The following is a 72,089-nucleotide window of genomic DNA, read 5'->3' as shown; positions in this document are numbered from 1 at the left end:
GCCTACGTTAAACCGGTGCCTTTTAGGGTTTAAAAAAAGAGATGATTTATGAATGCTCCCTTGAGTGGCTTTAATGTTCATTGTATCGCATTCTGTTCTGAACCTATGAAATATAGCCTCAAGTTTTTCTGGGCATTTGTTTGGTTGGTTCCATTTTTTTAAAAGGGGGTTTTGTTTTTGTTTTAATTAAATTTTTGTTAAGGTCAAGGCTGTCAGTCTTTGGTTGGCCAGATTCCTATTCTTTTTCTTTAGAAGCTGACCTACTTCCCCAGTTCATGGTAATGCCAGATCTTTTCAATCAACCATTTATCATAGAATAAGGCATGGTCCCAAGGGAGTAGCTTCATGTACCACTCTATCAGTTCAAAACATTCTTCTCTATCAGTCACGAATCCACCAAAACAAGTGAACAGAACTACGTAGGCCTGAGATAAAACAGTCAATGGTCTTGACTTCATAAAATTGCTTTGAAAGTTTTAAGAGTGGCAGCATCTAATAGTTAAAAATCTTACATCAGTACTTCTTTCAGGACCAACCATTTTATAAGGCACTTAACATACTAATCTTTAGAAGTGTTTGTCCATATTCATAACCACTCTTTCCCACTCCCATTTTATATTCCTCATACTCACAATTACGTTTTGAGCCAGCTGCGTGATGCAGTGTTTAAAAAGGCTAAGGAAACAGTGGCAGATAGATATTCCCTGTGACATTTAGGATATAAGAAACATCACAGATTTATTTTTTAGATCAAATTATATGTGACTTGAGCCTTACTTGCCAAGGCTTTTGAATAAATCCAGTATTGGTCAAATTCCTTGGTATTTCCCTGCCATGGGATTTATAAGAACCCTTGAGGTCTGGCACACAGTAATCACTCTATGTATTTTAGCCATCTTTGCTATTAATATCATTTGTATCATTATTATACAATGCACTGAAGAAAAACTTAAGAGCTTGCTAAAATATAAATCCCTCATATCCACATCGGAGCTAACGAATCAGAATCTTTAGGCAAGGGCCTGGGGACCTGCATTTTAATAAACATTCCAGGCAATTCTGAAAACGGGGGTCCAGAGTCACTTTGAGAAATGGTGATTTTTGATCTTTCAGGTGCAAAAGTCTGGAACAGAAGTAGCACAGTGACAAACTGAACATTTTCTCTCTCTCAAAGTGCAGTTTTATACTTGTATTTAAATGTGTTTGAGTATGAGATTTTGGAAAGTTTTCACAAAAAATTAATGAAGCTGTGTTATGAAGACCAGATTCAAGGGGGAAAAAAAAAGGACAAAAACATGGAAAGGTCAGCTTTCCAACCCTCTCCCACTGCTTGGTTCCCTCAATCACCTCATTCCACACCCACACCCAGCAAGGAAAAATGAGAGAAATAACCAAAGGTTGAGTGGTAGCAGCTCTTTCTTGGGTCCTGCCTTAAAGGCCCTTGCATCTACACTGTGGCTCACTGACATACATCTCTCCTGGGTGAGAGAGAAGAGGCAGAAGCAGGCAAGTTAGCAGTTATGTTTAAGAGCTTTATCCTTTGTTTACCTGGATCAAGAATATTGGTGACAGAATCAGTTCCCCTGGACACTATTTCTTTTTTATATTCAGTGGGTCTAATGGGCTGAAAAGGTTAATAAAAAAAAAAATTAATCCCTAGGATTGATGACTCATTTATTGAGTATTCAGTAAACATTAACTACTTATATTTTACAAAATATTGTGCTTGCTTCTTAGGAGTATCACACATTCTGCATGATTGAAGACCTGCCACGCATGCCCCAGCTAGGTTACAACACCTCTGCAACTTCAATGCCCTTAAATCTCTCAATCCAAAAAAAAAAAAACCCATTACCATTGAGTTGATACCTACTTACAGCAGCCCCACAGGACAGAGCAGAACTACCTCCAAGGGTTTCCAAGGAGCAACCGATGGATTCAAACTGCTGATCTTTTGCTTAGCAGGGGAGCTCTGAACAACTACAGGCATTTCCCTCTGGACATCTTTGGGGCTAAGGTTGCCTGCTCATTTCTATTCAGGCATAAAGCCTAAAAGAGTCTTTATGGTAAACTACCTGCGAAATAAGGGCAGGTTCACACATGTGTCTGAATTGTTGGTACCTTGATTTCGACCTTTCCTGAACACTAGGTCTTCCTTTCCTGACCATCAATATTTGGTTGTTTCTCTTATTTCAACTGATACATCCTCAGTAGGGGCAACATCACGCCCTAGAAGGCAAAACTGGTTCTTGGGGGTAAGGAAAAAAACTTACTGTTTTTATGAATAAAGCACAAATATAATAAATACGGTACATAAATGGTTATAATTTTATTCGTAGTGTGAAATTTTCATGGAAGGAGCAAATAGAAAAAAAAAAACACTTTCTTAAGGGAGAACAATGAGAAAAGGCAGAGAAACACTGTTTTAACTGATTTCAGCCTTGATTTTCTAGTCTATAAAATGAACAACTGTTTTTTTTTTTGACTCTAACCTATTAAAAAGAACTATATATAATCATTATAGAAAATTCAGAAAATAGAGAAGAAGAAAATTTCCAAGAATCCCATCACACACATAATACACACTCATGTAACAACACCAAACATATAGATAGTGCTTGCTTTTACCAGGAAATAGTTTAAGCTCTTTATATGTATTAAACCCTTTAGTACGAACAGCAATTCTATGAGGTGGTTACTAGTATCATTTATAGATGAGAAAGCTAAGGCACAGAGAAAATAAGTAACTTGCCCTGAGTCACACAGCTAATAAATGATGATACCAGGATTAAAACCCAGGACACTTAGCTTCAGAATTCATGATTTGAACCATTAGCATATGTGGCCTCTCTTTTGGTATATATACATCCAATCTTTTTCCTATAAATATATAAACACATTTTTTTTTGTTTATTTCCAGAAAAAAAAAGATTTTGTGCACAATTTTTTTATCTTATATTTTTCCTTTAAAAGCATGTAGTGACATTTTCCAAGTCATAAAATAGTCTACATCATCTTTAGAGACTAGTTAGCATTTCTTTGTGATGGATGATAAACAGCACTTAGCACTGTGCTGAGCCTTTTGCCAGGGTTTATAATCCCTTGAGATAATAATAATTAAAAAAAACAATAATAACAGCAGTTATTAAGCATTTACTATCACCAGACACAACTTAAGGACCTCATCTACATTGCCTTCTTGAATGTTTTTTCATAATAAACCTATGTTGTTGTTGCTAGGTGCCATCAAGTTGATTCCAACTCATAGTGACCTTATATACAGCTGAATGAAACATTGTCCCATCCTGCGCCACCCTCACAATTTTTGCTATGCTTAAGCCCATTGTTGCAGCCACTGTGTCAATTCATCTCATTGAGAGCCTTCCTTTTTTTTGATGATCCTCTACTTTACCAAGCATGATGTCTTTCCGCAGGGACTGATCCCTTCTGATAACATGTCCAAAGTATAAGAGACCGTGTCTCACCATTCCCACTTCGAAGAAATTTTCTGGCTGTACTTCTTCCAAGACAGGTGTGTTCGTTCTTTTGGCAGTCCGTGGTATATTCAATATTCTTCCCCAACACCATAATTCAAAGGCGACAAGTCTTCTTCAGTTTTCCTTATTCATTGTCCAGCTTTCGCATGCATACGAGGTGATTGAAAACACCATGGTCAGGCTCACCTAAGTTCTTAAAGTGACATCTTTGCTTTTTAACACTTTAAGGAGGTCTTTTGCAGCAGAATTGCCCAATGCAATGCATCGTTTGATTTCTTGACTGCTGCTTCCATGGGTGTTGATTGTGGATCCAAGTAAAATGAAATCCTTGGCAACTTCAATTTTTTCTCCATTTATCATGATGTTCTTTATTGGTCCAGTTGTGAGGGTTTTTGTTTTCTTTATGTGGAAGGGTAATCCATACTGAAGGCTGTAGTCTGTGATCTTCATCAGTAAGTGCTTCAAGGCCTCTTCACTTTGAGCAAAGCAAGGTTGTGTCATCTGCATAACGCAGGTTGTTAATGAGTCTTCCTCCAATCTGATGCCCCGTTCTTCTTCAAATAGTCCAGGTTTCTGGGTTATTTGCTCAACATACAGATTGAATAAATATGGTGAAAGGATACAACTATAATGCACACCTTTACTGACTTTAAGCCACGCCGTATCCCCTTGTTCTGTTTGAACCACTGCCTCTTGGTCTATGAGGTGGGTACTATTGTTACCTCTACTGATGAGGTAAATAAGACTCTAAGAGGCAAAGTACTTACTCAAGATGGGGAGAGTCCAGACCCAAACCCAGATCTGTCTGCCTCCAAACTCCTCCTTTTACTACTGCACAGTCCTGCTACCTCAAAGAGACCATAGTATATTTAATCTTTATGTACTTTAGTTCTTACAGGCAAATAGACTTCTTGCTGTCATGATGGTTTCTTGGTTTCCAGACCTTGGCTCATTTCACCACCCCCACTCACTTCTGACACTCCATATTGCTAATTATGATCTTGGATCCCTTGATCTTTTTAAAATTTAATTTGACCAGTCTTTGTCTTGTTGCGTTTCAACACCAGCTTTATTAAGTGTGATCTAATACTTTGTCTTGTTGCATTACAACACCGGCATTATTAACTCTGACTAATAAAGGGCACAGTAGATAAATTCAAAGTTCTTAGAATTTTTCTCTCTCATGGCAAGGGCTTCCTGAAACTAGTCCAGAGTCACACAACATGAGGGAGCATCATTGTAGGTGTGTAAAATAAGACCAAATTAGCTAGGAGCTAATGTTACGTTTTCTGCACATTTTCCCAGCTCCTTTTTTCACTTCAGGGCTCTTCTTCCCCATGAGGCTCCTGATCATACAAGTCAGGTGGAAACCACTCATGATCACATAGGTCAGGTGGAAACCACTCATTATTTGCCTCTGTCTTGTAGATACACCAGCCCACAAAATTAGTCAAGCCGACAGAGTAACTAAATTATAAAAGATGAAAGATTCCATGCATCTTCAGAGGTTTGATTCCTCTCAAAGTTTACCGCTAGAGTAGATAGCAGTGTAAATTATTACAGCCACCCTGGAAAATTGTTTGAAAGTATCCAGTAAAAGTCTACATATGAATATCCTGTAATCAAAAGTTGTTACTTTTAGTTATATTCCCAACTGAGATGTAAACACAAGTGCACCAAAAGACATAGAAAAAGGTTCAAGCAGCATTATTTGCCACAGACAAAATTTGGAATCAACCAAATTCTATCAACAGTGGAATTAATAAAATTTTCTGTATTAATACAATGGAATATGGCACAACAATAAAAATAAACAAGTTATCACATATGAAAAGATGGATAAATCCCAGAAGCATAATGTTGAGCAAAGAAGCAGACACAAAAGAGTATATACTTATTATTCCATTTATATAAAGTTCCAAAGAGGCAAAGTAATCTATGGAGTAACAGTTACCTCTGGGGAGGAGCACAGGACAGGAATTGGGAGGGACCTTGAGAGAGCTCTGTGGTGTTTTCAATGTTCTATTTCTTAACCTGTGTTATGGTCTCACAGATATATTCACTTCACAATAATTAATTAAGCTTACGATCTGTACGGAAACCCTGGTGGTGTAGCGGTTAAGTTCTATGGCTGCTAACCAGAGGGTCGGCAGTTCAAATCCACCAGGCACTCCTTGGAAACTCTATGGGGCAGTTCTACTCTGTCCTATAGGGTCGCTGTGAGTTGGAATCGACTCGAAGGCAACAGGTTTTATTTTGTTTTGTTTTATGATCTATACGTGTTCCTATATGTATGCTACTTTTCAATTAAAAACAAAAACAGACCTAGTCTTCTCTAGGGCAAAAGGACTTATTTCCAAGAAATATGGCTTTCTAGGGTTCTCTCCCCACACTGCTTCCTCATCCCCTCACCAAAGCTGGAAACGATCCACGCTATTAAATAATCTTTCAATCCTCAGTCTTGCCAAATTCCTTGTTGTCCCAAATAGCAGTGACTGCATCCCACCTATGACTAGAGCAGGCCATGAACACCTGTAGCACATGCCTCATCCCAGCCCTCAGTCACCAGTGGCCCAAGAGGAAACCATCTTGTTTGAGAAGTGTGTTAGGAAAAATGGAACCTGGAATCTGCCTTTACCCCTCTTCTTTTCCTGGAAGGATTCTGATGTGTCCTGCCTTGTCTTCCTCTATCAGCCATGCATGAAAAAAAAGAAAGAAAGAAATTGTCATTCAATGCAATTAGAAGAAGGAAGTAGTAAAAAAACCACTTAGACTGCCATCTGGTGTATTTCTGCTAAATGGCACAAATATCTCTGTGCCTAAGAGCCATAGAATTTAGAGTCTTTCCCTGAAGGATGATTACAGGCCTCTCGTTTTGGATCTAACCTTTAACAGAGTTATAAGAACTCTTATGAATCTATTTGAGAAATATTGAATAACTAGATGTAGTGAACTTCTGTATGTAGTTTTGGATGTGGTTCTGAACATGGAATTTCCAACTATGGAAAACAACAACAAAAAACAAATACTGGATTTCTCAAATTCCTTTTCACCCCCTAAACCAAACTCACTGCTGTCAAGTCAGTTCGGACTCGTAGTGACCCTATAGGACAGGGCAGAACTAACCTATATGATTTCCAAGGCTGTAATCTGTACAGAAGCAGACTGCCACATCTTTTTCCGGTGGAGTGGCTGGTGAGTTTGAACCACCAACCTTTCAGTTAGCAGTCACACACTTTAACCACTGCACCCCCAAGGCTCCTTCCTTTTCACCTCAGACATGAGTATATTACCTAGGGTTCACCAACTAGAAGCACCTGCCAGCCTGAGCTTAGAATTAGAAATTCAAATGGAAGAAGTTGAGACTCTGCCATTTCCATTTTAGTGACTACTTCCATGTTCAAAAGGCAGTAATAGCAACGGTTTTAGCAACAAGGTGCAAGAACTGTGAAGGGTCTGAGATTTTATCCTACTTGTAAGCTAACAAGTTAAACTGCACCATTTCACGGATGCTGGTAGAAGACACAAGACCACTGGGTCAGAGACAAAGGACTGTTATTCATGGTACAGCAAGCTGCATGAATGTCAGTATGTGCATCAGTTTTCCTTGCCCCCATATCACACAGGTGTGATGCAGATGAACCCAGATAAATAGATACCTGCATATACAGTGGTCTTATTACAAAAAAAAAAAAAAGGAATTCTTGTCTTAGGAAACCTGAATCTTTTATAATGCGCAGTAAGCATGCCTACTCTTTGGTCTGGAGGAAAATAGTATCTCTACCTTCCATACACTCATCCTCGAAAAGATGTTATTGTTGTTGTTATGTGTTGTCAAGTTGGTTCTGACTCATAGCAACCCAGTCCTGCACCATCCTCACAATCATTGCCATGCTTGAGTCCATTGTAGCCACTGTGTCAATCCTTCTCATTGACAGTCTTCCTCTTTTTCACCAACCCTCTACTTTACTAAGCATGATGCCCTTCTCTAGGAACTGATAACTCCTGATAACATGTCCAAAGTGTATGAGACAAAGTCTCACCATCCTCTCTTCTAAGGAGCATTCTGGCTGTACTTCTTCCAAGACATATTCTTCTAGCAGTCCATAGTATATTCAATATTCTTTGCCAACACCATAATTTAAAGGCATCAATTCTCCTTCGGTCTTATTCATTGTCTGGCTTTCGCATGCATATGGCACAATTGAAAATACCACACAGCTTGGGTCAGGTGCACCTTAGTCCTCAAAGTGACAACATCTTTGCTTTTGAACACTTTAAAGAGGTCTTTTGCAGCAGATTTGCCCAATGCAATATGTTATTTTATTTCTTGACTGCAGCTTCTATGGGCATTCATTGTGGAGCCAAGTAAAATGAAATCCTTGGCAACTTAATCTTTTCTCTGTTTGTCATGGTATTGCTTATTGGTCCAGTTGGACCAACTGTGGAAACAAACCATCAATTGCTCAAATGCAAGTTCAAGTTGAAGCTGAAGAAAATTAAAACAAGTTCATGAGAGTCAAAATATGATCTTGTGTATATCCCACTTGAATTTAGTGACCATCTCAAGAATAGGTTTGTCACATTGAACACTAATGACCGAAGACCAGACGAGTTGTGGGATGACATCAAGGACATTACACATGAAGAAAGCAAAAGGTCATTAAGAAGACAGGACTGAGAGAAAAGGCCAAAATGCATGTAAGAGAAGACTCTGTGTAAACATGGGGTGGAGGTGGCATCTGACCTCCTTTAACTTCACAAGAGGGAAGGAGAATCAAGATCAACAGTCCAAAGATGATTCCTATGAGGCAGAGATCAGACATGCCTCCTCTCTCGGCTGTCTTTACCAATTCTGGCACCAGCTGTTCCTCTCGTGGAACTCTCTACTTCTCTGCCGGGTTTGCTAATTCATTGGAATGGCCACAGAGAACTCACAGACCACACTCAGAGTTATGAGGTTCATTAGGGATGTAACAGGTTACAACTCAGATTCAGGAATACTCAGGATACAATTCTTCCATCAAGATAGCCTCTTCTCAGTTGTGCTTGGAGACACCCCTCTCTCTGGCCCTTGGCCTCTGCCCTGCTTTGCCAAGTGTTACAAAGCTCTTCAGTCTGCTAATAAGTGCCTGAAGGCAACCCACTTGGCCGGTAAGCCTCAGGCTGAAGGTGGTCAGCTCTAACTCCGTGGACTGGCAAACCTAGCTCCACCAAGGGCCCAGAGGCACCCTACCCCACCAGCAAGGCTCCTGCCCAAAGGCACTCAGCTTTCTCACTCAGTTGGTAGGGAAGCCCACTACACTGTCAGCCGTCTATCTCCTGCCTGTCTCCTGATTCTGCTGCCTCTGCTGCCGTCATTTCTCTGCTGCTGCTTCTCTCTGTCTTTGGTATTACAGTTCTCTCTGTTTCCCTGGATCTAGGTGGGTTTCAGCACAGGGATCCCAGGTCCAAAGGACACACTCTGCCCCTACCTCTTCCTTGGTGGTGGTGAGATCCTTCTCCTCCTGCCTCTGGGATGGTTCATTTTAAGCCTAGCAGGGTGGCAAATCTGACCAATCCCCTCATTAGGGTTCCATATACCTTATAATCATTTGGTGGGAGTTACAAAGGCTATGGCTAGAAGAGCCATATTAAGCAATTCATTGCATCACACTCTGAAGCTTGCTCTTAAATGTAGAGTAGCTACAATGAAATGATGAAGAAAAAGAGTTGAACAGAAGATTTCAAAGGGTAACTCTGAAGACAAGGTCAAGTATTACAATGAAATGTGCAAAGACCTGCAGTTAGAAAACCAAAAGGGAAGAATATGCTTGGCATTTCTCAAGCTGAAAGAACTGAAGAAAAAATTCAAGCCTTGAGTTGCAATACTGAAGGATCGTATGGACAAAATATTGAACAATGCAGGAAGCATCAAAAGGAGATGGAAAGAATACACAAAGTCCCCGCACCAAAAAGAATTGGCTGACATTCACCCATTTCAGGAGGTAGTTTATGATCAAGAACCAATGGTACTGAAAGAAAAAGTCCAAGCTACACTAAAGGCACTGGTAAAAAAAACAAAAAAACAGGGCTCCAGGAATTGAAGGATTACCAACTGAGATGTTTCAGAAAATGGATGCAACGTTGGAAGCACTCACTTGTCTACGCCAAGAAATTTGGAAGACAGCTACCTGGCCAAGCAACTGGAAGAGATCCATCTGTGTGGCCATTCCAAAAAAAGGTGATTCAGCAGAATGTGGAACTTATCAAACAATGTCAGTAATATCACATGCAAGTACACTTTTGCTGAAGATAATTAAAAATGGTTGCAGCAGTACATGGAGAAGGAACTGCCAGAAACTCAAACTGGATTCAGAAGAGAATATGGAGCAAGGGATATCATTGTTAGTGTCAGGTGGATCTTGGCCGAAAGCGGACTTTAAAAGATAGTCTGGAGCAAAGGCAATCAGTGCCTCTGCTCAGAAGATGTGCAGAAATATAAGAGGCCAGCAGAGAATTGTCTCCTAACAGAGGTTTCAAGGGCCAGTGTCAATAGAATTAGATATGCTAATCGTAGTGACTCAACCCAGCAACGGTTCCAGCGGTATCTTCATCGGATTGGTTCTGTAGCATAACTTCTGGCATTGGCCCTGGCTGTATTTTTGCCAAACCTGATTCTTCCACCCATCTGGAGTTCATGAGCTGTAACCAGTATTTTCTACTTCTTTTCGAACTCACAATCAATCCTGACTGATGCACTAAGAAAACGGCCACTTTTCACTGTAAAAAAAAAAAAAAAAAAAAAGCCTATTTGTGTCAACTTCTTGTTCTTTATTTTGGCCAGTTCATTTATCCTCTTAGTGGGTAAATCATCTGCCTTACCAGGTATGAAATTTCCTGTACATCTGCTTTTAAAGAAAAAGGAAGTAATGGTCTCACCCAGAGAAGCTGAATCAAGGGTAAAATCCCCCACATAGTACAGTTTCTGAAGGTGCCGGTTACCTGGCCTTCAAATTGCTAGAATCTTAGAGATTTTATCTTAATCCAGGATGAAAAGAAACTCAGATTTGGGAAAACTGTTAATGAGTTTAATCATTTGTTGGTTGCTTCTCTACAACAATACTTCCTAGGGTAGTGTTCACAGTTCTTGCATGATAACATTTTTGTTCACTGATTTGTACAAGCACATGTATATTAATTGGATGGCCTGAGTTTAATATTTCATTGCTGGGGGTAACAAAAAATCAAATATTATTCATGAAGGATTGCCTCTTAAAGACTTCAAAATCTTAATACTGACTTTCTTATCTAAATATATTGCTTATAATTGTCGCGTTGTCTTTACAGTAAATAAAAAAAAAAACTTTTTTCTAACAGTTTTCCAAGATGAATTGTATATGTTGCATTAGCTCCCTTCTAAGATCAGCTACTTTGTCTATATTAGCACTTTGAGTTACATTGCAAGTTAATTAAATATCACATTGCACTCCCTCTTAATTTAAAGAATTGTAGGCTGTTAGAGGGGAAAGGGACTTTGAGATCATCTTCTGGTTTCCTCCTCAATTAAGAGAGGAGGAGTGACTCCCACATGCTACAAAGTATAGTACTCTGTTTCTTTTTTTAAACACTCCATTTGTTACATTTTACTTAAAGCAAAAAATAATACTTGCTTATTATTAAAAAAGGAAAAGAAAATAAACATGTTTTTAAAGTTATCCAGAGAGAATTCAGTATCAACATCCACGTGCATTTGTTCCAGGCCCTTTATTTCTCTCTACGAATTTATTATACTCCTAGATTTACAATGTGTATCTTGTTTCCATATTGATTATTTTCCACTTAGCTTCGTACCATTTTTTTCTTTTGGCTTAAAAGTTCCAGTGCTCCTAAAGATGGTTCCCCTTTCCCCCAAAGTAAAAGGTGATGAAAATTATCATTCTTAGGAGGCAATTTTAAGATATTATTTTCAAATTAATTTCTCACTCTCGCATGCATTTGTTTTTGTTGTTACTTGCCTATAACTTCTGGTGACCTTATGTATAACAGAATGAAGCACTACCCAGTTCTGTGCCATCTTCATGATTGTTAGTATGTCTGACCATCGTTGTGGCTGTTGTGTTGATCCATCTCATCGATGGTTTCCTTCGTTTTTGCTGACTCTACTTTACCAAACTTGATGTCCTTTTCTAGCAATTGGCCTTTCCTGGTGATGTGTCCAAAGCAAGCAAGCTGAAGTAATAAAACCTTCAGAGCAAGTAGATCTATCTCCAAAAGCTAAGGCTTTATCCTAGCCCCTTTTTCAACAGGGTCAGATAGCTCTATTCTTCAATTGTATATATATTAACAAGCAGGAAGACCAAAAAGTGAACGTACTGGGCAAAGACTCCAGGTTTTATCACCTTAGGTCTGATGTTTGCCTGGAGGGTTTTATCACCTTTAGGTCTGTATGTTTGCCTGGGGGCCCTCTCCTCTCCAAATCATTTTGAACACAGTGGTCCTATTCACCTTTCAAAACACCCTTGTACATTGGTGTGGTAGTAAGATAAGCACTTCTTTCATAACTTTTAGAATTTTTATTATTATACAAGTAATAAATATTCTTTGCAGAAAGATTAGAAAATACAAAAGTAGTAAAACTAGAACTTTTTTTAAAAAAGAAGAAAATAGATATCACACGTAATTCCATCCCCCATCATCCAAGAGCTTCCTGAATTCCAGTCATTCCCCATGCACTGAGATAAGGCTGGAATAAGTTATTGCCATTACAATAGCTTCCTTAGGCTAAGTCAATACAGATTTTAATCACGCTAAATAGGATCTTAATGAAACATCTGCTGATAGACGCATTTTGGCTTTTTTGTCTAGCCTGCATTGCAAATGTCCCTTTTTGGCTTGGACATCGGACATACAAGAGTAACCAGATCCTTTCAAATGAAGAGCATCATTGTCCTGGCAATAAGCTTGAGTATTTGCATGCTAAATGGCCTGTAAGTAAATAGACAAGAGTTTACCCTCCTCCCTGCTGCAAAACCTTGATTTTATGGGCTATTTTTTTTAATGGACTTGCAGAATAGTTCGGAGATGTCTCTCTCATCTGTCTCACCCCTCCTACTATCTGCTAATAAGGAATTCTCTTTTATTACTAATAGTTATGATAACTGTGTAGCGAGTGCCTGCGGTGTGCCAATCATTGTGTTAAGCACTTTAGTATATGCTACCTCAGTGAATACTTACAAACTTCCTTTGAAGTAATATAAAGGAGCCCCGGTAGCACAATGGTTAACCGCTTATCTGCAAACAGGTCTATGGTTTGAACCCACCAGTGGCTTCTCAGAAGCAAAGACCTGGCAATCTGGTCATGTCTACTCTATTATACAGGGTCGCTATGAGTCAGAATCGACTCAGTGCTACATAACAACAACCACAATATTATTATACCTGTTTCACAGATAAGGAAATTAAAATTAAGAGAAGTTAATTTACTGGCTCAGAGCCACACAGCTGAAAAGTGGCAGAACTAATATTCAGACCCAGGACTGTCTGACTCCAAAGCCTATTCTCTGAACTGTTCCACTAAATAGCCTCTCTTTCTGCAAACATGGCTCAAACATGGTTCTAAGGATTCAAGTACAGAGGACTGCATGGGACCAAGACAATGTAAAGGGACCAAGTCAATGTAAAGGGCCATACACTCAAACCTTAACTCCCTGAAGATCCTGTCTTCTGAGATCTAAAATTCAAATTTCTTAGGGTCAATAATTGCTGTTTTATTTAGTACAGCTGCCTACCATTTTCTTTTTTATCTCAGCAATTTGGTAAGAAAGCTGGTATCTTCCAGAGACACATTCTTCTGATGAGATTTCATATATATATATAAAAGAACTTTGTTTTGGATGGAAACCACCTGAATATCTTTGACAACTCTTTTCCTTTCATCCTTATGCCTCAGGTGAAATGTGTGTAAGAGGGATACAGTTACGGACTTGGTGAGGTCAGAGGGGACTATAAGAAGTTTCTTGCTTCTGGTCTCCCTTTCCTTGCACAGAATTTGGGTAATGCAAGAAGAGAAAATGGGGGAAAAGGCTAGGAGGCTATATCGATCTACATACTAAAGAGCTAAACCAGAGAAGTGAGGGGGTGGGGAACAAAAGCCCTGCTGCGTTCAAAAGATGTTGGTGGAGCTTTGAGTATGTGGGTGGGGGTGGGGGGTGGGGGGTGTAATACGAAAGGAATCGAGGAAACCTCTGGGAAAAATGCCATTTGTAAGATTGAAAATGAGATAGAATTTTTAACATTATGGAAGTTTTTCCCTTTAGTATCTTTGTGACGCCCAGTCGTAGTGGTTAGCTGATGTCGAGTCAGTTCTGATTCATGATAACCCCGTGCGTACAAAGTAGAACTTGCTCCATAGGATTTTCCAGTTTGTGTGACCTTTTGGAAGCAGATCACCAGTCCTATCTTCCAAGGTGCCTCTGGGTGGGTTCAAACCATCATCCTTTCGGCTGTTAGCCAAGCGCTTAATCATTTTCACCACCTAGGGACTCCTGACACCCAGTAAAGATTTACATTGATCTCTGAAGTTTGGATGCTGAATGGATATTTCTTTAAATGCAACAGTGTACCAAGAAAGAGCTACAAGGTAAAAGAACATGACTCTAGCTTCAAGCTTTCCCCTTGCTTCTGAAAACTATTCGTCCTGCTTATATTCTTGACTTTATCCTATCCTGCCTCCTGCAGGTTCTTACTCTCTTCATTGTCTCTGTCCCCATTCCAGAGTCTTCTATCTTCCAGGACCTTCCCTCTGCACAGGCTTCCCTACCTGGAGAAAAAAGCTGCTAGGCTCTGATGACCCTCTGATTACCAAGCTAATTTTTGCCTTCCTTTGAGATATATATATATATTTTTTGAGATAACTGGCCCGCTGTTGTCCCCATTTCCTTCCCAACAGTCACTCATCAATTCCCTGTAAACTGGCAAATGTGCCTACTCCTCTTTTTAAAATGTACTCTCAATGCTCAGTGAATTTTAAATGGCCAAATTACTTTCTCTGAGGTTTTGTTCTCCTTGCCATGTCTGCAGCTGTGGCCCTGTTCATCATCTCCTCCTTCCTGAGACTCTCTTCTTCAGTGGTTTAGAACACCAGCCAACAACATGGCTTCACCACTCCGTTCTCTCATCTGTAAAACGAGGATGGTTATAATATGACCTACCTTGAAGGGCTGTAAGGACTAAATGAGATGAAGTAAGGAAATCACTTAGCATTGGCTGGCACAGAGTAAAGATTAAGTCAAGGTCAGCAATATAATTACTATCACCCACATTCAGCATGGGTGGCTCACACCTAAGATCATCTTTTCTGGACCACTAAGAACTAAGGCTGCTAACCAAAATGTAGGCAGTTTGAATCCACCAACTGCTCCTTGGAAACTCTATGGGGAAGTTGTACTCTGTCCCATAGGATTGCTTTGAGTTGAAATTAACTCAAGGGCAATGAGTTTGGTTTTTTGGTTTATTCCCACCACTGCCCAGGACATGTGGACATTTATTAAGGCTCAATCCTTGATGCTTCAGCCTTTCTCATTCACTCTTCTTGAGAATTTCATCCATTCTCTGGATTTACCTATCACCACTTGGCAGGTGATCCCAAATCTAGAACCACTAGGTTGATTTCTCAGGACTACTAGGCATTTCTATTTGGATGTTTTTCAGTCATCTCAAACACATCGCTGTCTCACTGTAGCCCGTATTATTGCTTGATTTTTTCTCCATTTCTAGCAATGATACTAATCTGCTTGTCGTACAGACTCAAAAACGTCTTTGAACCCCTTCCTGTACTAAACATAACGATAGATACTTTATAAATGTTATTTCATTTAATCTTCATAAGAGTTCTATTATATTTATTCATCAAGAAACTCAAGCTTAGAGAAATTAACTTGCCTTTGAACTACAATTCATGCAAACAAAAGTACCTTTTTTTTTTCCCCTCAGCTACCCTGCCACTTAATATTCACCTTTCACAAATTTCTGTCACTTAATCCTTTACTATTTGTGATAGATGCCCATTCTTTCCTATGCGGCATTTGAATTCCACTTTCATTCTGACCTTTATTGTCAAGTGCCTTGTGGATTTGCAACCTTCCCCCCTCTGTTCCTTTCTGTGCACCACTTCTATAAACACAATCCTTCATCTTTTGGCCTAATCTGCATCCTTCTTCCCCTACAGGGCTGTTAAGGGAACCAATTGACATTATGGCTGAGAAAGTAATGTACAATCAGTAAAGCTAAAATCTAATAAAACTAGCTTGTGGTGAGCTAATGGAGTTTCCTGATTCCCGGTGACCATAATGGAACAGACACAAGATTAGAATGTAGTGCGGTTGTCAGTGGCCTTAACAAGTCCCACCACTCTCAAGATGTTTTCTCTTCTGTAAAGTAAGGAAGTTGGGTTAGATGATGTCTGTGGTAGCTTCTGATCCTAAAATTTGAGGATTCTGCTTATTCAGAAATCCTATTTTCCACCGTAAAGTGTGATAAAGATCCTCTGATAGGGAAAAAAGAAAAAAAAGGCACCATCAACAACCTCTTTAAATTTCTCCTTGGAGTGGGGAGTTCTTTGGGTTTACACAAGTCTCTTAAAATAGAATTAACAGGACACAATGAATTATGATGGCAATGTTAGATATTTAATCAGAAAGACTGAATAAGTCAATGTAAAAAATGAGAGATTCGTGATTGTTTTGCCCCCTGGAGTATGACGAATCCCGTAGTTTCTAAGAGACTTGGTATGAAACTACATGGTTTCATTCAAGGTCTATTTTGTACATAGTACATTCAAATGGCAAATAACTGTTATCTACATTAGAAGACTAAGTGTTAGTTCCAGCAACACTTGCCTAAATATATATTTAGAGACCTGCTATTTTTAATATTTGTCCTTTGAAAAGGTCATGTCTTTGCCTACATAGCAACACATAAATCTAAGAGTTGTATTTTAAGGCAGTTTTATTCACGCCAATAAAAACTTTAATGGTCACATTTTTTTTTCTACAAGCAGAAGGCATTCTTTTTTTCTGTTGATCAAATTAATTTTAAATTTAAATAACCAATATAATGGTGTCTCGAGTAGTTTATACTTCCTTTTTTAAAGAAAGCTGCTCAAATCTACTGAATAGCTATTAAATAATACCAAAAGCCTGTGATGAAAGGATTCCTACGGCATCGGAACAGCCTCAGGGGAGATGTGAGAGTTAGAAGATATGTTTTGAATGTAAGGGGCATTCGCTGTTCTACCACCTCCCTCCCAGCACCCCCCCACCTTTCTGTCTTCCCACACGCATACTCCATATATATAAATCAACTTGCAGAAAAGTTTTTTGTTTTTTTTTTTTAATCTAACATCCCAAACACTATCAATATTTTGTTCCACATTTGCCAACATCTAATGTACCTAGAAGACCTGGTGGTGCAATGATTAAGAGCTATGGCTGTTTACCAAAAGGTTGGAAGTTCGAATCCACCGGCTGCTCCTTGGAAACCCTAGAGGGCAATTCTGCTCTGCCCTATAGAGTCACTATGAGTTGGAATCGACTCGACGGCAACGGATTTGGTTTTGGTTTTAATGTACCTAAGGTAGTTTTTTTTTTTTTTTTTTAAGGTAGTCCCAGGATGGCGCAAAAGGTTTGCACTCATTTACTTACCTAAAGGTTGGCAGTTCAAACCCACCCAGCAGCACCTGGAAGAAAGGCCTGGCAATTTGCTTCCATAAAGATTACAGACAAGAAAACCCTATGGAGCAGTCCTACTGTGCAACACATGGGGTCATCATGAGTCTTAATCAAGTCAATAGCAACAGGCTTGGTTTGGCTATTTGGAATGTACCTAAATCAAAGGATCAAATAAATATCAGTTGAAGAGAGAATTTAGATTTTTTCATCAAATATCTGCCTGTATGTTGAAACATTTCTTAATAGTATCTAGCCCTATATCTGCAAATTATAGTTTTCAAAAATGCTTTCCTGTACATTAGCTTGTTGGCCTAGGAGGTATCTGGACTATTACTTACCTGTTTCCAATGGGAAAAAGTAGGTTTGGGAAAACAAGGCCTAGGACAGTTTGTAAACGGCAGCAGAGGGCAAGGTTCCAGGTATTGGCACCCTTGCACAGTATAACGGACATGAGGATGTATAAAAGAGGATGTAGTGGATATAAAATTCTCTAAGTCTAAAGTAACTAATACGAAGAGAGCACTAAACTGAGTCACACAATGGAAAGATCCAATCAAATGTGCCTGTGGTTTCCACCTTTGAAGCAGCTGCTTCCTGCATTTATCGACACAGGCTAAGTTACCACATCCATTACGTAACTCCTCAAAGGAAAAACAGGTTATTTAGAACTTATTAGCTCCCTAATGGCATAGACCAGCGGCTCTGTAACTATTGGTCTCAGGACTTCTTTACGCTCTTAAAAGCTATCAAAGACTCCAGAGAGCGTTCATTTATGTGCATTATATCTATCAAATTTTACTATATTAGAAAATGAAGCAGAAATTTAAGAAATCTCTTATCAATATATTTTAAAAAACAATAACAAACCAATTACATGGTAGCCTAAATATAAATTTTTTTATTACGATATAACTATATTTTCCAAAACAAAACAAAAAATTGGGGAGAAGACTGTCATTATTTTACATTTTTAACAAATCTCTTCAATATCTGTCCTAACAGAAGACAACTGGATTCATGTATCTGCTTCTGCATTTGAGGTGTTATAAATACATGTAGCTCTGGAAAATTCCACTGTAAACTTGTGAGAGAATGACAGTAAAAAAGACAAATAATGTCTTTGTATGAAAATAGTCTTAACTGTGCAGGCTCTCTGAAAGAACTTCAGGGTTCCCCAGGCCACACTTGGAGAACCCCTGGTATAAACAATAGCACAACCCAGGATTTTAAGGAGACATTTTTTAAAGGACAATAATTTCTGAGGTACATGCTTTTAAGTACATAACAATCTCTAAAATGAGTATTTCTTCCAGCAGAATCAGTTAGATACTTCGATTCTTGTCTTTAAACCCTGGAGATTACGATTTTAGAGATAAGCCAGTCAGGAAATTGAAATCTGTGAAACAAAGAACAATACTCCTGCCCATCTGGTTTCGGCAAGAAACCCCAGTGAGCCTGGTTGTTACCTCAGGGACCACCAAGGTATGTGCACACACCAAACAATTAGAGGAGTACATGAATTGAAATTTGATGAACGTAAATCCAACTTTGCATAATTTCTGTTTGTACTGAGCTGTAAAAAATACAATCTGACCAGAATGATGACAGATGGGGACAGGGAAGTTACTCCAAGCTCTTGAGCTTTCAGATGCCTTAGCAAGGGTGGCAGACCTCCACATTAGGGCCAATTAGAGGCAAAAAGGGGCCTCTTTGTCTTGGATACTAACAACCTGAGGCCGTTCCAGTTTTTCTGAACATATCTGTCTCTAATGTGGGACTCGGAAAAAAAATCTGAGTGCTGGCTCCGTATTACTCATCCAGCGGGGAAGGTGTTAATGTTTTGTCATTTGTCATCAGTTGGAAAATACTCAAATGTAGCATTACTTAATGAGAGCAATTTAGAATCTAATGTTCTATTTCTACATGTGCATCAACTAAGGCAGATGACAAGGAAGCCACAATCCCTTATCAGTCTTCTCCTTCCTTCCTTCCTTCCTTCCTTCCTTCCTTCCTTCCTTCCTTCCTTCCTTCCTTCCTTCCTTCCTTCCTTCCTTCCTTCCCTCCTTCCCTCCTTCCCCCCTTCCCCCCTTCCCCCCTTCCCCCCTTCCCCCCTTCCCCCCTTCCCCCCTTCCCCCCTTCCCCCCTTCCCCCCTTCCCCCCCTTCCCCCCTTCCTCCCCTTCCCCCTTCCTTCCGTCCTTTCTCAAACCCTTCCGATGTACTTATTAGGGATGATGCACTGTTAGAGATACAATCTCATATTTATTTGTCTACCAATTCTGTTTATTTTTACCATTAAAAAAAAATTACCATTAAGTACTTCTTTTCCCTAAATAAAAGCAAAGCTTGCCCATTATAGAAAATTTTTTAAATACATGGAAGAATAAAGATCAAACCCAAACCAAACATACTACCATTGAGTTGATTCCGACTTATAGCGACCCTTTAAGACAGGGTAGAGCTGCCCCATAGGGTTTCCAAGGCTGTAATCTTTACAGGAGCAGACTGTCATGTCTTTCTACTGTGGAACAGCTGGGGGTTTTGAACTGCTGACCTTTTGGTGAGCCGCTAAATGCTTTAACCATTGCATTCCTCTGAAGAATAAAGGAGATTATAATTGCCCATCACTTACTCTTGAGGGGATAATTTTAATAAATTCATCTAGATATTTTCCTATCTTTTTACCTGTAAAAATAGCACGGCGTCAGACCTCCTCTAACTGCAGGTGGCGAGAGAGTCAGCATCAGCATCATCCCGAAGCTGATTCCCGGGAGGCGGAAGTCCAACGTACCTCTGCTCTTCGACTTTTCTGACCCGTTCTGAGACCAGCTGTCCTTCCCAGAGCACTCTCTACTTCTCTGCTGGGTTCCGTAAGTTGTGGCAATGGCCACACAGAACTCACAGGCCATACTCACGATTACGGGGTTGATTAGGGAAGGCACAGGTTAAAATTCAAGATCAGGAGCAACTTAAAAGTAACAGCAACAACTCACAATACAGTTCTTCAATCAGGATAGCTTCTTCTTACTAGCTCTGTAAATCTTCATCTAAAAAAAAAAAGTACAAAAAAACAAAAAAAAAGAATAGCTTCTTCTTCTGTCGTGCCTGTAGGCAGGCCTCTGCCACCAGGCCCTGCTCGGGCCTGGCCTCTCACCTTCAGCCTCGGCTCCTCTGGGGCCTAGCCTCTGCCCTTTTCAGGCAAGAGTTACAAAGCTCTTTAGCTCCACAGAAAGTTGCCCAAGAGGCACCCCACTCCGCCATAAAGCCTCCTGCCCAAAGGTGCTCAGCTCTTTCATTCTGTGGGTTGTTGAGCCCACTGTAGCCACCTCTCTCCATGAGCTGGGAAGCCCACACACCATCTCATGCCAATCTTCTGGTTCTGCTGCAGCTGTTTCTCTGCTGCTGGACTCTGCTCTGCTTGCTGCCACTTCTTGCCACACTATCTCACTCTGTCTTCCATGTTACAGCTTTCTCTGTCTCCTCGGTCTAGGAGGTGCTCAGCACAGGGACCCTGGATCCAATGGACATGTTCTGCTCCTGGATCTTCTTCCTGATGGCAGTCAGGTCCTCCCTTTAGCCTCTGGGATTGGCTTCTGAGCCCTGGTGGTGCAGTGGTTAAGCATTCGGCTGGTAACCAAAAAGGTCAGCAGTTCAAATCTACCAGCTGATCCTTGGAAACCCTATGGGGCAGTTCTACTCTGTCCTATAAGGTCACTGCGAGTTGGAATTGACTCGACAGCAATGGGTTAAGCCTAGTAGGATAGCAAAACTGACAGATCCCCTCATTAGGGTTCCATATAACTTATTTGTATAGTCCCACCCCTGCAAGGGTTCTAGGCACCTTATTTGCATTAGCAAGTTGTCCAATCCCCTTGGTGCGCCACAAGTACTTTATTTGCAAAGTCTTGCCCAATCATTTTGAGGGAGTTACAAGACTATGTCTAGAAGGGCCATATAGAAACAATTCACTGCACCACATTACCTACTTGACAATATATGTCTATGCAATTCTGTGTCCTTTTTTGTTTAACATTATATCATAAGCAGTTTCAATGTTGTTGAAAATCCATCATGAACATCATTTTAATGCCCAAAGTTGTATTTTACTATAAATAACACTGTAATAAGTGTCTCCATGGAGAAACATTTTTCCTCATTTCAGATTTTCTTAAGATAGATTCCTTCCTGGAAGTGGAATTACTCAGAAAAAGCATGTCAACATTTTACAGCTTCTCTTAACATATTAGCAAATTTCTTTTACTGTAATGTATCAGAATTATACCACTAGATTTGAGAACCCATTTCATTGCACTCTTACCAGTATTGAAGGCAATGTTTATTTACAAGTAATTTTTGCTAACATGATTGGTAAGGTTAAAAAAATTCTTATCATCTTAAAAATTTGCATTTTTTATTAATAATGAGATTGAATCTTTAAAAGTGCAGGTAAAATTATAGATCCTTTTAAAATTCTTTAAGCTAAAAGTAGTAAAAATACTTCTGTGTCAACTCTTTATCAACTCAATTAATGAAAGGGAAGCACAGCTTGGATCATCCCAAAACTCACTGTATCAGTCAGAGTTCTTCATGACTAACAATGAAACCAATTCTGAGTAACTTAATCAGAACAGAAATTTATTGGAAGGTCACCAGGTAAAGAAACAGGAAGTCTGGAGAACCGGATTCATCAAACAGGCAGGGAAGCTTCGCCGTTGGGATCAGAGCAGAGGTCACACCACCCAAACATCCAGCGAGGATACCAGTGGTACTGCCACTGGACACTACCACCTCTCACCTCTGGCACTGCTGTCCATAGACACAGAAGCCACTTCACAGTGAGTGGAATTAATTCTTAATGTCTCTCCCTTGAATCACAGACTCCAGAGTCAAAGATCTGGACAGAAGCCTCTGATTAGCTGAACTTAGGTCATGAGATGGTACTGTAGCTGCCAGGGGGCAGGGACAGTAAGTGTTGGGACATTTTGGCTTTTCTGAGGGTTTGGATGCTATGTTGTCAGACCATGATCAACAACCACTGTAATTGTGTATATGAAATATTTTGTATCATAATAGGATTCTGGTTAACCTTTTTAATTATCTCTGAATTTTAGATTGCTCAGAAGGACATGAGATTATCTTGTCCAGAACTATAAACTCAAATGTCTACCAGAGCCTCAAATGTCAGTGGGATGGGGTGTACGGAGGTGGTGGGGACTGCTGAAAACTGAAGAGGAACTTCCCAAACTAAAGGGGGCATCTGCTACTTGGCTCCAGTTGATGATTGCCAGACCCTGAAGTGGACCAAATGTTGTGAGATCTTCCAGTTTTTCAGAAAAAGCCAAAAATTCGAATTTTTATGTAATTTCCCGGTTTTAAAATTTGGAATGAAATTCAAAATTAGAAAACAACATCATTGCTTCTTAAAAATCAAGGTTACAGGCTGTCAGATTGTGACCTCCAATAGTTAAGCCTCCTCATTTTAAAAACCAATGCACATGGGGTCCTAAAAGCTTGTGAGTCGGCCATCTAAGATACAATTACTAGTCCAGTCCTGTCTGGAGTAAATGAGAATGAAGAAAACCAAAGGCGCAAGGAAAATATTAGCACAAAAGACTAAAGGACCACATGAACCACGGCCTCCACCAGCCTAAGCCCAGAAGTACTAGATGGTGCCTGGCTACCGCTACTGACTGCTCCAACAGAGTTCACAACAAAGGGTCCCAAGCAAAGCAGGAGAAAAATATAGAACAAAATCCTAATTCACAAAAAAAGACCAGACTTACTGGTCTGACAAGAGACTGTAGGAACCCCCAACACTATGGCCCCCGGACATCCTGCTAACTCAGAACTGAAGCCACTCCCGAAGCCCACTTTTCAGACAAAGATTAGACAGGCCAATAAAACAAACAACAACACACTTGAGGGACCTGCTTCTTACTTCAATCAAATATACAAGACCAATTAGGCAACTCCTGCCCAAAAGCAAGACTAGAAGGCAGCAAGGGACAGAAAAACTAGACGAATGGACATGGGGAACTTGGGTTAGAAAGGAAGAGAGTGCTGTCACATTGTAGTAATTGCAACCAATGTTACCAAACAATACGTGTGTAAGTTTTCGAAGGAGAAAGTAACTTGAGCGGTAAAGTTTCACCTAACATACAATAAAATTAAATAATAATAATGGCCCTGTTAAATTGGAGAGGAGCCCTGGTGGTGAAACAGTTAAGCACTCAGGTGCTAGCCAAAAGGTTGTCAGTTGGGACTCACCCGGCTGTTCTGTAGGAGAAAGACTTGGTGATCTGCCTGTAAAGATTACAGCCAAGACAACCCTGTAGGGCAGCTCTATTCTGTCACATGGGGTCACTATGAGTCAAAATCCCCTCAAAAGCACCTAACAACAACAACAGCAAACTGGAGAAACCAAGGGATCAGAAACCAAAAAGGAAGTTCACAAGAACAAATACATCTGGGGAAGGGAAACAAACTGTGCCCCTTCAAGGTGGGCATGAGATAGCTATGGGTGAGTGTTTTGTATACTAATGGTTCAATAACAGCAAACTTGGTCCTTTGGGGTTTTCCTAGGGAAGAGTGGGCCCCATAAAAACGTTTGTAGCACTAAAGAACTGTTGGGCCTTTACCTGCATTACTGCTATAAAATAGAAATAAGTTGAAAATATCCAAAATGTCCAACAGCAGAATATTTAAATAATCTAAAGCATTGTTAATAGAAAAAATAATATGCAGTTACTAGAAACTTGATTTCCCAAAACAAATACCCAAATAAAAGACCTACGGTATTGTACTTTCTAAAACAAAACAAAACAATGCATAAGATGAGGCCAGGTGAGGTGAAATGGCTGAGAGCAAACACTCAGTGGTGCCAGAGCCAGGGCTAGAAGCCAGGTTTCCAGAGCAAAAGCCAAGGAGGACAAGCCGATATTCCCGACTTGGTTCTACAGCCACTTCTCTCACTTGGAGGTAACTTCCCAAGCAAACTCAGGAAGAGTGCCTGCAACAGTGTGTGTAAAATGTTTATAAATAAATAGAGTCTGTCTAGCCAACAGAAACAGCTTTTGGTGTCAGGTCAGAGTTGAAATCCTAGCTTCTATTACTTTCTAGGTGGGTGACCCAGGGCATATTATTTTTTCTTTGTGACTTAATCATGGAAATAATAAGAGTGCCTTTTATAGGGCTGTGAAGAGGGTGTCCCTGGGTGGCACAAACTGTTAAGCTATTGGCTGCTAACGGAAAGGTTGGTGGTTTGAACCCACCCAAAGGCACCTCTGAAGAAAGGCTTGGTGATCTTCTGAAAGGGCGCAGCTTTGAAAACCGTACGGAACACAGCTCCACTCTGCACACCTGGGGTCGCCAGGAGTTGGCACTGACCGCACAGCCATGGGTTTGGTTTTGGAAGAGAATAAAATGAGATTACATGTATACAGTGCCCGGCACAGCGCAGGCACATGGTAAATACCACAAATAATAATTATAATAACAGTAGGAAGATATTGTTTGTGTTTCCCGAGTACACGAAGGTTGGGGGTCAAGGGTATTTGGTGCTGGTGGTAGGGTACAGATAACTCTTAAAGCCGAATTTCTATTATGAGGTATAAGTGGGATTTCCGCCAGTACCCTAACCTTCCCCGGACTCCAATGCCAGTGTCCCAGCCAAATCCAGCTGCTTCACTGCATACTTCGCCGTCTTCAAGGCACCCACTCAGGTCGTTCTAGCGAAACTGACGGTGGCGAGAAGGGAAAGCCCAGGTGGATCCCCGGGCTGTGGGTGGAACGTGGCGGGTTTCAGATCGGAAGGCCGCACCCAGCCATTTTGCTCTAGTGCTAGCCCATCCGCAGGGACATGCTTCCACCTGCGAGCTTTTTCTGCAGAATGCGGGAGGCCGCCTCCGCGGAGGAGGGGGCGGAGGCAGAGGCGGAGGCGGCACCCAGGGGCCAGGGCCGGGGAGGCCGGGACCATCGCAGTGACAATTTCTTTTCCTGCGGCAGCGGTGGCGGCGGCGGCGGCGGCGGCGGCTGCAGTCTCGGTCTGCCGGCCTGCGCGTGGGTTTGAGAGGGCGGGCGCTGCTTGCCCCAGCGCTGGGAAGCCACCCCCGAGAGAGAGAGGAGGAAGAGGAGAAGAGCAACGCACAGAGCCCGAGCGAGTGCAACTAGCCAGGCTCCATCAGTCCACAGAGGAGAAGGGGAGGCACGGCCAAGGCAAGGGAGTGGGCGACTGCTCGCTGGGTGCCGGGATTACCCGGCTGCAGTGTCTTCCAGCAAAAGCCACGGCGGCCGGGGAGCAGCGGCCACACGGATGCGAAGGCCACACGGCAGGCGCGGGGGCAGCCGCCGCAGTCGCCGTCCCACGCGGGCTCCAGACATCAGAGGTTGCTGGTGAGCAGACGCGCGCGCGCGTGTGTGTGTGCGTGAGTGTGGGCGCGCCCCGGCGCAGGCGGGTGTGCACGCCGAGTGCGTGTGCCCAGTGCGTGTGACCAGCGCGTGTGCCCAGTGGCCGGCGCGCGTCGGCCCTTCTTCAGCGAGCAGCGTCCGGTCCCGCGCTTGCCCCGGGAAGAAGTGCGCTTGGGTGGCTGCTGGCTTCCTTCCTTCCTGGCGTCTGGGCTTCCTCTGTGCGCCCCCCAGCCGGCCTCTAGTGCTTGGCTGTGGCTCCTGGTGGCAGGGCGCGACTCTGGCGGTGACTTACACATGGGTGTGCGTGTGTGTTTCAGCTTCAGCCTTGGGATGCAGCCTGGAAAATGATGTCGACTTTCAGAGGGGCCACTGCGCTTTCTTTGGCTGCGCATGTTGTGGCGAAGGAGGGGTGCGAGCGTTGGAAAACAGACCCTGTACCCTAACTGGGCAGATCAGGTTTACTTTTACGCCTTTTTTGAGCGACTCTAAGACGTTTCCTCTCGCCCTGAGTAATTTTAGCTCTTACCGAAGGCCCCCAATGAAGTGGAATGTCACTAAAACATGTAATTTCCCAGAACTTTCTCTAAAACAACCCACACTGCTGATACCCAAGGGCCTGAAATACTGTAACTACTGGATTAAAAAAAAATTATACAAGGGAAAAAATAAATAATTTTGGAGGCAGAACCTGATCTAATCTAGAGGACTGAATAAAACCTTTAAGTGTTTTAAGGCGGGGGTGGGTGGGCTCTGGGAAGCAATGTTTGGTAGTAAGGAAAACAGACATCTTTCAAAGCAGGGAACACACTGCTTTCCAAACATCCTGCTATCGCTGAGAATAACATGAAGTTCTAGGTTTTAAAGTGTTTCCAGAAATTCAATGCATATCACTACGATGCTAATTTATGATCTCAGGATTCAAGGCCCTGTCAAGGTCAATATGGCAAATTTATTGCAACAGAGAAATTACACCTGAAGGTTTGATTTCCTGTTCAAAGTTTTGGTGATAGTTTTCTATTGTTGTTTTACATACAGATTTAAAGCCTACTTTTCTTTTTTTTTTCCAGATGTTGTTTCAATGGGCAATTTTATGTTTTACTGGCTGGATGCTAAATTGAACTTTAAAAATGTAGTCCCCATCTAGATTATAGTGGGCGTTTTCTAGTTGCATTATAAATATCTGTGTTTATTTTTAATACAAGTTAATGTCTTTGAACAGTGGGCTCTTCTTGTTTACCATTTGCTCCATTATAGCTTCTTCGTTCAAAGCCATGAAACGTTACTGGAATCTGCCTGGAAGATGAACTGGCTGCTTGTTTTCAGTTCAAGCATCTGTATGGCAAATTGTTTGCTATTTTGGGCATTAACTTTTGAGTATACTTCAGCTGTAATTTATGTATCACCTGGTCCTTGAGAGTTTTCAGAAACTTGATTTATGAAATCTTTTTAAAAATAAGCACTATTATATCAGGAAATAATTCAAGTCCTTTACCCATATTGCAGTCTTAAAGGCCAGATTCTTGCCCGCTATTGCCCTGTTTCATAGAACTTTTATTGCCCATGGGAGGACGGAGGGAGAGGTGACAAGGCTGGTGCCATGACTGTGCCCTCAGCAGAGAGATTTGTACAGTCAGTCACTTCCCTATTCCTTTTGCAGAGGAGGGGTAAACAACAGCTGTCTCTTGGACTTGGTCCCTGAGAAGGGCTGATAAAAACAGTTAAAGAATTGTTAATAATACCTCTTCTTTTTCTCCTTTTATTATTGTGGTAAATACGTATGTAACAAAACATTTGCCATTTCCACATTCTCCACATACACAGTTTAGTCACATTATGTTCATCGTGTTGTGCGACTATCACCATTACCCATTTCTAAATTTTTCCATCACCCTTAACAATACCTGTAAAACAAACCCGTTGCCTTGGCAGTCACTAGCGACTCACAGCGACCCTATAGGACAAGGTAGAACTACCCCAAAGGGTTTCCAAGGAGCAGTTGGTGGATTCAAAAGGCCGACCTTTAGGTTAGCAGCCGTAGCTCTTAACCACTGCGCCACCAGGACTCACCCTTAACAATAATCACCTCTTAATATCAGTACACAGGATGGACTTAAACTCAATTTGATCAGACTTCTCCTTAAAAGATTCTTCCCAGGCCTACTTACAGCTATAATCCAGGGAGTGGGGCTGTATTTTACAGGGCAGAAAAGTCTGGTAGCTGTGCTCAAAAATACAAGGGATAGAAGAAATGTGAGAAGAAATATACAGCTAGTGCCCAGGAAGTGGCCTTGCCTGCCCGGTGGGTACATTAACCAATTAGAAACATTTTAATGAATCCACTGGATTCGTGATTCTGTCTATCATCAGCATTTTTTCTTGACATTTATTATTGTTGTTAACTGCCATCCAGTTGATTCCAATTTACGGTAACCCCATGTGTTACCGAGTAGAATTGCTCCATAGGGTTTTCTTGCCTATGATATTAATGGAAACAGATCACCAGGCCCTTTCTTCCACAGTACCACTGGGTGGGTTCGAACTGCCAACCTTTAGGTTGGCAACTGAGTGCAAACCATTTCTGCCACCTAGGGACCTTTGAAGGTTTTATATAGGTGGCTTCAGCTGAAACTGAGAAATTACTCATGGTCATCCCTGAAAATACTAGAGTCTGCTTTCCATTCTTTGGGGCAGATGGAGTTCAGCTGCTCAATAAACATTTGTAAACGAATAACAATTCTAGAATATCTTTCTCTTCCCAAGCTACTTACATCCTTTTTTGGCAGACGGATTGTTTTGACACCGTATCTTCCTATGACTCACCAGGCATTTTGTCAAATTGAAGCCCATGATACATTCAGCTAAGAAGACCAACATTCTCAGCTGAAGGAACAGTGTTAATTCCTCCAAAATAAAATAAAATAAAAACAAACAAAAATCACCGTACTGCTACCTGTTGGTTTGCTTATTCCAGCCACCTGAACATGTCAGCTGTCCAACTGGATGTTTGAGTGTACATTCAGAAAACCCGAGTTGACATCAGAACGTTCAGCCCAGGAATAGTCTGGATGTGGCTTTTGTCAGAAATTATTTGCATTTCTAAGCAAGTCAGATGAATTTCTAGTACAATCCTGCATGTCTTTATGCCAAGTGGAGAGGCAAATTAAACTTTGGGCAGGTTACTAAACCTTCAAACCACGTATAGTTTGATTTTCTCTCTAAATTCAAAAATAAATTTGTGTTCGTTTTGTCCATTGATGTGGTTGACTTAGATTGGACTGTTGGTTGTTTAGTAACTTGCATTTATTAAAAGCACCTTGGTATGAAGAAAAAAAAAATTTTTTTTCTTCTATATATATAATATATATATAGCACCAGTAATTCCTATATGTTGATTTGTCCATGTTAAGCCTTTCAAGGTACTTTTGGAAATCTGTGCATTTTATGCTCTTGAATATTAAGGGTATTATGGAGTCACTTAGGGGAAACCCTGGTGGCGCAGTGGTTAAGTGCTATGGCTGCTAACCAAAGGGTCGGCAGTTCAAATCCGCCAGGCGCTCCTTGGAAACTCTATGGGGCAGTTCTCCTCTGTCCTTTAGGGTCACTATGAGTCGGAATCGACTCGACGGCACTGGGTTTTTTGATGGAGTCGCTGGGTAGGGCATGGTTAAGCACTGGACTACTAATTGGAAGGTGGGCAGTTCAAATGCATCCAGAGGCACCTCGGGAGTAAGGCTTGGTGATCTGCTTCTGAAAGGTCACAGCTTTGAAAACTGTATGGAGTGCAAGTTTTACTCTGGCTCGTCATGAGCTAGAATCGACTCAGCGACAACTAACAACAGTGTGCCCTCTTTTTTTGCTTTAGTTCTGATTTTCCATCCTCAGTCATTAGAGGTTCTCCCTGTGACTCATGATCTAATTTCAGGATGAAAGATTAGAAAGCTGCCTGAAATTTGCCTGGATATTAACATTGTGGTGCCTAATAGTAATGCAAGTTTCCACTTTGATATTCTTCTCTTTATGTCCTTCTCCAAGGGGCTTGATAAATTTTGTTTCATCCTGAATAAAGATAAACTGAGATATGTAAACATTTTTTCCTCCATTGGACTATGTCAAAAGGATAAAAAAAGAATTGCTTATCTCTGTTTTGAAGTAACACAGCCACTGCTATTTTCTGCATAGTGAGACGTGGCTATTTATATCAAGCATTTATTTGATAAATAGGCATTTGAGCACTTGAACTAGAGTTAAAGGCATATTCCCCCATGTCCTATGAAGGTCCTTGAAAGCCAAGAGGGTGACATTTTGATTTGTTGTGGTAGACAGTCGTAGGTCCCTTGAAAGGGAGTAAGTTATGACAGCATCTTTTTACAAGAGTACAGTTGGGTGGGGAGTGGATTAAGTGGAAACAGGGCATGGAGGTAGCAATCTCATGTGAGATAATGACAGCCTGAAATAGGATCCGGGGGACACTGTTGATGGAGAAGGGAAAACTTGAGGCAGTCAGAAATCAGGAGTCTTATGTGGAACAGGGAACAAAAACATGTGGCACAAGTATGTTTACTAACATATTCCGTGCCTACACCAGACATCACAAGTGGATCACAGCTCGAGTCCTGGTGTACCTTAAGAATCTTGCAACCATTTGCCAAATATTTTTAAACAAATATTAGTTATTGAGCATGTGCTCTAGGTCAGACACTGTACTAATCCTTAACAAATGCTACCTCAAGGATGATGAAGTGGTTAGGAACATGAGTTCTTTTTCCCACTTACCAGTTGTGTGTCTTTAGGCAAGTACTAACTTCACCGAGCCTCCATTTTCTCATCATTCTGGTCCATTTCTATCTCAGGCTTTGTGGGAGGATTAAGTAAATAAATAAATAGGTTTAAAAGAAAGGTACTTAGTACAGTGTTTGGCACAAACTGCTGGTTGTTACTGTTATTAAAAATGGATTTTTTTTTTCTTAGCATCATGGACATATACAACACATACTCATTTGTAATATTTTTCTTTATACCCAGTGATTCAGTGCTGGATGTAGGGAGTATTTGTCTCCCTAATATGATTTTTTTTTTAATATGATTTATCAGACTCTGGGGCCAGTGGCAGTAGTCTGAAAGCCTTGTATGTCGTCCACTTCTCTTCCCACTACAAGATGCTGATGTATTTTCTCATCTATGAGTTTGGTGGACTGATGATGATATTTCAAACCATTTTTATTAAGAATATTTTATAGAGTCACAGCAGAATAAATTCTGTTCTTTCACTTATTGAAGTGATTGCATCTCATCATAAAAGGCCAGATTTTAATTATAGGTGAGAAAACTACGGTAGCAGCAAAAACTAGAAAATTGTTAATTCTTCCAGAGCTTCTTTAGGAATATGTCCTAACTGATTTCAATATTTTAACATTTATTATATGAATCCTTGCAATTCTTTGTTCTCTTAACAAGATTTCAGAAATCTGTATTGTTTTTTTCTAAGAAAGCAGAACTTTTTCCTTGGTCTTGTATAGAGTTTACAGGTAAAACATGCACTATTTAGTTGAAGAAAAAATTTTAAATCTCATTTTGAAAATATATTCTGCCTCCTTTCATTTACCCGTTTGTGTAAATTACACATTTTAATAATTTAACTAGTGCTAAATACCTTTTAAAGAAACAGTTTTGTAATTTCATTACTTTAAATTTAGTGAACGATGACAGAATTTGAGGTCTGGTGAATTTGGTGGAGTTTCTTTGTTTTTCAATTTTCGCGATACTTTTATCAGTGGCATCCCAGTAATTAAACAGAAGATTCAAGAAAGGTTTATATAAGAGATAATTGTTAGGGGACCTATCATGAATTACTCACTTTGATTGTTTGACTTTATGACCCTCCAGGTTAATTTGGAAACACGAGTCCAGAGATAACTCATTTTTAACTCTTCCTGTCCGCACAAGAACTGACTGTTTTTGCATTTGTCTTTGCTCAGAGAATTTCCAGTGTGGGTCTCTTTTGAGACTATTTCTTTTCAAAGTTGAATGAATCCAATGTGCACCTTTTAATTAAAGACAGAAAAAAACCCCAAAACCAAAAAACCTACAACCAGGAGTAGTGATTACAGTTACATCTGGCTCATCTGAAGGCTCTGTGATGGTATGTGTCATGCCTCTAGGGCCATGTCTTTTAACACTGGGAATGTGCATTTCCAACCGAGAAGAATTATAGAGAGGCCTTTATGCCTCTGGTTTCATCCTTAAATCTTCTGGTGGATTGATAATTAGTTCCCCCCCGCCCCCATCTGTTTTATCCTTAAAAAGTTGGTTTATAAATTGGTAGACAGGAAAGTTTTTTTTTTTTTTTTTAACAGTAGGAACAAAATGACTTAGTGATGGAATGAGATTTGAAAATGGAGGCCTAGGGTAAGCCCTTTGTTCGTTCATGTTCCTGTTCAATGGGGCAGAAGAACTGCTTACTGAATCAATATTGTAATTTAAGGAAAAAAAAAACAAAAAACAATTGGTGTCATAGGTGAGTGTGGCAATGGTTTTTCCAATTGATGAAAAAATTAAAATTGGACCTTGAAATATAAGTGACCATCATATTCTTATGGCATAGTTATTTTTCTTTTGTGAAGAAAAGTGACTAGGGCAGTGCTTCTCAAGCCAGCCTCAAAAAAAAAAAAAAAAAAAAAATCCTCTACCCCACCCTTATAGATTATTATTCGGTCGTTTTGGGTGGGGCCCAAGGGTCTTCATTTTAACAGCTTTCTCAGGATTCTGATGTGGGCGTGATGGGTAAACCACATTTTGAGAAAAACTTATTTAAGACGTAATTTTATATTTGGATTCTTCTATTTTTATGTTTTGTTCACTTACTCCTCCTGATTTTCATAGACATTTTCACATAATAGTGCTGCCGTGGCGTTTTTAGAAACCCTGGTGGCGTAATGGTTAAGAGCTATGGCTTCTAACCAAAAGGTCATCAGTTCGAATCCACCAGCCACTCCTTGGAAACCATATGGGGCAGTTCTACTCTGTCCTGTGGGGTTGCTATGAGTCAGAATTGACTCGACGGCAGTGAGTTTGGTTTTGGGTTGGTGGCGTTTTTATAATGGCAGTGTATTCTGCATTTCATCTTCTTAATAGTACTTGCTTTTTTCATAATTTATTTTGTTGTTGAGAGTATATATGGTAAAAACATACACCACTTCAAGTTTCTACGAGTACGCTTCAGTGACGTTGATTACATTCTTTGAGTTGTGCAACCATGCTCATCCTTCTTTTCTGAGTTGTTCCTTCCCCGTTAACATAAACTCACTGCCCCCAAGGTTGCTATCTAATCTGCTGAGTTGATTGCAGGCAGATAGATCGATCTAAAAAGAACATAATGCTCAAAGTAGACATTTGTTACTAGTTAAGCAAAACTATTGTTTGGTTTTAAGAAGAATTCAGGAGATATTTTTGGCTTAAGGTTAATACCTGCTTTTTGATGGAAAGAACCAGAAAACCACAGGGTTGGAGGGAATTTTTAAGAAATAGTGTACATACATCCTTCTGAGTGGCAGATAATGTGGGCAGAGCAGAGACAGGCTTGATCAAAGGGGAAGGTAGGGGAAGACGTACACTGAGGAATAGTAGAAAACAAAGTCTGATAATACAGGAAAAGGGGTCAGATCACAGAGGGCACTGACGTTTAAACCTTTTCTGGCAAGCACTAGGTTACCACTGTACAGTTCTGAGCAGGGATTCACCTGAAGCAAATGGAAGTTAACACCTGAGCCAGGGATACACAGTACCTGGTCCAGAAACGGGTTGCAACAGACTGGTTTGTCACCAGAAAGGCAGAGAGGGAGCAAGGGTGAGAACATGGGGCTCTGAATCTGGCAGGGTTGACTTTGAAAGGTTTATGCCGCAGAGCTCTCCAACCCTGTGCTCTTGAAGGTCTGCAACCCATAAATTGCTCTTTCCAGCAACTGTTTTTTAAGGTCAACATTAGATCTCCCAGTACATTCAGCAGCCCAGACCAGCCCATCTGGATTTTGAAAGCCCTTCAATAATGTTTATAACCTCTACTACTATATGGCGAGCAAGGAGGGCACCATTATTCTCATTTGCGACAGAAGAAATAGGCTGAGAGAGTGAAGTAAGCTATCGAAATTCACACATCTGAAAACTGGCAGAACTAGCAGGATGTAAATTCCACAAGATTAGATACATCTCTCTCCTGGCTCACCATTTTATCACTAGCTCCTAGCACAAAGCTTAAAAAATGTCGACTGGATGAATTAATTTGTTTGCTAGCAGTATTTGTGGGAAAGATGTATTTTGTCTTGGGATGTACTGAGTGAGCCATCATCATGAAAATGGATGGAGGGTATTTAAAGGCCCAGTTGAAGCCATGAAAAAATATGTACCACAGAATAAAATTATGTTTAGAAAAAAGAAAGTTAATAGTTGAGATGCAAGGAAAGGAAGAGGGAGGAAAAAGAAAACACCTCAAGTTTTTAGAGACCAAGTTTTTTAAGTAGGGAATATGCCACTGATCAAACTCAGGCACTTAGGTTATTTGTAGCTGTCTTGTTCTTAGTTTCTGTATAGAGTTGGCTCCTACTCATAACGACCCTGTATATAACACAACGAAACTTTGCCTGGGTCTGTGCCATCTTCATGCTTGTGGGGATGTTTGGATCTACTGTTGAGGCCATTGTGATCCATAGCGTTTTCACTGGCTAATTTTCGGAAGTAGATTGCCACATCTTTCTTCCTAGAGTGTCTTAGTCTGGAAGCTATGCTGAAACCTGGTTACCGTGGGTGACCCTGCTGGTATTTGAAATACTGGTAGCATAGGTTGCGGCATCATAGCAACACACAAACCACCATAATACAACAAACAGGTGATGGGTCACTGTCTTCGAGCAGTTTTATTTGATGCAGTGATTTCAAGCTTTAATGTGCATAAAGATATTTTGGGCTGCTTGATAGAAATAGATATCCCTGGGGTATCCTTCCCAGAAATTCTGGCCCAGTGGGACCTAGAAGTCTGTTTTATTGTAACCAGTTCCCTCCTCCCTTGCCAAGTAATTATGGTACAGGTGGTCCAGGAACCACACTCTGAGGGATCATTATCTTAAAGGAATGGAGATGTCAGCTATGTGGAAGGAACAGCAGGCCGGCCACTTGCTAACCACTCTGGAAGCATAAAGGGCTCTTCAAGCATGTTTAAATGGACAGCCAGGGGAAGGTATGTAGGGAGCCCACCTTTTTTGAGCTCGTCCACTGAATTGAGGAGGTTGCTTGTGCAGATCCAGACATGTAATTGCAGCCGTTCACTGGAACTTGTTGGACAGTTAAGATTCCCATGGTTGGGAAAAATTGGAGAAGCAGTGGATGAGAAGTACTTCAGGGAAGTTGTCTTTTGTTTTTGAATAGTAGTGCTGGACTAAATTAATCTTGTTGAACTACTATCCTTAGGAAATGTATGGAAATTAAATAAAATGAATGCATAATGCCCAAGGACTGATTCTATCTCCGAGCTTCAAGAAACTGGCAGGCAGGAAAGTGATGTTATTTTAAAAATTTATTTCTGACTCATTATACTTCATTGAATTAGGCGTCTTCTGGAGAGAATCAAATTGCAATAAAAAGGGAAGCATATTAAAATGTACATTCACGTTTGAGTGGCTTGTGGATAGCGTATCTTTGAAATGCATCATTTTCAGGAATTACTGTTTGAACAGCAAGAGAGCAGAATTCACACATCTGTACAGATTCAGATGCAAAAAGTGTCTGTGTGCAAATACGAAAACATTACTTTCTCCTGGACACCCCAAATTCATTTAGCCAAATGCTTTATGGTGACTATTGAATCATCTCATTGGAAGTAAAAAGAAGCCTCACAGAATCCTAAATTAGTGTGTCTGGGAGTACATGAAATGCCTTTTTAAATACCACAAATTTTAGGATTTTTATTAAAAACCAGTAAATATTTTGAATTGAACTGTGTCGTGGAAGAATAATTATGCATTTGAATTTCTTAACAACATATTCTGGTTGGTCAGCGTACAGGCATTCAAAGAAATCCCTGGAGGCATTATAAATCCCCTTGCCTTTCTTTGGCAGGGAGAAGATTAGGAATCAGATATTTGTGATGCTGAAATGAACTCTTCATTTCTGCAGTAAATCCTATCGATTCTTGTCCAGGGCCCAAGGATTTGACCTTCCTCTGGATTTCACTGTTCACTATTAGACACTAATTGCATGTGATTAAGAGTGTGAGCTCTGAGGTTGTATGCACTGAGCTTTTGAGTCCCTGTTCTGTAGTTACCTCAAGTTACCTAACTCTTCTAGGCTCTAGTTTTCTCATTTGTAAGATGGAAATAACAGTACTAATCACTTATTGGGTGCTTATTGACATCAGGCATTACGTTGTATGTTTTAGAGGCATTATCTCAACAGCCCTATTTGTTAGTTATTATTACCAGTTGCCATCCAGTTGACCCATGTGTGTCAGAGTAGAACTCTGCTCCATAAGGTTTTCAATGGTGGGTTTTTTGGCAGTGGATTGCCAGGCCTTTTTTCTGAGGTACCTCTGGATGGACTCAAACCTCCAACCTTCAGTTGGTGGCCAAACATGTTAACAGTTTGCACAACCCAAAGACTCTAACATTTAAATAATGGCAACTGATTGTTGGTTAACAGTGCCTTAAATAATGGTATGTATTATCTTTTTTTTATTATTATTATCTTACATAATAAGTTCAAACTAGGGTGGTTGCAGCATTAGTTCAGTAGCTCAACAATGTCAACAAGGAGCCAAGCTCATTCTACCCTTCAGCTCTACTGTCTTCTGCACACGGGCCTGCTTCTTAGGCTTGTTCCTTCTGGGTTGCAAGATGGCTTCTGCATTTCCAGTCTTACATGAAGACACAACGTCCAGCTGATGAAAAGGCACATATTCTCCAGGATGTCATTGTGTATTCGAAATGAAAATCTCCCTGAGAATCCTCCCAACATGTTTCCCCCAATTTTGGTCACTTGCCAACATTCCAAATCCTGGCTGCAAGAGAGACTGGAGAAGTGAATATCTGTTGTGCCATTGGGCACTGCTGGTGAGACAGAAGGAAGGGGTGGTGGGAGGCGTGGGTGGTGGTTCTAGAGACGACTTACAGGGTCTGTCAAAAACTAATTGCAAAGAAGCAAGTAGTTAAACATCACCCATGTCTGATGTCTAGACTAGAAATCAACATTTCAGGACAGAGGTAATTAATTACACATCTCTTAACCATTTGATGTGTCAAGAACTGATTTTCATTGTGTTCTCGACTGCAGCTGGAAACTGTGATAGAGCCTTTTTGTATTACCTCATTTAATCTTTACCTGAGTTTTTCTGGAAAGGTGTTATTTTCTCCATTTCATTGATGAAGATAATATGCACAAAAAGGTTAAATTAGATGCCAGAGCACTCACAATTCATGAGTTTTGGAAGCTGGATTCTCATACAGGTGTATATCTCCCCAAAACCTGAGCTCCTGGTGCATTTAAGGGTGGCCTGGTTTCATGATAAAAATTGTATTGCACTATGAGAAATAACTGATTTATGGCCAAAAAAGTGTGATTCAGCTGCTCTCAGGGTAGCCTAGACTTAAAGTGATTTAAAACATATACCAGGAATGATGTATTTACCAGTGTTCCCTGTAGCAACTGCGTTCTTGCTGATTGACCTATTCTAAACCACACCATTGTGGTGTGTTTAACCTGAAACATACATGTAGGGATAAGAGACAAGTGCCTGGTACCTAATAGGTACTCACATATAGTACCTACGAGTATAGAAAAAAATTAACAAGAACAGGTATTCCTAATATTCAGATCAGGTTTCATTTTCATCTTCTTTGTACTTCAGAACAGATGAAGTCTCAGCTGGACCACAGCATATTTCTGATGGGCAGATATTATAGACGAGTGTAAAAAAAATCAAAGCATTCTTCGGTTTTAATGTCTGGATTTTGAAGTCTTTCAGGATGAACGGCAGTGTTAGGTAGGTCTAGATCTTTTTTTTTTCTTCCCCTAAAACAGGCCCCAGTTTGTAAGAGTGTGACTCAGGAGGTCCTTCTTTGTGCCTCAGTCATTTAAGGCATGGGAGTGACCCTATACCTTCATTTATCTAAATCAGATTAGGTAACTGCAGCCCACAGTCTAGGTTACGATAATTTCCTTTAGATAATTTCAAGTAAAATGCTCTGTGCTCTTCCTGGAAAACATGAACCCTAACCCAGTGGGGAAAGGAAGGCTGTTGGTTTGGGCCAATCAGAAATGAGACTTCAGGAGGTGGTGGGAAGTATTTTGGCTTCTCTGGCCCACCAGGCGGCCCACGCCAGGCAGCCCACACCACCGCACACTGCACACGGCGAAAGCAGCACCAGGGAGAAAGTGGCAGGCTGGGTGATGGCCCCACCGGCTCTTCTCTGTGTATTCAGCTACTATGACTTTGAAAGAGACTCTTGGCTGCCTGGGATTCTCCCTTCTGGGTTCCGGAAAATATTGCTTTATGCCTTTAAGTGGGTCAGGATTCTGAGCTTAGCCACAAGGAAAAAAAAAAAAAAGTATTAAGGAGATCAAGACTGAAAAAAATCATGAAATGAGCACTGTGCTGGGTCATGTACTTACCCCTGTCTATACTTGGTTCTATTTGCTGATGGTTTTAAGAAGCAGAATCGTAGGGTTTCTTCTGTACTTCTTTGGGGGAGTGGAGACTTGAAGACATTGAATTGGGACCCAAAAGGCAACAAGATTCTGCCACTGGGCTGTAAAACCATGAGCTCGTAGAGGGAATAAAGGGTTATAAACTCAGCTATGGAGTGTCAGCTTGGAAAAGGGGCCTGGCTCCTCCTGAGACCTTCAGGGCTGAGACTCCATTTTAGCCACATCACCCCTGGGCACAGTTGGGGGCTACTCAGTTGATCCCAGGAGGTCTAAACAGCAGTGACAGAGGTCAGCTTCTGTGAGTCTATATGGGTCTGACGCCTCTTCTGCACCCCGGCTCCCTGACCCCTTGTGTGCCAGGATTATCAGATTGCAGACTCTCCTCTTACTCATCCTGAGAAGGTCAGTTTCAAGAGGAAAACGAATGTAGTCTTTGGAGGCTACAGTGAGGAAAAGAGGCTAGAGGTAAAGGCAAGAAGGCAGGAACTCCAAAAAGAATTCTTAAGAGGCATACTACGGGTTCAGCATATCCCAAGACTGTAGTTCGGATGTTATCAAGCAATGAGAATGTGGGCTGTACATGGGGGTGGAGGGTAGGGAGCAGATTGAGATTAGATTGGGCATTCCTGATGAATCTTTTAAGATGGTGGTAAGCCACTCTCAGAGCAGTAAAGTGGGGCTGCAATGACCCCCATTGTGAATGAGGAAAGCAAACCTCAAAGGGGTTAAGTGAGGGTCACTAGCACATAGATGATGGAACCAGAACTCACTCAGGCTTGTCTGATTCCAAAGGACGTGTTTGCACAGTGTCTCCACTGCAAAGTGGGCCTCCACTTTGAAAAGAAAATTTATATTTTATTTGTATATGAGGTTGAATACTTCGTCTGCCTTTGGCATCTTCTGGGTACCTTGCTTCAGTATATTTCTGACCCTCCAAATTGCAATGTGTACCTTACCTTTAGTGTCTTCAACTTGTCTTCACCACGGTAATTGCTGAAGTATAAGGAATTAGAGAAGAGGCCCTACAGCTTCATGCTAGCTTTCCTGCACAGCTAATGTTCCATGGATTACTTCCTTCCCTTATGGACCGTTTGCTTATAATCCTGCCATTTAAGTTGTTTGCATTTCCTCCTGTCGGATACGGAGAACGTAAATGAAAACAACTTCAATTTCCTTATCCAGAGACTAAACTTGCTTTTCACTTGATCCACTGCTGTCACCACCATCCTGTACCACCCAAGATGCTGTTGTCGCCACCCTGGATTTGATTTCTGCAGGAACCTAACTGATCTCCGTGCTCCCTCCCTTGTCCCTCACAGTCTGTTCTCAACACACACTCAGAGTTCTCCTTGTAAAATATAATGCAGTTGAGGTCACTCCTTTGCTCAACACGCTACATAGCTCCTGCTGTCGCCCCGAGTTAAAGGGCCATATGGTGATACCAGGCCTCAAGCTCTTACCCTTCCTCCCCTCACCGACTTCAGTTTCCACCGCTCTCCTCTCTGCTCACCCTGCTGCAGCCACACTGGCCCTCTTGCTTTTCCTGAAACACACCAGATGTCCTTCTGCCTGAAGACTTTCGCACTAGCTCCTTCCCTACGCCGCTCCTTCAAGTCCCTAGTTCGTTTTCAGTTTCCAAATGAGAGCCACCTTGAAAACCCCAGTTAATACCGTAAACTCATGCCCACTATACCCTCTCCCCAGCACTTCTGGTTCCCCTTACTTTGCTTTTTTTCTTTTTCTAAAAGCACGCATTACCTTCTAACTTACTGTATGAATTACTTATTATGCTGATTGTTTATCTCTTCTTTCTAGAATCTAAACTCCAAAAGGGCAGGAATCTTCGCCTGTTGTATTCCCTGATAATGGCCCATGTACCTAGAACAGTGCTTGGCATATCCTTGGTGCTCAGTTCATATTTGTTGAAGGAATGTATGGTTGAATTATTAAATGAACCTGTATTAAAAGAATCAAATGAACTACCTGGAATCTGAAAGGGAGACCCTGGGTAGTACGAATGGCTATCACATTCGGCAGCTAACTGAAAGATAGGAGGTTCAAGTCCACCCAGAGGTGCTTCAGGAGAAATCTGTGGTGATCTGCTTCCCAAAAAGCAGCCATTGAAAACCCTGCAGAGCATAGTTCTACTGTGACACACATGGGGTCCCCCGAATCAGAATTGATGCAATGGCAACTAGTTTTTAAGTTCTTGAAGGCTGGTGCATTTGAGGGCTACCTTTTAATACAGACCTAGAGCCAAGTATTTACTAAGCTTCTATATTTGATGGGGAGTATACAGTAGGCTTGAAGAAGCTTGTGTCTTTGTTCATTCATTCTTTTATTTATTCACTCAACAGAGAGAGAGAGAGAGCCTACTTGTAGTAGGCACTGTTCTAAATTTGGAACAAAAGACAAGTAATAACAACAACAAAAAAATGTTCCAGGTACTGGGCCCCATGGTACCAGATCCTCTGATTTTTGTTTTTGTTTTTTAAGAGAAGCTGGAAATCAGAATTTTTACACGAAATTTTCTGATTTTTAAATGTTGATAAATAATTTAAAAGTTGAAATTTACTGTACAACCAGATTAAACATGTAGGACAGCCGGAGGTTGCCTGTGGCTGTCGTTTACGGTATCTGGCTTACATTCTAGCCTGAGGTGTGTGGTATTGACTCCGAACTTTAGAGAAGAAAAATCATTGTGGGCTGAAGAAGCCTGAAATTTCTACATGGATATGTGGGATCTTATAGGCTGGGCAGGAGTTATGGGAGCAGGATGAAGGGAAGGAGGAAGGGGGTGTATTTCTGTTACTTCCAATACCTGGGGCAAGGATGCAGAGGCGGGCAGACAGGACGCTGAGGCTGAGGAGGGGTGATGGAGGATGAGTGTTTCCTGATCAGAATTGGTGATAGTGTCCCATGGAGCACACCGAATCATCCTATCTGGGTTAAACTTACGGTGTTAGTCAGAATACAAGTCCACCTGCCTAAACAAAGAGTCAAAGTATTAGGCAAGGTAGTTCCACCCTGACACACATGGGGCTGCCATGAGTCAGAATCGACTCAATGGCAACTAACAACAGAAAGTCATCACTCTCATAATGGTTCGAGAGTAAGCAAACTAGGGTGCTCCTTTTCTCTTCTGGTTTTGCCATTGCTGCATCTCATGATTCAAGATGGCTGCACTCCACATCAGCATCCCAGCTGGTAGGAAGGGGCGGGGTGATGACAGCCATGCCCCTTCCTTTAAAGGGCACCATCCAGACTTAGGCCTCACTCTTCTGCTCACATGCCATTGGCCAGACTTTGGTCACATAGCCACACTGACTCCAAAAAAGTCTGGGCAATGGAGATTTTAGCTGGGAGACTATGTATCAGCCAAAAATGATATTTTTGTATCAGAAAGAATGGGTGTTGTGGAATATATAGCAGTCTGCTGCACTTGCTCTTTGTGAATCTCAGGACCTGTGAGGAAAGTTATCTCTAACTGTATCCTCGGTTAAGATTTTCTAATTATTTTAGCAAGGCCTGGGTAACACAAATGGAAGGTGGTACTTGAAGCTAGTGACATGAAGAAATACGTGGCAGCTGCATAGAGTTTCCCAGAGTAGCATCTGGTTGCTGGCGTTGCTGGTGTTAGTGGTGGAGCTGCTCATCAGTTACAGCAGGGCTGTCTTTACTAGACCAGCGCTGCAGTGTGATTTTGGGTGATGTTCCTGGATATGCAGCCTCCGGGCCCAATTTCCCTGGCCCTCATGGAAATGTATGACCTTTTCGACGTCCTTCTATGAATTCAAGAGTGGGTGCCTTTGCTTGCCACTAAGAATCCTGCTTGCTACATTCCCAAATGCCGTCGTCTCGAAAAGCTGCTTCTCCAAGAGTTGTTTGGAAACCTCATGTCTCAGAATCACCTGGACCGCTTCTTAAAAGTGCCTATTCATGGGTTCAAAACCAATGGATTCAGAATCTTTGTGGGTGAATCCCAGGAATCTGTGTTTTAAACAAGTCTCAGGTGTATATGATTTTCTTTTTTTTTTGGTACAGTAAAATTTAGGAACCACTGTTTTCATGTTTCCGATTTTTAAAGTTATTTGCTGATTGTGTAGGGATCTGAGTAACTACTAAGAAAATTAATTCTAGGTTTTTACAAGACCATAATAAATGACTGTCTGGTATTTGCTTGTCCGCCTTTCTCCTCCCCCCACACCCTCCATAAATGTTTGTTCTGTCTCCTTAACTTTTTGGAAGTCTTTTTTTTTTTTTTTTTCCTGGTTTATACCTTCTCATTGAAAAATGATAATTCCCCAAATGGAATTGCCTCTATTCAGTGGTGCCAGAACTGTTAACTGGGGTTTAAATTAAACTGAGATAGTAGCTGTCTCTAGGTCATTAACTTTCTCGGGCATTTCTGTAACCTGCAGGCTTGGATCTCAGTGTTAGTTCAGGGATCTGTGGAGAGGGTGAAGGGGAAAAACTGGAACACCCTGGGTGCCTTGCCTTGAAGGGTTTCTCAACCACATTTCAGGCCAGAAGTAGCAAAGAAGGCTTGACTTGATCGATGTATGTTCTCGTCTCTCTGCATTGTACATGCAGACAGGCTGTGCCTTAAACTCCCAGGTAGCCAGTAGACTTCTAGGAATGGGACACATACACCCACTGGTATCAACCATGCCATGGGTGCTGTGTTCATCTGTGATCGAGCTGGACACACGAGACATTTACACAGTGTTGGCAAAGTCAAAGCCATTATTCTTATAGAAAGCAGACATTAAGCAATAACAGATTCCCAAAGGGGAAACGCCTACCCTTCCCCAAATTACCCATGTCCATTCTTATGTCGCTGGGCAGGCGTGCCGTGGTTCAGGTGGGATGCAGTATTCCTGTCATTGTTGCCTCTGGCTACCGCCATGCTTCCGCAAGGGGGAAGGGGGCTTTGTGGCTCCTGAGGCTTCTGCTCTGCTGCTGGGTCTCGGCTGGGCCTTGCTGCTGGCTGGGAAACCCCTGCAGAGGATCTCTCGACCCTCTACTGCTGGGTCCTTCCAAGGCTCTGCTGCCATCTCCCACCGTGCTACCCTGGCCTCTAGGGTTCTTTTGCTGCCATGCCACCTGGGCTTCTGCTACGCAGAGGGGAAGGTGTGCAACTCCTGCATGGAGCACACTCAGCCTTCTCTTGCCCTGCACAAGCAAGTGTTACAACTTTTAGCTCCGCTGGCAAGCCTCCTGCTCAGAGGCATCTGGCTCCGCCCTGCTGTAGGAAGACCCCTACATAGGGTCCTCCAAGACTTCTCCTGCACGGGGCACACTCAAGCTCCTGCCCTGCATGGGTAAGCGTTACAGCTCTTTTAGCTCCACTGTCAAGTCTCTTGCCCGAAGGCATTCAGCTTTTGCTCTGTGGCCACTGTCTCCCCATCTTCAGCATTCGCTCTTTCTTCTGGGTCTAGGAGGCTCTTGTCACAGAGACCCCAGGTCCTTGTCCAAAGGATTGGCTCTGTTTCAGACTCTTTTTTTTTTTTTTCCTTACAGTTTACTGTATTCTCATTCATCACAGGGCAGGACTGTCCCTGGATGTGTGTTTCACACAGGTTGTCTTTAGATCTGGTTTACTTTGGTGACCTGATGCCTTGCTGCCTTTAGCAAAATGCAGTTACTCTTGGGAATATCAATTAGGGTCCTCCATTACACTATTTAGAATGTCTTCTAAATGTTACCTTAAAAATTCAGCAGCTTATCAACAGGCAAAATGGGAAAATCTAGAGATGTGAGGTTTTGTGTTTTTATTTTTATTGTGCTTTAGGTGAAAGTTTACAGTTCAAGTTAATTTCTCATACAAAAATTTATGCACATATTGTTTTGTGACATTAGTTGCAATCTCCACGATGTGACAGCACACTCTCCCTTTCTGCTCCGAGTTCCCTGTGTCCATTCAACCAGTTCCTGTCCCTTCTTGCCTTCTCATCCTGCCTCTGGGCAGGAGCTGCCCATTTGGTCCTGATGCTTCTTCTTGATGGTAGTGCAGTACCCGCATTCTCTGTGGGATTGGCTTTTTTAAGCCTAGCAGGATGGCAAAACTGACCAATCCCCTTGGTAGGCTACAGTCACCTTATTTGCGTAGTCACTGTCCACTCCCTGCAAGAGTTTTTACGTACCTTATTTGTATAGTCCCAGCCAATCATTTTCTGGGAATTAAGAAACTATGGCTAGAAAGGCCATATCACAGCAATTCACTGCACTGCAGTCTACTTCTGAGATTTCTAGAATCATGGAATATGTGGAAAGAATGTAGCTTAACCCCCTCATTGAGAGAAAATACACGTCTAAAGCCACATAATGAGTGGGGTATAAAGACCAAAATGAATTTAGAAGAATGGATTGGTGATGTGGAGCTTGCCCTAATCTAGCTAAAAAAAGGAGGGGGACTAACATTTATTGAGTGACTGACTTTGGGTACATTTACTTAACTTCTTTGAGCCTTGATTTCCTCAACTGCAAAATAATAGCTGTCACTTGTATAATCTTGAAGGTCCCTGTATGGCACAAACAGTTTATGCTCAGCTAATAACCAAAAGGTTGGCAGTTCAAATCCACCCATTGGTGCCACGGAATATCTGGTGATCTACTTCCATAAGATAACAGCCATTGAAAACCCTGTGGAGTGCATTTGTACTCTGAAGCACGCGGGATCATCAAGAGTCGGGTTAGACTCAATGCCAAAGAGTATATAATATTGGCTATGTACTAGGAATTATTCTAAGCACTTCATATGGTTACTCATTTAATCCTTGTTACAGCCATGTGGTGTGGGAATAATAGATTCTATTATATCCACATTTTTCAGATACATAGGAAGGTTTCATAACTCAGCTGCAGTCATACACAGCTAGTGTGTTAGTTTTCAGTTGGTGCATTACAAATTATAAATTGCCACGCCTTAAAGCAACATGCATTTATTAAGTCACAGTTTTGTGGGTCAGGAGTCTGGGCACAGTTTACCTGGGTCCTCTGCTCAGGGCCTCACCAGACTATAATCAGCGGGTTAACTGGAGCCATCATCTCATTTGAGACTCAGGGTCCTCTTCCAAGCTCAACTGGTTGTTAGAATTAATTTCATTGTAGCTGTATATCTCATGGTGATTTGCTTCTCCAACGCCAGCAGGAGAGTGTCTTCCTCTTTTAAAGGGCTCAACTGATTAGAGACTGTAATACATATATAAAACCTCTTCATCTTTGCCATATAACATAACATTATTATGGGAGTAATTTCCCATCACTTTTGCCATATTCTGTTGATTAAATACAAGCTTTAGCTTCTGCCCACACTCAAAGGAAAGGGATTATATAAAGCTGTGGGTACATACAAGAGGTGGGAGTCACAGGGACCATCTTGGATTTCTGCCTACCAAGCCAATACATGCTAAACTTAGTTTAAACCCAGACTGTCTGGCTACCGAGTCCGTGCTCTTAATCACTATGATATTCTTTATCCCTTTGATGAAAGTAAACCTACTTTATAACCTTATATAGAGTTCAAAGTAAGATAACACCCCAGCACACCCACGTTGGGTGCTAGTCAAATATTAATTCCATTCCTACCTCTACTTTTAGAAGTCTGCTTCAAGAAGCCAAAACCACCTGCAGTTTTATTTTTTCCGGAAGAGGTTTCCAACAGTCTCTAAAAATTCAGGTTGAAATATATAAATTATTTTTATTTGTTCATTTTCTTCTGAGGCAGAAATAACCCTGAGCTTTGGGATTTGAGACTTGGGTTCTAACGCTAGCTCTGCTTTTTCCCTTTGAAACAGATGCGGTGATTGAGAAGAATCAGTGAACACCTTCATTTGTAGACAGGAAAACATGGATCAGCCATTTACTGTGAATTCTCTGGTAGGTAGCACCAACTGATATTTTAAATATGGTTGAAAAAACCCCAAAAGAAGAACAGAAACATACCAAATGTGACATGAGTCATAATTACTTCAAGAAGTTTAGCATTTATAGTTTTTCATCCATCCGTGTGGTTACCTCCTTTGAGGAAGTGACTAATAAAGCCATCTTCACTAAAATTAAAAATAAGTATGATTTTTCCACAAAAGGATGAATTCTTAATTTGTCTGGCTAGATTCCCGGAGTTCTACAGCAGAACACTAGAGAAGAGCATTTCAGTGCTGACATTGTAGCAGATACTTAAGCATCTCTGTGCCTCAGTTTCTCTACAGATGAAAATTGGAGGCTTACTTTGTGTGGTAATTACTGAGGAAAAAATGTATATTTAATACCTAGATTTTGCTTTGGGGTGCTTGTAGTAAATATATGCATACTTGAAACTCTTGTTGTTCTCAATTTTTCCCTTCCTGCCCAACACTATGTACCCTTTGTCCAGCTACAGCTTAGAAGAAACTGTGTGCTGGGAAGGAGGTAACAAGTGCCTTGAGATCAAATGGGCTTTTTTTTTTTCTTTTTTTAATTGTGGTAAGAATAAATATAACAAAACATTTGCCAATTCAGCAATTTTTACATGTACGATTCAGTGACATTGATTACCTTCAAGTTGTGCCATCTTTACCACTATCAAGCTTATTCTGTGTCCTAATTTAGTTACTGAGTGTGAATATGGCACATTATATAACTTCCATGGCCTTGTTTTGATACCTTGTGACTTAGGACAACTGGAAGCAATATTTAATGTCACCAGCCTTTTATGGAGGCTATTAAGTGGAAGCTGTCCTTACTATTTCCTTCCTCCAAACTACCCTGCCTTAGCTACTCACTGCAACCCTGAACTGACTTGACGGCACCTGACAACAACAATATATATAGCTAGATACATACATATTTAGATTTAGATATATTTGAATGTGATCTTATATATATGTGTGTATATATATATATATATATATATATATATTAAAAGAAAAAACAAACCAAACCCAGTGCCGTCGAGTCAATTCCGACTCATAGTGACCCTATAGGACAGAGTAGAACTGCCCCATAGAGTTTCCAAGGAGCGCCTGGCTGATTCTAACTGCTGACCCTTTGGCTACACATAACATATATACACAGAGAGATTGATGAAGACTGTATGTTGTTTCCAAGTTTATCTCTGAAATCAGTTTTAAATTTGAACCATTCAATAAAGAAAAATCTTATTTAAATCTTCAGATAAAAAGATAATCTAATTATAGTCATGTTGCTCCCTTTTCTTTCTTCCTCAGTTCTTTCACTTATTGGATGAATATTTATTATTATCTGCATTCCAGGGACTATGCTACATCCTAGGGAACAGAGATGAATAGAAAATTATTCCTTTCCTTTAAGAAGCTGGTAAGGGGTGGGAAACACTTGGAGACAGATAGTAATAATTCACTGTGGGCAGTATAGAAATAGTTGTTGAGTCGCTGTTGAGTCGATTCCAACTCGTGGCAACCCCATGTAGCATTACAAATTATGTTTTGTACATACAGGAGTCTGAGAAACTCCTTTACAGATTTGTCTAAGTTCCATGGGAATTTTTCCAGTTATTTTCTGATGCCATAGAAGTATTTATCTGCAATTTTCAAGTAGGACTGCTGAGTTTTACAGGTGCATGTATAAACATGGGATGTAGTGCTGAGGTATCTGAGACATCTCAGTTGGAAAAGACTGTATATACTCAGGCCTGAGACTCAGAGTTCACAAGCTCCAATTCCTGTCTCTGACAGAGAAATCTCCAGTAGCTTCTCTGAAATTGGAAGGTCTCTCAGAGAATTAGAAGAGCAAAACAGGGTTTGAAGAGAAAATGAGCTTTAATCTGAGACGAAGTCGCTTAGGAAGGGCCTGAGTGTTGATGTTGTTGCCAGTTACACCTCTCAGCTCTCAGAATTCTGGACCAACTGAGAAACTGAGAAAGGTATAAGACCAAACAGGCAAATAAAAAAAAAAACATTGCCATCGAGTCAATTCCAACTCATGGCAACGCTGTGTGTTACAAAGTAGAACTGCTTCATAGGGTTTTTTTTAGCTGTAATCTTTAAAGAAGCAGATGGCCAGGTAAGGATCAAAATGGAGCGTGGACTTTATTCCTGGTCATTTGGACCTGGAGAACGTGGGAGACTGATAGCTATTCTTACCTCTCCTGCACCATGTTGAACTGGCTCGTCCACCCAGTCACAGGGGGACTAGCTGGTGACCCTCAGGGCAAGGAAGTCCCCAGGCACTGCGAGCTTCCTTGTGGAGGAAGAAATGAAAGGAGGACTCAGCTACGTAGCTCAAGGCCAGATCAAAAGAGAAGGTGCAAGAGGCATCGCCTGCTTCTGGCTTGAGTCTTGAGAAACAAGTTTATTGCTCCCTGGTTATATATTAAGCTTTTAGGAGTAAGAGTCAAATCAGGTCTCTTGATTTGCTATAAAAGTTCCATCAGAGTAGACCAGATGGCCTTGGTGTTAACTCCAAATATCTAATTCACACTCTACCCTGCCCCTGAAGGCTGGCTCAGTAACATATGGTCAGATTAAACTATGTCTAACTTGATTTCTTTTATAGCTTTCTACAGACCTTATTCAGGAGATCTGTTCACACTGTAGTCAGACTTGCAGCGTGCCTTTAACTGACAGAAGAGGACTCAGGAAGCTAAGTTAGCTCTGGGCGAACTCCATTCCACGGCCCTCCATTCTTGGAGTATCAGTGGTGATTGTTGTTGTTGTTACTTCCTGTTGCCTGGATTCAGACTCATGGTGACTCCATGTGTGCTGAGTAGGACTACTCCATAGGGTTTTCAAGGTTGTGGTATTTTGGAAGCAGATCGGCAGGCCTGTCTTCCAAGGCACTTCTGAGTGAGTTCAAACTGCCAGGCTTTCGGCTGGTAGCCCAGTGCTTAACCGTTTGCGCCACCCAAAAACCAAAAAACCAAACCCACTGCCATTGAGTTGATTCCAACTCCTAGTGACCCTGTAGGACAGAGTAGAGCTGCCCCATAGGGTTCCCAAGGCTGTAAATCTTTACAGAAGCAGTCTGCCACATCTTTCTCCCACAGAGTGCCTGGTAGGTTTGAACCACCAACCTTTTGGTTAGCAGCCAAGTGCTTAACCACTGTGCCCCCAGGGCTCCCTTACACCACCCAGGGACTCCTCAAATGATGATAGTCTAAAGCAGAGGTTCTCAAGCTTCAGCATGCATAAGTACCTCCTGGAGCACTCGGTAAAACATAGAGTCTTGGGCTAACCGCCGGAGCCTCTGATTCTGAAGACCTGAGTGGGGCTCTAGGAAACCTGCATTTTGAAAAAACTCCCAGGTGATGCTGATGCTGCAGGTGCGTGGCACATGCTTGGAGACGCACTAGTTTAGAGCAGGGGTCGGCAAACTCTGGCCTGAGGGCCAAATTCACCTGCCTGGTTTTGTAAATATATTTTTTTGGAACACAGTCATGCTCATTTATTTACCTAACGTTTATAACTGCTTTCACGCCAGCAGACCCGAGTAGATGTGACAGAGACCATGTGTCCCATAAAGCCTAAATTATTTACTATCTGGCCCTTTACAGGGAAGAAAAAAAAAAAAAAAAATTGCAGACCTGTAATTTAAAACTGACTTTTTTTTTTTTACTTAATTTTTATTGTGCTTTAAGGGAAAGTTTACAAGTCAAGTCAGTCTCTCATACAAAGATTTATACACACCTTGCCATACACTCCTAATTGCGCCCCTCCTAGTGAGACAGCATACTCCTTCCCTCCACTCTCTCTCATTGTGTACGTTTGGGCAGCTTCTGGCCCCCTCTGCCCTCTCATCTCCACTCCAGGCAGGAGATGCCAACACAGTGTCATGTGTCTACTTGATCCAAGAAGTCTGTTCTTCACCAGTATCATTTTCCATCCCATATTCCAGTCCAATCCCTGTCTGAAGAATTGGCCCTGGGAATGGTTCCAGTCTTGGGCTATCAGAATGTCTGGGGACCGTGACCTCCGGGGTCCTTCCAGTCCCAGTCTGACCATTAAGTCTGGTCTTTTTATGAGAGTTTAGGGTCTGCTTCCCACTGCTCTCCTGCTCACTCAGGGGTTCTCTGTTGTGTTCCCTGTCAGGGCAGTCATCGGTTGTGGCCGGACACCATCTAGTTCTTCTGGTCTTAGGTTGATGTAGTCTCTGGTTTATGTGGTCCTTTCTAGGAAACCCTGGTGGTGTAGTGGTTAAGTGCTATGGCTGCTAACCAAGAGGTCAGCAGTTCGAATCTGCCAGATGCTCTTTGGAAACTCTATCGGGCAGTCCTACTGTGTCCTATAGGGTCACTATGAGTTGGAATCGACTGTACGGCAGTGGGTTTTGTTTCGTTTTGTTTCGCTTTTCTGTCCTTGTGTCTTTGGAGTTCTTCATTCTTCCTTGCTTCAGGTGGGCTGAGACCAATTGATGCATCTTAGATGGCCGCTTGCTAGCGTTTAAGACCCCGGACGCCACTCTCCAAAGTGAGATGCAGAATGTTTTCTTAATAGATTTTATTATGCCAATTGATTTAGATGTCCGCTGAACCCATGGTCCCCAAACCCCTGCCCCTGCTTCACAGGCCGTCGAAGTGTAAAACATTGACTTTTTATTAAGAGATTGAGTAATTATCCTGAATATATATGTTTTGTGCTTTCCCAAATGTGTATAGATGCTGCTTTCATTAATAAAATAAAATTTATTTATTAATGATACTGCTGACTTTTTCTTAGTAACTTTTTAAAATCATTTTCTGAATCAGGGAGTAATTAAAACTGTGGTCACTATTATGTGGTGATCTAAGAGTTTTTTTCTCTGTAAAAAAATAAGAGTGGGTGTCCTTATGCTTGAAAAGACTTCTCCAGGGCTTATGGGTGATCCAGTGAAGATTCAGGAAGCTCCTGGAAGCTTCTTATTAAACAAAAGTATTCAGGAAAAGAACTGAATCTTTATAGTAACTGAAGCTGAGCTAGCTCTTAGAGCCTCTTCAGGGTAGAATGACACGAGTCTTACCTGCCAGGAGTCCATTTCTTGGCCTGCTCTACATGATCCAGGCCGGAGGCATCCATGGGAATATAAGGACAATGATATTTACCTAAAATGATCTAAAACATTTGCATATCCAGGAACTGCCACATAACTGTCCTCTGAAACCTGAAAGAGCTCCTACCTCAATAAAAATGTGTGTCTGATCTGGAGATGTGTGTCTTTTTGGTGTGCAGACCGTGTCTTTGGTCTTTGACCAAAAAAACTTCACTTTTCTCATATTATGAACTCATACAGAAAGATTCCCTTAAGTATTGGTGTCAGGTACAAAAAATACTTCTATGATTTCAGCCATCGTCTTTCCTTATTATAATCAGATTCAAATTTTGCTTTGCAGAAAAAGTTGGCTGCTATGCCTGATCACACAGATGTTTCCTTAAGTCCGGAAGAGCGAGTTCGCGCCCTCAGCAAGCTTGGTTGTAATATTACAATCAGTGAAGATATCACACCGCGCCGCTACTTTAGATCTGGAGTAGAAATGGAGAGGATGGCGTCTGTGTATTTGGAAGAAGGAAATTTGGAAAATGCGTTTGTTCTTTATAATAAATTTATAACGTAAGTTTTGGGATGTTCTGAAATGAGAAAATTGGAATAATATTTACATGATATTTTGATGGGGCTATTTGCCTGCCATGAACTTTTTGACGTTCAGACCAATTTTGCCATCTCCAAATGCATTTAATGTCAGGTTTTTAAATTACCAAGTAATGTGCTCAAAGGTGTCCTCATATACCATCTGCCAGGTGTAGGGACTGAATAAAGTCAGGGATGGGATGATGCTTAGGGCGATCAGATCCACTCTTAGTAGGCTAGCACAGTAATCACAGTGCTTCTTTTCTACCACACTCTTCACAAACAGGGCTTTGAACTGGTTCATTCTGGTTCAAGCTCCTGGTGAGAATTTGCATTTCTAACAAGTTACCAGGGGATGCTAATACCGCTGGTTGGGGGTCAATTCTCAGAAGCGTTAGCGGTTCTCAAAATTTATTATAGGTAAGAATCACCTGAGGATTTTGTTAAAATGTAGATTCTGATTCAGTATATCTGGGGTGGAATTGCAAATTCTCAGCAGGGGTTCAAACTGGAGTGAACCTGTTCAGAGCCCTGTAATTGCAAATCCCATTTCTTGTTTTATGCCTTTCTCCCCTTACAGGGATGTAAGCTTTGTGAGAGCAGCAGCCAGATTGCCGCTCTGTTTACAGGACCTGGAACATGTAGTTAGCATTTAAAAAATTTTTATTGATGGGATGAGACTGAGGTGCAGGTTGGGAATCATAGAAAGGACATGATTTAGGGCTAGGGTATAAGAGTCAGTCTCATAAAAACAAAACAAAAACAAAAAACAGTTGTCATGGTGTTGACTCTGACTCATGACAATCCAACATGGGTTGGAGTGGAACTGTGCACCGTAGGATTTTCAGTGATTGATTTTTCAAAAGCCTCTGGGCGGACTTGAACTACCACCTTTTGGTTAGCAACCAAGCACTACTCAAGGACTCCCATTTTCACATACTACTTAGTATTTTTTTTTTTAAAAAGGCAACTTATTTGGCTGTGTGAGAATGCTCTGTGCAAAAAAGTTTTCAAAATATTGAGTGAAAAGTGGCTGCGTCAAGACAACCATGTGAAAATATACTTCCTATTAAGGCACTCCTTGGAAACCGTATAGGGCAGTTCTACTCTGACTCGACGGCAACTTTTTTTTTTTTTTTTTTTTTTAGATAACATGGACCCTGGTGGCACAGTGGTTAAGGGTTCAGCTGTTAATCAAAAGGTCAGCAGTTTGAATCTACCAGCTGCTCCTTGGAAACCCTGTGGGGCAGTTCTGTTCTGTCTTACGGGGTATCTATGAGTCAGAATCAACTCAACGGCAATGTTTTTTTTTTATTATTATTGTTAGAGAGAGATTCATTAGTAACATATCCTAGTTTAAGAGTTAACAGAAATGGGATTTGGGTTTTCCCTACCAATTTGCCAGTTTACTGGTTTGAAGGATCTTCAGTTATCAATAATGACTTAGTTATGTGTTGATTAGTGTCACTAGCCTCAGTTGGGGACTTATAAACTGAGAACACTTGAGAAGTTGAAAAGAATATTTTCAAAACTGCGTTCCGTGATTCTACCAAGGGTGAAATTAAAAGCAGTTGACATGGCATCCAAACTGGGCTCTGTATTTCATTCACGGTAATTAACTTCTTGGAAATTTAGAGAATGGTTGGTAATATTCATCCTATCTGGAAAAATCCTTTAAGTCTAGAAAGTTAAGCAATATGAACTTGGAGGTTATCAATCACCATTGAATGTGATGCTGAATGAATGTGTGATTTGCAAACAATGGAACTTCAGGTAATTATGAGGTATCGCATATTGATAAAAAATAGCATTCATAGCCCTTAATAACCTATCAAGGAAGGACTGTTTATTCATTTAACAAATATTTCTTGAACACTTAATATGAACTGAGCACTTCTGTGGAATGGGGATACATGAATGAAAAACAAGACAGGCTTCCCTTTATCTAGAAATGATGAATCTGGTTTGCTGTAAAGACTTCCCATCACTCCTGCTGCCCCTTGTTTCTCAACAAGACAATGAAAAATAATTAACACTCCAGCATTGGCAATCAGCATCTTCTGATCCACTAGGGATTCTGGATGTCATTTCTCTTAGTTATGAATTTCAGTTCATAGTTTTTGTTATACGCAAAGGAGGCACTGCTGATTCATCAGTGGTCCTTCGAGTCTTTTTTTCAGTGGTGAGAAGGGATTACATTGATCCTTCCAAACTCTTAGTTTTTACACAATCCTCTGTAGCCAGCAGCACACATATATAGGATGGGACTCTGAGAAAGGCCAACAGGACTTGGTCTATTTAGGAATATCCCTGACCTTAACCCCAGTTAACATCAGTTCTCAAATTGCTGAAATTAGCTACCCTATAATGCCAAAATAAGGCCTCTAGGTGGCACAACTGGTTTGCGCACAACTACTAACCTAAAGGTTGGCAGTTTGAACCCACCCAGTGATGCAGCAAAATAAAGTCCTGGCGATCTGATTCCATAAAGATTATAGTCAAGAAAACTCTATGGAGCAGTTCTAGTCTGTAACACACGGGGTCTCCATGAGCCAGCATAGACTCAATGACAACAGGTTTGGTTTTTTTAAATGCCAAAACACTGCTTCTGCTGATCCTTCATAAAAGGCTGGTGGGAACGATATAAGTTACATAGTAAGTTATTAACCAGTATCTTTTTTGAAAGGATGCTTATTCTTATACTCCAAAAAAAAAAAAAAAAGAAATCCAAATCTGTTGCCATCGAGTCGATTCCAACTCATAGCAACCCTGTAGCATAGAGTAGAACTGCCCCATAGAGTTTCCAAGGAGCACCTGGTGGGTTCGAACTGCTGACCTTTTGGTTGGCAGCTGTAGCACATAATCACTATGCCACCAGTGTTTCAGAAACCATTATTGAGCTTTTTTGTCATATGATGCTAATGATGTGTTTTTGTCTTTCTATAGCTTGTTTGTAGAAAAGCTTCCCAGCCATCGAGATTACCAGCAATGTGCAGTACCAGAAAAGCAGGATATTATGAAGGTATTGTGGGGTTGATTCTCCCCTGTGGGATCAGATGCTCCACAGCATCCATTATCGATTCACTCCCTCTTCCTTTCCTCCTGTATCTCATCCTCTTGAGAGTTTAAGCACAGAAATTCATCCCATTAGCAACAATGTTTTGATTTCTTCTTAGCCTTTAATCGTCATTACTAAACCACTATGGGGTGTCAAATCAAAACTGGAAAAAAGGAAAAGAAAAAGGTCACAAATCTGCTCATTTGCCTTATGGTGTGAAGAAGAAATTATTTTACAATCCTCCCCAGAGATTGAGAAGAAGAATGGTTTTATATTTCCCTGCACTCGTTTTAAATAGTTATTTTGGCTGGTTTTGATTATTCCATACAGCCTTGAACTCAGCAACTGTTTGAAAATTGGTGTTGATTATTAAGGGAGCATGAAGTTCTAGTTGTTTTCCTCTTATAGTACTGGTCTAACAGATAATAAAGTGTTTGGGGGTGGGGGTGGCCTGGAATATTCTCAAGGAAAACAAACATTGTCGAAGGGTATTTGTGTATCATCAACGTTTGTAACATATATAATTTCAAATGTCTTTAGAATAAAAATATAAACATTCTAAATAAATATTTTTAAAACGTTTTCCTCTTGTTTATCTTGAATAACTTGGATTGATCTTGTATGGAGAAAGGTAAAACAGTGTATACAGAGCTAAGCACAGCGTGAAATTTTAAATAGCTCGTGAAAGATATTTGACCGTATAATGAAATGAACGCCCTCCTACCTTAGGTAAGCCTGAGGCAGCCTGTTGCTAGAACTCAGATTTTATCAGTCGTCTGTATTATTTGATTGCTACATACACTCATCTGAAGTGTCCTTCATTAGCATGCTTTTACATAGCATTTCCCCTAAATTTTTATGTTCATTCAGCTTCAGAGAGTTTCTGCTTGGAACTTAAAGGTCGCGGGCTGCCAAGTTGATCTCTTTTACTCAAATTTACGGTTATTCTTATTTATGGGAAAAAATCTTCAAAAGTCTGTGCATTTCCCTTGTCCTATGCTTGTTGAATAAATGGATGCTACTAATAAATAAATAAATGGCAAAGGACTAAGAGAACCAAAATTTTAGTGGAAGTGCTCTGGTAGAGCCAGGAAGGCTTGGATTTTAGTCTTAACAGGTCCTCTAGATAGTTGTATGACCCTGGACAAGTCTTTTAATCTCTCTAGGTCTTTGTTTCCTCATCTCTAAAAACAAGTACTCCAGCTGGTTTTTAGAGCCTGGCTAGTCTAGGACTCCCTACCTTCTCTAATGTCCCTTCTGGCTCTATTGCTATATAATTTACATACTGTGGAATGTCCACTTATAACCTACTATCTAAAAATGGGGTACCTGACCAAACAAGATGCTTATCCAACCAGTGGAGCCAATAAAGGTTTACAAAGGGAATTTTTTTTTTTCCTTCCCTGCCGAAAAGTTACATTTTGGAGCGCTAGAAAAGAGGTTTACTTTTCTACCATCATCTTTGGCTAATTGTGACTTGATTTCTAATACACATACCAGCTGTTTTTCGTTCTCAGCTGATGACCTGAAAGCATATACTGAAAACCTCCACTAATCAATGTGTATATATATTTTTAAAAGAAACTGAAGGAGATTGCATTCCCAAGGACAGATGAATTGAAAAAGGACCTTTTAAAGAAATATAACGTAGAATACCAAGAATATTTGCAAAGCAAAGTAAGTTCAATTGGTACATTTATTTCATGACTGTTTCCTGTGCAAACATTTTTTGAATTTCATTTTCCTATGATGAGATTTCCAAATGTCATATGCATTTAAAATTAAAAATTAAAGATGCAGTGATGTAAAACCAATAAAAAATTCATGTCGATGTCCAGGTTAAGCACTTGCACCAAAGATGGGGTCTTTTTATTTTCCTGCGACATCTGATGAAGTGGTGTATGAGAAAATAGATTCCTACAGTGATTTAAATAGAGCTTTTTCTACAACTCTTGCCAAAGTAACCTTGAGCCAAATGGCTACTCTTTGTCAGATGAACAGAGGCTGTAGGGGGTAAGGAGAACAGTATATGATTTCTGATGTATCTAACTCCATGTAGGCTTTGAAACTGAGAATTAGAGTCTTAAATTCAGTTAATTGGGCTGGAAGAATAGTTGACCATATTGGTGAAAGGTAATCATATAACCAAGAAGCGATACTTCTGGATTGTTTTTAAATAAACAGTGAAAATGATAATGATGTCTACGAGACAGAAAGGCATGGAAGAAGAAGTTGTTCGTTCTGTGGGATACTCAAGTTCAAAACCTGAATCCTTCAGAATTTTTATAGTCTTATTTAAAGGTTTTATTTATTTAGGTTTGCTGCTTGCTTTGGAGGTTGTGACCTTTACTGACTATCATTTTAGTTCATTAGCTCTGAAAATGGTCACAGAGCTGTTCTGCTTTCTATGGGCATGGCCAGGAGACTGGTTTGAGTGAAGTGTTTTAGCCAAGTGGTAGAAGGAATGTTGAAATCCGAAAGTTTCCCTCAAGTGTGGATATTGACAATTTGATTCGGAATACGAGAGGTAAAGATGATCCTGGAGGCAAAGCAAAGCAACAGTAATGGGGAAAAAAGCCCATGTCCACGTGTTTCTCGCGTGCTCAGCAGTGTGTACAAACATGCCCTTCACAGTCGCCCTGGGAGGAACAGCGTCATTCACTAGTCCCCATTCTGCGCTTGGATGGGCTGCCTCTGGTGATAGCAGTTACTTCATAGTTCACCGTGGTATCCTGAGTGTATGACCCGTAGAAATCTCTTGTGGGGTAAGAGTGGCGTCATTACACCTCACAGAGATGAACAGAGATGCCTGGAAACCCTTGCTCCCGCCAGCCCTGGCATCATCTGGGAGCTTGTTGGAGGTGCAGAAACTCAGGCCCTACCCCAGACCTGCCTAATCAGAATCTGCATTTTAACAAGAAAGATCGCTAGGGTTATGCCTGTGTGGGCTGCTATAAACGGTCTCCTCCACTCCATTCCCATCTGACAGGAGCTCAAAATTTAGTTTCCATCACAATCTTTTGGGGACCTTATTAAAAATGTTTATTCTTTGACCTTAATCCCTGGATTTTTTGTTAGGACTGGGGAGTTTGGGAATCTGCATTTTTAACGAAAATCCCTATTGGTTCTGATAGAGAAGGTTGGGCCACATTTTGAGAATTATTTCTTAATGATTCTATGCAGATATCCCCTCTTCCGCATAAAGTTCGAACAGTATGAGTCCTAGAGGCAAATGCAAAGGGTTCGAGGGCAGCTTTCTGTGGTAATGGAAATGTTCTATTAGGCACTGTCCAGTGTGGCAGCTGCTAGCCACATATGGCTATTGGGTACTTAGAATGTGACTAGTGTGACTAAGGAATGGAATTTCTAACTTTATTTAGTTTCAATTAATTTAAATTAAATAGCCACATATGGCTAGAGGCTGTTATGTTGGCAAGTACAGCCTAGGGTGATATCACTATTGCTGAGATACTTTGTTCTATAGGGCCTGGCTAGTTAGGCTGAGCAGACAACCCTGACCTTGATTTTCCAATATTTAGAAGTGTGGTGGAATGGAGGGAGCTTGATTGTCATGGCTGTCTCTGGTAAAATATGAGTGGGCTTGGAACTGCTGTCCTGACCAGATTAAGGGGCTTTTGTGATGATGGTGTCTGTTTTCCTCACTGTTTCATGAGTATCCCTGTGGGTATATCATAATATCTGGCTGTGTCTGTCTACTAGAAGGTGTGAAAGTGTCTAATTCCAACTGATGTTTTTGCCTTGGAAACTAACCTTTTATTCTGGCAACCACCTTTTTTAGAACAAATACAAAGCAGAAATTCTTAAAAAACTGGAGCATCAGAGGTTGATAGAGGCGGAAAGGAAGCGGATTGCTCAGATGCGCCAGCAGCAACTAGAATGCCAGCAGTTTCTGTTTTTCGAAGATCAACTGAAGAAGCAAGAATTAGCCCGAGGTCAGATTCGCCGTCAGGAAACCCCAGCGCTGTCTGAGCAGATTGATGGGAGTGCTTTGTCCTGCTTTTCCACACACCAGAACAACCCCTTGCTGAATGTATTTGTGGAGGAACCTAATAAAAGTGATGCAACCAGTTACGCCAGCCACTCTCCTCCCGTAAACAGGGCCTTAAAGCCAGCTGCTACTCTAAGTGCTGTTCAGAGTAAGTGATCAAATGCTCCACTACAACATATTGAGGCTCTTCTAATGGCGCCGTATTTCTGTAGCATCTGGGAAGGTTCTCATTTCATTATTAATCATAGCAGGACTTCTATATGATGGGGTGTGGATGAGTACCTCTCAGTACTGTCTAGCTTTTACTTTAACCAGTAACCAGTTGCCGTTGAGCGGATCCTGACTCATGGCGACCCTGTGAGTGTCAGAATAGAGCTGAGCTTCGTAGGAATTTCAATGGCTGATTTTTTGGGAGTAGATGGCCAGGATTTTCTTCCAAGGCACCTCTGTATGGACTCGAATCTCCAGCCTTTTGGTAGCTGAGCATATTAACCATTTGCACCTCTTAGGGACCCAGGTTTTTATTTCACGTAGTCCCCATATTATGAATGAATTCCATTCCTAAATCTGTCTTTAAGTCGAATTTGTATGTAAGTCGGAACAGTTAGGTGTGGTTTGTATCTATCAGTTAGTCAAATGTTCGTCTTAGCATATAGTATACAGTGTACCTTTTTATGCATAAAAACACTTCCAGATACACTAAAACATCTTTAACATAATAATACAGTAATAGTAATAATAATGTTTTGATGTGCATCACAAAGTAGCACCTGTTTTTATTATGAACCATTGTATGTACCTTGAATTTTTAATGTAATAGGCTTGACGGGGTTTGCTTTGTAACTATGGGTTGTATGTAAGTCAGATGTTCTTAACTGGGGGACTGCCTGTATATGTAACGTTAAAATTTAGGAAACATGATTTGCCCCTGGATAGAGCAGAGAGTCTGTAATAACAGGACTGTTATTTCATCATCGTGCAGAGCTTTAAAAAGAGAAGAAATCGAAGCATTTTTTTCTCCCATATATTTTAACCAAGAATCACGCCATAGCTTAAAGGCAAACACATATATTGGAGAGAAAAGAAGATGTTGAGAAAATCATTTGTCTAGATCTTTGTTCAGCAATAAAATGTATGTGCATGGTATGCTTAGCATTATCTCTGACCCAGGAGGATCCCATGTGCATAAGTAGCTAACCTCCAAATGGACTGTGTGTTCCTGCCAACAATTAGTGCTGCTTGGTAGTGCTAGATCAGTGCTGGCAAGTTTCCACAATCAAATGGTGAATTCTTCCCAGCAGATACTGTCAGGATGGGTGTTCCCATTTGTTTTAAAAGAGTTATAATAGGCAGGTATTTTATAAATTATTCTATTGCTATTTATTTCTGAAAACTTTATGATTGTACCTACCGATATGATTGTACCTACCGATCACCAACTTTCGTAAAGACATAAGTAACATACAGTAAATACAATGAAGAATACTTAGCCTGTGTCTTCTGTGACATGAGCTGTATCTATGCAACATACGCATTTAAAGTACATTTGTTTATGCAAGAAGAAAATACACACACGTATGTATAGTTGATTCAGACCATAAAGATAGAAGGGTGTTTGTACCTGTCCACCTTGTTTATAAAGTAACTTATATACAATGGTAATTTTATCTTCCTTCCAGTCAATGTTTACCATTAAAAGTTTTAAGATAAAACATGGAAGGTGGGGCACATGATAATTTTAGTTTTGAAATATATTTTAATAGCAATTGCTTGCCGTAGACAAATTTGAAAGGTGGGATATAAGATTGATGCTTTAGCTTTTTCTTTTCCTGTTTCTTAAATTTAGCGGTTGAAGGACTGAGGTGCGTAGTCTTACCGAGAGATCTTTGCCACAAATTTCTGCTGCTGGCAGAGTCTAATACAGTAAGAGGAATAGAAACCTGTGGAATACTCTGTGGAAAACTGGTATGGTCTTTGTTTCATGTTTCTCTGGACAGGATACTTTTAACAATGCTGGCTTTCGTGTGATAAGCATAGCAGAATAAAAGAATGTTAAGAGTTGTAGATCTTATCAAATTACATTTACATAGCTTAATTTCATAAAACTGCCATTATTGATGGGAGTAATTTTCTAGAAAATGATTATAAAATTTCAGGGATACTATAAATGTCTGTTTGAAGCAATTAATCAAAGCATATGTCTTTGATTAGAAAAATAGTATATTACCAGTCTTCAAATTTCCAGATCCACCTAGTTTGTGAAATCATTTTTCCATTGCGATTATGGGAGATCCTAGTGAGACCCCTCAGTATTAGAAGAAAAGAAAGTTATAAGTCTTGAAGTGAAACTAAATGCAATTAAAAACAAAACCAAAACCATCAGCCTCCACGATCCTTAGAAATGTTATTTACCTGCTATCTCCCCCTCCAAATAAACCTGGTGGTGTTTTGTCTAATTGTTCCATTGTAGGTGTATTATCTCAAGACCTTATATGTTAACCACATTTTCATGAACCAGCCTGGGATGCTAATTCCAATTTATGATATATTTCTATTGAGAAAATATATTTCAAATTCCAAACAACTGACTCTCAAAGAATCCATTCGCAAGTTTGGGACACTGTTTTTGAATTATGTTGGAGAAGGGGGGTGATGATGCAGTTGGTGGGGGCGCTCTCTAGTCTTGTAGCAAAACACAGCATTTCCTGTTCAGGTGTTTTCAGTCAGATGCTTGTTATTCTTTTAGACACATAATGAATTTACTATTACCCACGTAATAGTGCCAAAGCAGTCTGCGGGACCAGACTACTGCGACATGGAGTGTGTAGAAGAACTATTCAGTGTTCAGGATCAGCACGACCTCCTCACTCTGGGATGGATCCATGTATGTTTGACCTTTTCGTTTTCAGTTTATTTAAGTAATTTATTTTTGTGTGTGATGTGCCGTTTTCGTCCATGGGGAAATTTAGCTCAATTTAATTAGTCTCTTATTCTTTAATTTTCTCAAATGTAATAAATGTCATCATATTAAAACATTTTTATCAATATTGGGCCGTGTCTAAGCCTATCAGATCTGAATTTAGAGAGGGGCATATATGCTTTTTTGACCACCTCCCCCTCTGCCAAAAAAAAAGAAAGAAACATTTGGAAATTAAGGGGCTTGTTTTGATTAGCTAGCCCAGTTATTTTAGATTTGTAATCAACTCAACTAGACAGTTATTAATGTTCCCTTTTCCTTTGCTTTGGGTCTAAATTAGATTATTTTAAGAAAATTCCTAAAAATATTTTTTAAATAGGTGGTTGTATATATCAAATAGGGACTATACAATCTATCCTGCCTCCTGCATAGGCCAAGGGTATGTGCTTTACTCTGTAAATAGCTACACAGTAGGGCCATTAAGACTGGGCTAAAGACATGGGGTTCCAACATCCACTAGGCCATCACAGGAACAGAAAAGTTCTTATGAATTAAATTGACATGAGTTCAAATCTCAGCTCTGCTAAAAATTCAGTATAAGAACTTTGGCAATTTTTTTTCTTTTTTATTGTGCTTTAGGTGAAAGTTTAAAGGTCAACTTAATTTCTCATACAAAAATTTATACACATATTGTTATGTGACACTAGTTGCAATCCCTATAATGTGACAGCACACTCCCTTTCCACCCTGGGTTTCCCATGTTCATCCAACGTGCTCTTGTCCCTTTTTGCCTTCTTATCCTGCCACTGGACAGGAGCTGCCCATTTAGTCTCATGTGTCTGCTTGAACTAAGACACTCACTCTTCACAAGTGTTACTTTCTGTTTTATACCCCAGTCTAATCTTTGTATGAACAGTATGCTTAGGGAATGGTTTTAGTTCTGAGTTAGCAGAGAGTTCGGGGGTCATGCCTTTGAGGGTTTCTCTAGTCTCAGTTAGACCATTAAGTCTGGTCTTTTTACATGAATTTGAGTTCTGTGCCACACTTTTCTCCTGCTCCATCAGGGACTCTCTGTTGTGTTCCTTGTCAGGGCGGTTATTGGTTGTAGCCGGGTACCATCTAGTTCTTCTGGTTTCAGGCTGATGGAGTCTCTGGTTTATGTGGCCCTTTTGTCTCTTGGGCTCCAATTTTCCTGTGTTTTTGGTGTTGTTCATTCTCTGTTGCTCCAGGTGGGTTGGGACCAATTGATGCATCTTAGATGGCCACTCGAAAGCTTTTAAGACCCCAGATGCCACTCACCAAAGTGGGGTGCAGAACATTTTCTTAATAAACTTTGTTATGCCAGTTGACCTAGATGTCCCCCAAAACTTTGGCAAATTTTTAAATAAACCTGAGCATAAGCTTTATCATCCATAAAATGGAGATCCTAATAAACTAACTTCGTATGCTGGTGAGAATTAAGTGAAATAACATGAGTGGATTTCTTAAGCAGATTTTTCTAGGGACTTAGAGAATTGTGTCTGTTGTTAGTGATGATGATATTCTACTTTTTCTAACCATGGCTTAATCCATCTGGGGGACATTTTTCCATTTCGTCTTGAACATCTGGGCCTGGGATAGGGACAAGTCATCCCTACCACATGGAGTGCTTTTTAAGAAGAATTCCAGGGCCCGTGCTGGGGACTCTGAGATCCCCTGAAGAGTAATACGTGATCATCACACAGACACACATAACACACAGTCACCAAGCATTTGGTGTTATATAATTTAGGAGTGTAGAAGAGACTTTAGTCCCAGCTCCACCTGTAAATTACTAGTGCCCTTAGTCATGACTACAAACCTCCTTGTCTCCAGATTCCCTCATTGACCAAGTGGGACTAGTGGATGCCTTCCCTCCCTCCCAGGATTTGTGTGGGTGGTAAATAAGATACCAGGTGTGAAAGCCCTTTGAAAATTATAAACTGCTTCTCAAATGCAACAGATGATTTATAACTGAATAGTTTGCAGAACTTTCCATATGTCTATTTATTTGCTAATACGCCTGTTTGCTTAGAAATAGCTCAACTTTAAAGGTATTATTTAGTTTAACATGATTTTTTATAACAAGAATGCATTTTAAAGTAAAATAAACTGTAACATAAATTGAGCATGAGTGTCAATTTTATTACAAATTCATATTGAAAAGTCTATGTTAGTTTATCTTACAAAAACATTTTCCCAAATTAGAACTGAAAGTTCTTCCTTTATGACCATCTGTGTGGTATAAAGTATGCTATAATGAAATTAAGTTATTCAGATAATGAATTTGGCATAATTCTAGAATTCCAGGATCTTGCTTTTGGTATAATTTATTTTTCACCGTATCAAATTGTTGTGGTTCAATGAAAATACTAAAATATTACATTTCTAAACCTCGATGGTTGTAAAGACCTTTCGTGATGATATTTATTGAGCATGATAATAACAACAAATTCCAGAGCTAACTTTTTCCAGATATAAATTAGTCATAGAAAAAAGGGCTTGGAATCACACAGACTTGGGTTTGAATTTAGACTTCTTGACTTAACTAGCTATATAGCTTTCAGCAAGTTACTTACTTTCCTGCTTAGCTCAGTTTCCTCAACTCTAGAATGGGGGGTAATAACCGTACTGAACTCGCCGAGTTTTTGTGAGAATGAAATAATTCGTGGAAAGTACCTGGCTCACGATTCGGTTGCAGTAAATGGCATTTGCTGCTCTTGTTATCATCATCATCTCGTTTTTATTTCCATAGAATGAGAGACTGGGAGCTCCATTTCCCGTGGGAGAGCTATCCTCATTGGAGTAGAAATGATTGCTCCTGGCAGAAATGAAGGGCTTAGAATGTCATGAGGTTTGCATTCATTCTAGAATGAATGTGCCTTGTTTATTTGAGTGGTCAGGTTGCTCGCTGCCTCCACAGCACTGTAGTCCCATTGAATACTTTTTACTGCCTCACCAAGACATGGAAGGTTCTGTGTGCAAAGATATTTTCACTGAACCAGACAACAGGCAATGAGGCCCCCCACTTCATGCCCTCGCTCAAAAATCTGTGTTTTAAAAATCAGGATAATTTGCACTCCTCATTTGAGCTAAGTCTTTATATAATTCAAGAGTTCTGTTTCCTTGCAGAACACGTATCTTTCTATAAGTAGAACTCAGTTGATTTTATCTTCATTCTATTAAGTATAAAAGTTTTAAAATTTTGCATTTTTTTTTTTTAACAGACCGTAGTTGTGTACAAAGGCATTTAACTCTCTCTGTAGAAAACCCCAGGAGCCCTGGTGGTGAAGTGGTTAAGAGCTCAGGCTGCTAACCAAAAGGTCTGCAGTTCGAATCCAGCAGCCGCTCCTTGGAAACCCTGTGGGGCAGCTCTACTCTCTCCTACAGGGTCTCTATGAGTCGGAATCGACTTGACAGCACACAACAACAATAACATGGGAAACCCTAAATGAGATGGATTGACACGATAGCCACACCAGTGGACTCAAATATACCAGCCATCGTGCAAATGGCAGAAAATGGGGCAGCATTTTATTCTGTTACGTGTAAGATCATCATGAGTCAGAGCTGACTCCATGGCGACTAACAACAACAGCACGGCCTATGCCCTTAGCTAATAATGACAACTTTAAAATGACAACTGTAAAATGACACCACCAGCAGTGAAACGACAGTAATAACAGCTAACAATTTAGACTCCTTTCTATGAAGTTCTAGGTACTGTTCTAAGACTTTTATGTGGCTCATCCCCATTTATCTTCATAAAGGTCCCGTGAAGAAAACGGTCATTAGTATATTAATTAATTAGTAGTCTTATCTTTATGATCTCTATTTTACAAATGATGAAACAGGCACGAGGAGGTTAAGTAGCCTTCACAGTGTCAGACAGCTAGCGAGTGATGGAGCCGGGGTTCATGCCCAGAGGTTGTGTCTCCAGGACCTTTGTTTCATGACTAAAATGGTCACAGTCCTTTTTCAAGCTACATCAGGGTCTAATATGGATTTTAAATCATTATGTATACATACATTTCTCGTATTTATCTATGAATCGCGGATTTGTCTTTCATAAATACAAGTTTGTATATGACCCCAAACCTTGAAGATACTTTTTATTCATTATCTCACCTTCTTCCTCATTATCTGAGTATTTAGTCGCTTATGCAAGATGGGTCCCAAACACCTTCAACATTCCACTCATTTAGGTGGAATGGTGATTCACAAAAGGATTCACAAGGACGTGTGGCACGTTTTGTGGAAACTTTCTTTTCATATCCATGGTTCTGGGCATAAGTATCTCTGGTCCAGGGTTTCATGTCACAGCTCTGCTGCTGACCAGCAGGGTGACCATGGACAAGTTACTTAAACTCGCTGAGCCTCAGGATCTTTGTGTAAAATTGAGATAATTCCATACATGTCTCACAGGTCAGTTGGGTTGATGACCTGAGGATCTATTTAAAGTCTCTGGCAAATGAATTTCCAGCACTTTCTTTCCCAACAAGGAAGTACATGTCTCTTAAAACTCCCAGGAGCCTCTTCTCAAAGTCATAGTTATTCCAAAGAAGCAAATAATAGGAATGCAGGAAGGGGTGGATTATGTTAGCAAAACATTTTTAATGTTTCTTCTTTGATAAATGATGGTTAAAAAAAGCAAATACATTTTTTTGTTAGTTTCGTAAAATGGTCTGTGGCTTTGGCTAAAACTCAGCTACCCTAATATGATTGTCCTCTTTTCTTTCCACAGACACATCCCACCCAAACTGCATTCTTATCCAGCGTTGATCTTCACACACACTGTTCCTATCAGCTCATGTTGCCAGAGGCTATTGCCATTGTTTGCTCACCAAAGCATAAGGAGTAAGTGTAACTATTGAAGGGAGCCCAGGGAAAGCTTTGTCTGGGGCTGCTGATTGCAAGTGTGCCACATACCAGATTGTGGCACTTGGATGGGCAGGCAACTCAATGCCCTTGGGAAAAGAGGTTGGTACCAGCGGGCCCCATGTACCTGCAGCTCTGCAGTCTTTTGTTTTACAAGGTCCTTTCAGTGGTAGAATTACTGGTTCTCTTTCTCCAGTTAGCATGACCTTGATGTGGATAAAATTTAGGAGGGAAGTTATTCCAGGTTGCCTTTTGAGATCTTCATTCTACTGTATTATTTCCCGTTGTAAGAAGTTTTCCAGCCTCAGCTTAATTACCTCCAAAACCTGTTTTAATTTTGAGAAACAGTGATTGTTGTAGATTATTATTAGGGTGGTGAGCATAAGAGTCAAACTTAGACTGGAATTCCTGGCTCCACTTACAAGTGGTATGTTCTTCAGCAGAATACCTCGCTGCTGTCAGCCTCAGCTCCTTCAGCCCTAATACCTGTCCATACCTGTGAGGATGAAATCAGATGATAGTCTGTGTAGCAAAAAAACCAGACCAGTTGCTATCAAATTGATTCCAACTCATGTCAGTCCCATGTGTTGCAAAGTAGACTGCGCTCTGTAGGGTTTTTTAAGGCTGTGACCTTTTGGAAACAGTTCACCAGGATTTTCTTCCATGATGCCTCTTGGTGGGTTTGAGCCACCAACCTTCTATTAATAGTCTAGCGCTTAACTTTCTGCACCAACTAGGAATGCCCTATAGGGTCGCTATGAGTCAGAATCGACTGGAAGGCATTGGGTTTAGGGACATCCTAGTCTATATGAAGTTCTTTGCATAGTGCCTGGCAGCATAAAAAAAAACAATAAATGTTTGCTGTTGTTATAAACAGTGTTTAGCATCATACTTGGAAAATATCTGCCACCTGTGATTTCCTCCCTCGGGGCTTGTCCTTTTCTCTGTAGGCTCACACAATAGCTGTGCTACTGCTTCCCGTTTTCAGTCCTGCAGGTGCCTGGAGATAGCACTGCCCTCCCCTGGGGTTCTCTCCTTTGGCCAGTCATCACACATACAAAAATAAGCAAAAGCAAACCTGTTGCCCTTGAGCTGATTCTGACTCATAGCAACCCTATAGGCCAGAGTAGAACTGCCCCAGAGGGTTTCCAAGGCTGTGATATTTATGGAAGCAGACTGCTATGTCAGTTCTCCCACAGAGTGACTGGCAGGTTCTAACCGCTGACCTTCCAGTTAACAGCCGAGCACTTAACCACTGCACCACCAGGACTCCTTGGCTAGTTATCACAAGAGGGGTTAAATAAACACCATGAAATTCCTACTTTGTGGTGTCTTTCTCCACCCTTTTGAGGAATATGTACATTTCTGTCATTCAAATAAAGCATGCAGAAAACATAAATGACTGCTAATGTTTCTGCCTCTTTTTTGTCCTGGGGTTTAGCACTGGCATCTTCAGGCTCACCAATGCTGGCATGCTTGAAGTTTCGGCTTGTAAAAAGAAGGGATTTCATCCACACACCAAGGACCCCAGGCTGTTCAGTGTGAGTAGACAACATCGGCTATTTTCTGCAGATATTTATTTTTCAAACTTTTTTTTTTAAAGGAGGGAAATACAGTAAGTCCCCGGGCTACAAACATCCGACTTACTACTTACCTGACAACTCATATTTGCCCTTGAATGTTATGTAAGTTTGCCCTTGCTTTGAAACTGTAGAATCAACCCCTACTCGCAACACGTTCCCCATCACAGTCACCTTCATTTTCTGCACTCGCAGCTGTTAAATCCCTGAAAAGACTTCGAGCCTTTTCTTGCACTAAACAATGAATCGATTCTGACTTGTAGTGACCCCAAAGGGTTTCCAAGGCTATACATCTCTACGGAAGCAGACTGCCACATCTTTCTCCTGCCAAGCCACTGGTGGTTTTGAACCACCAACCTTTCAGTTAGTAGCCGAGCACCTTAGCCACTGCGCCACCAGGGCTTCTATTTCTCTCCCTAAAGTAAGGCTAAATAAGAACTGTATGCACTGTTCTGATATACCTACAGATTTGATGTGAAGACACACTTAGGAGGGGCTTTCCTTTGTAAGCCTGTAGTAGCGCTAAAACACTGTATTGCTTAGTCTGGAATTTTCCTATCTCTGAAAATTAATAAATCTTTATGCTTTCTCAAGCTATGATTTCTTACTTTATTTTTTTATTTACAAGGAAATTCAAGTATTTCTGTAGCAGAGTTGATTACACATAAAGCTACCTTTCCATTTGTATATCTGTGTGACATCTGAAGTTTTCAACAGTCTAAATATACCAACAATTATTAAAGAAAATCATATAAAATGGCTTATAAATCATTTCTGCATGATGTGACCAAATTAGTTTTTTCAGAACAATTCAGTGAAAACTGATCATACTTCCTAGCTTTGTATAGCTCAACAGAAACGTTATTTGACTGTATCTTTAAAAAAAAAACAAAAAAAACTTCTTGGCAGTTTTGTGGCTACAACATCAAAGAAACATTAATATGAAGTTAGAATTCATTTACAATGAGAATCACTTTGCAACCTCTATAAATACTTTGTTGTTGAACATGAACAAACCTGATTTCCTTTGTTCTGATGGCGGAAGTACTTTTTAAATTAGGAAATTCATATTCCCTCCCTAAATAGAATTGTATGTTAAGCATTATGATGTAAAACCAATGTTTTCTTTCCTAGATATGCAAACATGTGTTGGTAAAAGACATAAAGATAATTGTGTTGGATCTCAGGTGATCTGAAGACTAGCGCCATCAGCTCCAGACACCTTCCTGTGGATATGTGGTTGCCGGATTTTCTTAAGATGTTTCCAGAAATGACTGATATTTTATATTTATACATTTTAGATTGAAGGTTTGATATTTATTGTTCTTGTACATTTTGAAGTTTTTTTTTGGGGGAGCGGTTGCCTTGTCTCAAGAGAGGTCACAAAGTTGTTAAATCAGTACCTATTAGTGTACCCAAATACTATGACCTGGTAATAAATTGTTGCAAACAACAGTCTGTCCAGTATTTATAGAAGCCTTTGCATATGATTTTTAGAACGTTAGGTGTTTCCCTGTAATTTTTTTTTTTTTCACTCATGTAAAATATAATTCCAAAGAAAGAAATTCGTAGGAGTTCATCTCTAAGACGGGTCATCTATTCCTGCAACATTTCCCTACAGTAGAAGGTGAGCAGCTTCGCCACTTGAAAAGAACCATGGGTGCCGACGATAGAGACCATCTGTGTTTTCAGTTTCATCCAGTCCCAGCATCCAAGATAGGTTTGCAGTGAATCATGGCATCGAATACTAGAGCAACGAGCTTCTGCTTCAGGATGAGGTCAGAGGGACTGGGGTAGCCGATGACTCATCCACTTGATTAAGAGGACTAAACGCAGAGAAGCTTGAGAGTGGGAAAGAAGAAGGATCAGATAAAAATGCAAAGCCCGTTACTGTGAAGGTCGACAAGGGTGACAGAAGACATATGGCAGAGGAAATAACAGAAAATTCTCAGCCAAAAAGAACAAATAAAAGAAATAATGTGGAAAGAGTACTTGTGGTTAAAAATATGTGCATATAAACTAATGCTCGGGGAATAGGAAAGAAAAAACTAAAGATGAAATTGAACAGGGTAACATAAGTACAATGTATGTACGTTATGGTATTTCTCAGGCTTGGTAGGATGGGACTGCGGCTGGTATCTAGGTAATAAAAGCATTTACCTAGATCAAAAGATACAGATTAAATAGAAGGAATGAGAGAGGTATGTTCTGTCTTAGCAAATTGGATAGGTAGGAAAAACCTGAAGGTGGAAACATATTGGAAAAAAATTAGCTACAAATATAAGTAGAGAAGACAGAAGTAATATTGTTAAAGGAGCAAAATCTAACCTGCCCAGCTTGAAGACAGGTATGGATGATGCCTTCTATGTGACAACCTGTAGCAAACTGCCAGCAAGGTGACGTGAAACAGTGATGGGGGAGGCTTTCAGTATCCTATCGCCTGCTGGACACAACACCTCAACTACATCCAGGTCCAGGATACACCCTTGATTTGCCTTACTGCTTGTTTAATTTCCCTGTAGAGGGTTTGTTGAATGTCAACCAATAAGGAAAAGCAAATGGACGCTGAATTGAGAGAAACTTTGGAGGAAAGTGAACATATTGTCTGAGAGATGTATATAAATAAGGGAATTCTATTTGCAAATCAACAGTTCCAGTGATCCTATAGTGGATACCTTTAACAGAGATTAATGACTAAAACCCATAGGGAAGTCCTAAGAAATCCAAATGCATACTATGGTACCACAGATGTGCCCAGTGAAGTGAGCACAGAATAGGCATCAGAGAAACCAGCAAACTTGCTGATCTGCCCTAGTTTCAAAGGAGCCTGTATAAAAGCTGGGTGCTAGGCACTGAGTCCAAGAACAATTCTGAGAGAGAGAGAGAAAAATTGGCAACTAGCAAAGAACATAGGATTGACTAAGAGTCAGTATAGCTTTTCTGGGAGCCATTTATACTACACAAGTCTATTTCATTAGTGTTGTTGTGTGCCATCAAGTCGATTCCGACTCACAGTGACCCTATGTGATAGAGTAGAACTGCCCCATAGGGTTTCCTAGGCTGTAATCTTAACCAGAGCAGATTGCCAGGTCTTTGTCCTGAGGAGCCTCTTGGTGGGTTTGAACTGCAGACCTTTCGGTTAGCAACCAACCACTTAACCATTGTACATCCAGGGCTCCTTATAGGTAAACTTATTATACTAGATGAGGAAGATGTTACAGATACACATAGAATCAAGACAGAGAGGTTAAAATCTCGTGCTCTGTAATCAGACGTTCACTGATAGAAGTGTTACTTGTGGTAGCAAAGTGCTGGACTCAGTCTGGGAGTGTGGATACATATCAAGAACCTCTACGCACCAATTAAAAGCAGTTGGGCTAGGTGTGCACTGAGCAACGTAAATAAATCTCAGAATTGTGGTGCCAAATGAATAAAGTAAAAATAGAATGAGGAAGGGGGGGGGGGGAAGCTCATGCTCTAGAGTCAAATTCCAGCTCTGCCACATACAAGATGATGCTTTATGCCGTCATGAAAACCAGAACACAAGGAGCATACCGAGAGGACATTTTCAGGAACATAGGCCAGAGTGTCATCTTTCTCACTTCACCCCTGTTTGTAGCTTTTACCCAAGCTAACACCCTCTCTTGGGATCTCCTGAATACTCAGGCACTTTGAGAATAGCTTTTTATTCTGATATAATTGCAAACGTATTGAAAAGTTGCAAGGGTAGTACAAGGAACTATCATTCACCCTTTATTTAGATCATCTGTTG

General features: G+C 40.7%; 1 protein-coding gene across 2 annotated transcripts; it reads left to right on the top strand.

Annotated features, from left to right (window-relative positions):
• Window positions 1–25,219: 25,219 nt before the first annotated feature.
• STAMBPL1 (STAM binding protein like 1) lies at window positions 25,220–71,227 on the top strand. Of its 2 annotated transcripts, XM_023546943.2 has the most exons (11): window positions 25,220–25,595; window positions 46,097–46,178; window positions 51,622–51,839; window positions 54,804–54,879; window positions 56,497–56,592; window positions 58,715–59,072; window positions 60,771–60,889; window positions 61,671–61,808; window positions 66,604–66,716; window positions 68,179–68,278; window positions 69,452–71,227. In XM_023546943.2, the coding sequence occupies exons 2-11, from the start codon at window positions 46,149–46,151 to the stop codon at window positions 69,506–69,508; spliced, it is 1,305 nt and encodes a 434-aa protein (XP_023402711.1). In that variant the 5' UTR covers window positions 25,220–25,595; window positions 46,097–46,148; the 3' UTR covers window positions 69,509–71,227. The 2 variants fall into 2 exon arrangements, with proteins under 2 accessions (XP_023402711.1, XP_064125669.1); XM_064269599.1 differs by lacking the exon at window positions 25,220–25,595 and having other exon boundaries at window positions 43,846–46,178.
• The last annotated feature ends 862 nt before the right edge of the window (window positions 71,228–72,089 follow it).

The sequence above is a fragment of the Loxodonta africana genome, chromosome 16, assembly GCF_030014295.1.
Source record: "Loxodonta africana isolate mLoxAfr1 chromosome 16, mLoxAfr1.hap2, whole genome shotgun sequence".
In the NCBI taxonomy this organism is placed as follows: Eukaryota; Metazoa; Chordata; class Mammalia; order Proboscidea; family Elephantidae; genus Loxodonta; species Loxodonta africana.
This window is presented reverse-complemented; position numbering and strand designations above follow the sequence as displayed.

Coding starts and splice junctions, on each gene's coding strand:
- STAMBPL1 (XM_023546943.2), top strand. CDS start 46,149: ATGGATCAGCCATTTACTGTGAATTCTCTG. Junction 54,880..56,496: donor AAAAGCAGGATATTATGAAG/GTATTGTGGGGT, acceptor TATTTTTAAAAG/AAACTGAAGGAGATTGCATT. Junction 61,809..66,603: donor TCACTCTGGGATGGATCCAT/GTATGTTTGACC, acceptor TTCTTTCCACAG/ACACATCCCACCCAAACTGC.